The 51,503-nt window shown below is 36.1% G+C and overlaps 2 protein-coding genes across 3 annotated transcripts; both read right to left on the bottom strand.

Moving 5' to 3' along the window:
* Positions 1-18,444: 18,444 nt before the first annotated feature.
* LOC109244737 lies at positions 18,445-25,368 on the bottom strand. 2 transcript variants are annotated; one of them, XR_002070724.1, is made up of 11 exons: positions 25,107-25,368; positions 24,904-25,029; positions 23,322-23,894; positions 21,560-22,957; positions 21,150-21,474; positions 20,764-21,025; positions 20,388-20,604; positions 19,740-20,101; positions 19,204-19,350; positions 18,735-18,941; positions 18,445-18,614 (listed from the first exon to the last, which is right to left on the bottom strand). XR_002070724.1 is itself a non-coding variant. In XM_019411877.1 (10 exons), exons 2-10 carry the CDS (start codon positions 25,018-25,020, stop codon positions 18,833-18,835), a joined length of 3,510 nt encoding a protein of 1,169 aa, XP_019267422.1. In that variant the 5' UTR covers positions 25,021-25,029; positions 25,107-25,368; the 3' UTR covers positions 18,445-18,832. The 2 variants fall into 2 exon arrangements, 1 of the variants encoding a protein (XP_019267422.1); XM_019411877.1 differs by having other exon boundaries at positions 18,445-18,941.
* Positions 25,369-38,134: 12,766 nt separating this feature from the next.
* On the bottom strand, positions 38,135-45,178 carry LOC109244736 (probable metal-nicotianamine transporter YSL7). Its single transcript, XM_019411876.1, has 6 exons — positions 44,592-45,178; positions 41,152-41,315; positions 40,513-40,610; positions 40,293-40,427; positions 39,647-39,836; positions 38,135-39,523 (listed from the first exon to the last, which is right to left on the bottom strand). The coding sequence occupies exons 1-6, from the start codon at positions 45,034-45,036 to the stop codon at positions 38,417-38,419; spliced, it is 2,139 nt and encodes a 712-aa protein (XP_019267421.1). The 5' UTR covers positions 45,037-45,178; the 3' UTR covers positions 38,135-38,416.
* Positions 45,179-51,503: the final 6,325 nt, after the last annotated feature.

The raw sequence follows: 51,503 nt of genomic DNA, 5'->3' as shown, positions 1-51,503 counted from the left end.
GTGCTACCACAACTCAGTTGAGCACATTAGTTCGATCAATTCTGAAGATATTCCCTTGATTCAAGCAAATAAGCCTTAGAGCCTAATTCCAACATCCGAATTCTATGCTCGACATGTTTCCAACATACGCTCCCCGTACCAATAACTACACGCAGCCCCAAACATGACTGCATACCTTAGATGAATTCACAACTTGCACAACTTTACTCACAGAACCACAATAACATCCCCTGATCGAATTAATCAAAATTCCACGAATCAGATGCCCTCATTGCACCTCATGACCTACATTGGTCTTGCTCTAATTCTTACAATACCGCCATGACGGAAGAGATGTGTACAAATTCATAACCGGCTGCCGAATCAACAAATCATTAGGTCTATACTCCTGACAAGAACCATCACCTCATTCTGAACCAAATAATGGTCTTAGCTCCATAATATACTTCATATAGTCAGATTGCACTGATCCTAAATCCAATGATCTCGTCTCACCCAATACGAACTGCTCAGGCAATAAGCCACCCCGAACATAATCAGAAGTCTCATATGATGCCACAATGTGCCAATAGGCTACCAATTCGAACGCGATACAAAAGGAAAACGAACTCTGGAAGGAACTACCTAACTCATGCACCAATACGGACTTTCCATAGAAAATAGGAAGAGAGGCATACAAAAATAGTATATTAAAAACTATACTCAACATCACACTGTCGCGGCGCGCAACCCGATCCAAATAACATACCCATGGCAGCGTGCCGCCCGATCCACACATAAATCTCACATAAGGAGGTGCACATCGAGCTAGATTTGCTCATTACAATAAAATATCGAATATCGGTCACAAGCACGCTAGGTGCATAATACCATCCCTGAGGGGACATATAGCGCTATAAGCTACAAAACTCAAGCACAACTGAGTTGCGATATACAATCTGAATCTCAAGAGCCATTTTGCTCATAATACATCATTTCCACGCGGATCCTCAACACATAAGCAATTTCTCAAGCCGTCTCACAACTCACACGGCGCAATGTCACTACATGAAATATACGACAACGAAATAACACCCTGACTACTCCTCCATAAGGAGCACATTACTGAAACGGACACGTTTGGCCTGATATAGAGCCCGTATTCACATTTGAATCTCTCCACCGACCTCAAGCTGATTCTGGTCGCACTGACTAGGCTAATAACCTTTCCAATGTCCATAATAACTCTCCTTCTTTGATAACGCATAAGAACAACCATCATAACCGGAGAAATCCTCCACAGTCCACAACTTAATAGACTGAGTGCCCTCCAGGCATTTATTCTCAAATCAACGATATTATCACAACCTTCTTATTTGGTTTAAGTCTTTAATCAATCAAGTGACTACCGCCCACACCTATACAATCTTCCTGTGGGACACACTCCCACAACCTACCATAACAAATAACTGGGTCGTACCTCCAAACCACCAGTCGCACTAACGCTGAAAAGCAATCAAGAATCATTAACCAGGATGCAAAGCCTTTTTCACGAAACACCGATCTCGGGTTACGCTGAAGACAATACCAACTTACCTTAAACCTCGAATCTACTTTTCTGCTCATCCGAGCTTGTGACATCCTTTTCAACACCGAACCGTTACCTTGATCTTCACTTCAAATTCCATACCACTCACTACACCTATCATGCCAACTCAACCAGGGCTAACCATTCTATCTTCTTCCAATTTATCCTTGATTGCCTTAGAAATAATAATAACTCCATTCCACCCGCACTCGTCCCGAGCGACCTTGAATCACGAGACCAAGCTGTCTCAAATCCCATGAACCATTTCGTAACTCCCAATTGCTACATCGTAAGACAAAACATCATAGAACATTCTGTGTCTCTTCTCATAGGCTGCTAGCAAGCTTGGTTCTTAACCGTACCTATAGGCTCGAAACCATTAGGCACCATATTTTACCTCTTTGAATCCACTAGGACCATTGCTGAGAGCCGCCCGCTCTGACTTGGCCCGAATATAATCAACTCTATGATTCTTCTAGCACAAGCATACCCTCTCGACGGAGCACCCGACAATCACTCCCCAAGTCTGAACATGGGCCAATAAGGCCAACGATAGCACACCTTTAATAATTCCTTTGCTCAAATTACCACTTATGTTCTTTTCCCGTAGCTGAAATAACCCATCAATATGCTAATCACCAGAAACTTCGCAAGTAGTTAACCATGCAACCCAATCATAGAAGGTGGGACTCTCCCACTTAGCTCGAAGCCACTATTACACAACTTTGGAGTTCACCAGGATTCTTAATCTCTTATTGACATAAACTTGCGCAATCAACCGCCAAAATTCTCTATATCTTACTGTAGAAACCCCATTTTTATACTTTGAATCATCAACAACATTCGCACGACCGATCCCTTTGCTGTATAACCAATAGAATTCTTCGCAGAAGCCCCGCCAACCACGCGACCGCTAACCTGCTCTCAGGAATAACCCACCTGTAGAAATCACTCCCCGGCATCTTCCAACGCTGTTGCACGGGGTACAATCACTACGACCTCAATAACCCATCCTGAGTCCGAGCTCACTCTCCAGCTGCACAAGTCCATTAACCCCTCTTGGACATCAAGTAAATGTGTGGTAACATTCTTCCAATTCAACGTTATGTTGTATCCTTCTTCATTCAAGCAGCTCCTTCCCGTTATGTCAAATCTTATGCCGCATAATAGCCCATACTTCTAATTAAATCCGTAGACCCCAATCCACCAATCACTAAAATTCCCCCAAATCACTCCAAACTCTTATTAAGGTGCATAGTCATCCTACCACAATGCCCATATGCCACTCCGCCACTCTCCCACTTTGGCGGAACTCATCCCTTTAATCGACTACTCGACCCTTGGCCCCTTATACTCGGCCTTCTAGAATTTTTAGCCACCGCCTGTCACTTCCCACATGTCTTTCTCATCCTTTGCTGCTCAGTTGTTGCCTTAATAAAATCTATCTTCATAGCACTTGTACCCACCATCGCTACTAATTTTAAACCTTTCTGAAGATCATCTTTCTCGAGTCGTCGATATTAGAAACACCGATTCAATCCTGATCCACCGCACCCTGCGATATCTGACAGCCGCATTTTCAATACTATTTAACAATAGCTTGCCCCAAAGGCGAATTGTAGAAGGTCAAAACACCGACGAGCTTAGTATGTTCAATAAGGACAATGACACCTCATCATAGAAGAAAACTCCACCACGCTCACAAATACCAAGTCCCGTTACCCCATCAACCCAAACATGAACACTCTTAGCCCGATTGCCTCTTCCCCACCGGGAATAAAATACCGAATCTCTAAATCATGTACTGAGTAAACTTCCCATCAAGTCATTCACTGCCCCGACACGTAGGCAAATGTCCTACCATCATATCAATACTGTGGAACAATAATTCATAAGCATCATGGCAACTTGTGCCTAGCCTCAGAGCCCTCAGAAGTACCTCTAACGGGCTGAAACAATAAAATATTCTTCCATAAAGCGACGATAATAACCCGATCAGCTATACCGGGAGAAACATCCTGTATCACATCTGTAGTACCATTACGGTTCTTCAATTTTCGATTTATAACAAGCGGTTTGCGTCGCGTAAGATTGAGTAGGAATGAATTAAAGGCATGCGCCTCCAAGGATCAAATCGCACGATAAGGAATCAAAAAGGGAAGTACTCCTAACAGTCCTGCAGCCTCCCGAGGATAAGTACAGACGTCTCTGTACCGATCCGCGAGACTCTACTAGACTTGCACATGACTCATAAGATCCTAGGAACCTAGTCCTCTGAAACCATGTTGTCACGACCCAAAATCCACTAAGGGTCGTGGTGGCGCCGGACACCGCTGTCAGGCAAGCCAACCAAGAATGCATAATTAAATTTTAATTTTAGTATTTGCGAAAATCATTTTTCTTATACATTAAATAATAAATAATAAAATTTTACAGAAATGAACATAAAGTCGATAAAAGACTTAATACTGAATAATCCAAAATTCCTCCCAGAACCCGATGTCACAAGTGCATGAGCAATTTCTGAGAAAAACCGAATAAAGTACAACGGCTGTCCGGAACAATTGGACAGGAAATAAATAGAATCCTGAGAGAGACTATACTAGCTGCGGGTCACCTCGAGGAAATACAGCTCACCTAGTCTCCGTGTCAACCATGCCGCTATGCCACTAAGCCACTAGCCACACATAAACCTGTGCAACAAAAATACACAGCAAGTGTAGTATGAGTACGAAAACAACATGTACTCAGCAAGTATCCCGTCTAATCTCGAAGAAGTGGAGACGAGAGATCGACTTCAACACTTGCTAGAGGTCAAATAATAATATCCCAAAATTGTGAGGAAATCATGGATTTATATAGCAGTTCTAACTCACAAAGCCGGAAAATAGGTAAACACCTTTAACAAATAATAAAGGATTTTCAAGATTTACTTTTCATTATCTTATCAATTTATATCAAGCCATGAAAGGCAATATCAACATTTAAAATTCTCAGGCAACAATATATATCATGCGCAAATCATGCCGAGGTCGACGGCCCGCTCCAATAGAAATGTAAACTGTGCACTGCCGAGGGTCGAACGGCTCGAACCATAGATGTATCTATTACCCCGCTCGCGAACTATCCTGCGACGCGGTCAACATAAAATAAACAAACACCCTGCTCGCGAATCATACATGCGACGCAGGTACACGTAGAGATACATGCTCAAACATTCAATTAAGAATTTATCGAGAAATATTTATCCAAATAAAGTCAATTCTCCTTTAACAATTTAAGAAAATAAAATTTAATCTTTTTAGAAATACGTTTACTAGTTCAATATGGTTTAAGCAATCCAGGCTGTCAATAAGTTTACAATTAATCCAAGTATAGCACGTTTTTGGGTCCTAGACTTCCCGGACAATAGCATAATAGTAGCTACGCACGGACTCTCGTCACCTCGTGCGTACGTAGCCCCCCACAAATAGGAGCACATAACCAATTAACTCACCTATGGGGACAATTCCCTCTTACAAGGTTAGAAAGTAGATTCACCTCGCTTCGAAGTTCCATAACCGGCATTCCACACCCTTTCGAAGACTCAAATCGATGAAAAAATGCTCTAAAACTAGCCAATAATTATATAAACCCATTAATATATGTTCAATTACTCATTATAGTCTAATTTATAACAATTCCTAACCCCGAACGAAAAGTTGACAAAATTGCCCTCGGACCCACGTGTCCGGATTCCAAAATTTTCCGAAGATAAAGTTTACGCATGACCGTACGAACTCAAATATATAATTTATTCTCAATTCCATGCCCAAAATCGTGGTCCAAATCCAAAAATCTCAATTTCTAGGTTTTTCTTTAAAACCCTAAATTTTCCTTTAGATTCTCATTAATTTTGATGTTAAATCAAAGGTAAAATCACAAAATATAATTGAAAATTAGTTAGAGGAACTTACCCAATGATTTGATACGAAAATCCACTCTCAAAATCGCTCATTCTCGGACCTAGGGTTCAAAATATGATAAAATAAAGCAAAAACTCGAGTTACACAGCTAAAATCAAGCCGCAAATGTCGCATTTGAGATCCAGGGTTCGCAATTGCGAACCCTCGCAAAAGCGAAGAAGGCCTTCGCAATTGCGAACAAAGAAGGGCTGGAAAGGGTCGCATTTGCGACAAAAAGTTCGCAATTGCGAACTGGTCATCGCAATTGCGATGGTTATGTTCGCAATTGCGACCATACCAGAAGCAGCAGTTTTTCCGACACAAAAATGAGCATAACTTCCTCATACGATGTCCAAATTCGATGATTCTTTTCGCTATGGCTCCGTAATTACGATACGGATCTAGTGGTTCAATAAAAACTTAATTTGGAGCTCATTTGCTTAATATGGTACCCCTTTATGTCCAAATAAATGACGTTGAAATATCAAATAAGAGCGCGATACAACCCGAAACACACCCGAGGCCCCCGGGACCCCGTCCAATCACACCAACCCACTCCATAACATAACACGGACCTGCTCGAGGCCTCAAATCATACCAAACAACGCTAAAATCATGAATCAACCTCCAATTCAAGCTTTATGAACTTTAGAACTTCAAACTTCTACTTTCGTTGCCGAAACCTATCAAATCATGTCCGATTGACTTCAAATTTTGCACACAAGTCACAATTGATATTAAGGACCTACTCCAACTTCCGGAATCAAAATCCGACCCCGATATCAAAAAGTCCACTTCCGGTCAAACTTCTGAAAAACCTTCAAATTTCTGTCTTTAGCCAAATGGCTTCAAAATGACCTACGGACCTCCGAATTCACTTCCGATCGCGCTCCCAACTCCAGAATCACCATACGGAGCTACTCCCAGACTCGGAATCCCAAACGGACATCGATATCACTGAAATGCACTTCAACCCAAACTTATAAAATTTCTTTCAAAATGCTACTTTCCACAATAGGCGCCAAAACGCTCTCGGGTCATCCAAAACCCGATCCGGGCATACGCCCAAGTCCGAAATCATCATTCGAACCTGCCGGAACCTTCAGATCCCGATTCCGAGGTCGTTTACTCAAAAATCCAATCCTAGTTAATTCTTTCAACTTTAAGCTTCCGAAATGAGAATTCTCTCTCCAAATCAACTCTGAACTTCCCGCAATTCAATTCCGACCACGCGTACAAGTCATAATACCTGAAATGAAGCTGCTCATGGCCTCAGACTACTGAACGACGCGCTAGGACTCAAAACGACCGGTCGGGTCGTTACATGAAAGCACTACTATGGTGAGGTATATTTTGCAAAAACATAATATCACAACCCAAAATCCAACCAGTCGTGATGGAATCTAATCTGACCAGTCGTGATGGAATCTAATCCAACCCGCTAGGTAAGCCAATTAACTACATTCCAATTTAATTAGATTTATTGAGGAAAATAAATAATAAAATAACTAAACCTTTCTACTTTTCCCAAGGACTGGTAGTACAAATCATGAGCATCTAAGATTGAGAATTTTACAAAACTTGTAAAAAATAAAATACATCATCTGTTTGAAATAAATGTGAATAGATTAAAAATTCTAAAGCTTCCAAGAACAAGAGGCAGTTGTGACCGTATTGCGAAAACATCTTCAATGCCAGCTCCCGCCATACACTGCAACACGGACATCCAAAATCTGCATGCAAGGTGCAGAAGTGTAGTATGAGTACGACCGACCCCATGTACTCAGTAAGTATCTTGACTAACCTCGTTGAAGTAGTGACGAGACTTTGTAGTTATAAGATACATGATGATATAACCTGTGCAGTAGACTAACATTATAACCATACTAGAACATAACAGAACAGGATACAAGGAAACAAATATATGAAGCAATAAGTGATTACTAGAAGAAATCATGATTAATATTCCTCAATATCACGACTAATCCTTTCCTTAGAGCAATAACCAGTAATTCACGGTCGTAAATCCATACTTTCATAGTGTGTGGAATATACTCAAGACATCGAATCATATGGCACGAAAACACCCTTCGTGCATTTAATCTCATCCTCACCAAAATATGTATAACAATACCAACCAGGTATAAGAATTGCCAATAATAGTGACCATGAAGTAGAGATTACACAGATAGTAGCAAATAACAAATTAGAAGCATATGGAAAAATAGAAATAGACGAGATAGGGGGCGCAAAAGTAATGACAGCAAGTGTGGTAGAAGAACATAAATTTCACTAGTTAACAAGGTAGAAGACTTAGATGTAAATATAATATACAAGAAGAAAATCATGATAGTTACGGATAGAAGGAATGAATAACACATCAACAATTGGGGTAGAGGACACAGATAGAAAAATGACGACAAGTCACATAGAAAACATCGGTGCAACAACAACAACTCAAGACAAAGGCATGAATGCATACACAACGAAAAGGTATCACAATATAATGCATGTCTCTCGTCCTCGCCTGCACGGAACATCCTTCGTGCCATGAGCATATGATATATATAAAATAATGGCACGCATCACCTTTCGTAATTTTACTCTCATCCTCACATGATAATGTAAATGAAATGACACGGTATTATCCTTCCTGCATAATAATGTATATGAATGGTACAGCATCACCCTTCGTGCTTTACACTTTTGCTCACATTATAATATAACTGAAATGGCACGGCATCACCCTTCGCGCTTTACACTCTCCCTGACATGATAATGTATATTAAATGGAACGGCATCACCCTTCGTTCTTTACACTCTTCCTTACCAAGCACATGTATATCATTGACAAGCAACGTAGGAAGCATAAATAACATCAAGGTGAGTGTTTAAGCGAATGTTCCAATTGAACATCAATCAGGGCTTTCAAGCCAATAACAATTTAATAAATCCCAAGTACTTTATTGTTTAAGTATTTCAATAAGTCTCAAAAATGATCTTCGACTCAAGTATAGAATTGAAAATCTCAAGAATAATAGTCGTAGCGTCGTATTTATAATTTAGTATAATAACGGCCAGATTTAGTACATCAATTACTTCACAAAAGTCCGTCCAGTTTTAAGCAAATTATAATAAGCTAAATCACGGTTTCTGGCATTTAATTTTCTATATATAGTAATCTAGAAGTCAAGGAAGACATGAAACAATAATGTCAGATAATTCTTCAAGGCACAATTAATCGTAAAATTTACTATAATTTACCCTCGAGCATGACTAACCCTGACACACACAAATACACTCGTCACCTCATATATGTATCACCCCTACATGTAGCAAATAGTGGCAATTAGTAGGAAAAATTCTCTCAACAAGGTTAGGCTAAACACTTACCTCAAACAAGCCGAATTCAATGCCGAGAAAGCTAAACAATACTCCAGAAATTCCATTCCGCGCGAATCAACCTCCGAACGGCTCAAAACTAACCAAAAGCAACTCGATTACATCAACTAACGCCTAAGGAAACAATTCCAAATAATAAATATCGAATTTTAATAAAAATTCCAAAGTCAACCAAAAATTCGATGCGGGGCCCACGCCTCGAAATCTGACAGGAGTCAAAAAATCCGAACACACATTCGGCCACGAGTCCAACCATACCAAATTCACAAAATCCTGACATCAACTCGACATCCAAGTTCCAAATGTAACGTCTAGAAAATTTCTATCATTTTAAACCCAAATTTGTTGATAAAAACAATAATGGATTCGTGTAATTTAACCTAAATCGAGTTAGGAATTCTTACCCCAACGTTTTTCTTGAAAATCTCCCGAGAAATCGCCTCACACCGAGCTCAATCAGAACTTAAATTCTGCTGCCCAAAGATTTACCCTTCGCGATCGCGAAACAGGAAATTTTCCAGAACAATTTTACTCTATGCTATCGCGGCCATTTCCCCGCGATCGCGATGAACAAACTTTTATTACTCTTCCCAAACTCTTCTCATACAGCAAGTAATATAGTAGCCATAACTTTTTGTACATAACTCCAAATGACAAATGGTTTGATTTTCTGAAACCTAGACACCAAGGGTTACAACTTTCATTTTTAGATAGTCTCCAAGTTCCTTATATGAGCAAGAGTGATCGATGATGCTGGTGGCTACTATGGACATGTTTACACTGTATAAAAATTTTCACAACAATGCTTAAAGAGTTGAATATGAGTGTCATGGCCAACTTCATCAATTTGTGGATCGTTGAACGACCAATAGCGTTTCTCACATCAACGAAACTCGCGTTTCATTCTTCACTTTGCTAGTGAATGAGAGATGCTACCATATCGCATCAAGGCACATGGCTTGGTGTAATCCTGTTGGGCTAAAACAGGCCAATGACACTCTTAACATAGTGTGATATTGTCCGCTTTGGGCCAAGCCCGCACGGTTTTTCCCAAAAGGCCTCACACCATTAAGAGATCCCTACACCTTATATGTAGACTCCCAATCTTTTCAGCTACCAATGTGGGACTTTGTTCGCACACCCAACAAATCCCAATATCTATATCGCCATTGATAATTATACCCTTCTCATAACTGGATCCATTCCGAAACTCCATGTTTTGGCAAATTATAGGAGTATGTGTACTATGCAAAGTCTCTTTTATAGCATTGCTTGGAGACAAAATCATCCTTGTTCTCGAGTTCTTTTACTCCCTCAGCTGGCAATTTGGCTGCAAAACTTGCTTTTAGCGACGTGATGATACGAGTGAATAATGCACAATGGCTCCTCGGAATCAGCAACTTTTAGTGAAAATAAGACTAGCTTATGCTAGCCTTTAAAATTAGCTATTTTGGCAAAAGGTACACTTGTATGGGCAAGGTAAGTTATGCAAGCCATCTTTGGCATTTTCATTACTATAATAAAAATATTCCACATTCTAATTATGTAATAGCAGTAAGTGGCCCAATGCTCTAATCCATTGGTCTGGTGAGCCTCTGCAAACCTTTTAGGCGAAAGAAAGAGAAACTTTGTGGCCTATAACTTTCCTTCTTCAACCATAAAGGCTTTTAAAAGGAGAAGAAAAGAGAAGAGAGGAAAATGAAACAATGTGGTCCAAGTTTAAAATCTAAACATTACATTTGGACTAAGAGAAAAGGTTGTCTTGAGTTTTCAAGAGTTTTATATAAAGACTAATTTCGATGGTCATTCAACTTTTAATTTATTGCATTAAAGTAAATAAAATAAATAAAAATTTGTATGAAAAACGTCAATTAACTTTGTCAAATATCACTAAAACAACTATTTTTCTTTTTTGACATTAGTGCAATATTGATAAGTGTTAATCTAAGCTTCTCCAATCCTAGAAGTACTTTTTTTTTTCAAAAAAGTGCTTTTTTTTTCAAAGTTGAAGTGTTTGGCCAAGCTTTTGGAAGAAGAAAATAAATGGGTTTGAGGAGAAGCGGAAGCAGTTTTGGAGAAGCAGAAAAAATAGCTTCTCTCCAAAAACACTTTTGAGAAAAATACACTTAAAAACAATTTATAAAAGTTTGGACAAACAATAATTGCTGCTCAGAAGTGTTTTTCAAATTAATTAGCCAAACACAAACTGCTTCTCACCAAAAGTACTTTTGAGAAAAGCATTTTTGAAAAAAAAACGTTTCTCAAAATAAACTGATTTTGCAACTTGGCCAAAGAGGAACTATAGCCTTTAATTAAGCGATTGTTTGGATCACTTATAGTAATGGTTGCGTGTTAAAAGTTTTCTATATCTATAAATTTCCAAGAAATGGAAAATTGAGAAATGTTGTAATAAGATCCTATTGATGTAATATATAATTTTGGCACACATTAGGTGTTGGGAAGACATACCCTAACCAAAATAATATTGCACGTGTTGCAATTAAGAGTTCATGCAAAACTACTTCGAATTTGTCTGAACTCAATAATGTAGGTAATATGTCAAGATTAGTAGAACGGAAATTGTGAATTTTTAAATAAATTTTTAGAATTGCATTGTGAAATAGCTTTTATAAGTAGTTGGATACTTACCATAATTTTTATAATCAGGATTCAAGAAATTTCCTCCTAAACTCGTCTTCCTCCTAATCAACATGAATGGATTTTAACAACTTAACGTGATCGCTTCGTATTAGTGATAAGGAACTTTTTGACTTACAAATCTATCTTAAATAAAAATTCAAAATGAATTTTTTTTTTCAAATTTAGTCAAACGATCTAAAAATAAGTTTGGCACACTTATTTTTAAATGATCTTTTATTCTTTTTAGTTATGTCTCCATAAATAATGAAATCAGAGTTTGAGTTATATGTATCAGTGCTTTAAAAGGCTTTAATAGGACTCGTCTGGGGGCTCGCCTCAGAGCGAGGCACTATCAAAACGCCTCGAGGCTCACGTGTGGGGCTTAGTTCTGTGAAACTTAGCCGAAACACGCCTAACGCTTACCGCTCGGGGCTCGCCCAGTAGTTCCTAGCGCAAATCATGCATTGAATTTCCTAATAGTATTGTTGACACTCAAAATTTTTTAACAAAAGAGTAATCAAAGTCTATTCATCTATAGAAATATGAAGATTGAGATTAACTTAAAACAATGAGCCATAGTATTATATATTTACTAATTGAGAACATAGAAGAGTGTATCATTTGAATGGCCAAAATTTATATCTCATTTACTATAGGTATTCATATTTGAGAAGCTAACAAGAGAGGAAATGAGGGAAAGTGATGTGGTTCTTCGAGTTAACAAAGAACCAACCGACCAGGGATCAAGATCTTGAAACGAAAACGTGGTTTGTGGGTCAATTTCAAGAAACAAAGTATCTCAAGTTTTAGGCCCCGGAATCTGATGATTCAAAAACGAGGTGAAAGATGACGATCTGAAATATAAGAAAGACTATTTACTCGTTCAAAATAAGTAAATAACGGTGTTGCACCAGTTCAATGATAGTAATGATATTATATCAAAAGAACGAATTTAGATCACTACAAAAAAAAAAAAATTGGAATTAGTTACGAACATCGTCGTTAATCTATCGCTAAAACGCTCATAGCTAGCAGAATTTCTTGATAATCCGTTGCTAATCCATCGCTAAATGAGATTAGTAACGGATTTTTCTGTTTAGTTACAAAATTTGTCCGTCGCTAAAACCTGATTTTTTTGTAGTGGATCTAGAAACGTGTTCTTGAAAGATCAAGAGTTAAACAAGTTCCTAAAGTCACTACTTGGAATCAATTAGCGTGATAAAGAAACACCACACGCAATTAAAAACAAGATAAAAACTATCACCACCTTGCTTGGAACCAAAAACAAGGAGAAGATAAAATAGAGAAAAACACTCTATTGTAAGACTAGGCAAACCTTAAAAACGTGAATTTCCTTCTACAAGGCAAGAGAACCCTTTATATAGGCCTAGATCTCTTCTTTGATGACTACAATTCATATTCTAATAAGGAAATAAAATAACTAAAAACAAGAAAAGTAAAATCCTTATTCTACAAGGAAAAGAAACTCAAATCCTACTAAAAGGAAAATCTTATTCTAAAATAAATCCTATTTTAAGAAGGAAAGAATCTTAGCTTCTTGAAATCAATCTTGAGCTTCTTCGACTTCTTGCGCTTCTTGAAAATAAGTCCATATGTTTGGACTTGAGCTCTAGAACATGATCTTGGCCAAAATTAATAAAATGTAACGTTGATTCTTCATTTAAATCATGCATGTTTTATATCTCTTGTCAGTAGTGTAATTGTCATATTATTACAGTCAACTGGCTGCTAAATCAATAATTTTTAAAAATAAGGTACAGGTTAAAAGGTGGCATAGGGAACGATGGCAAATCCCCGATTGTCGGGCCATGACTTTATCATTTATCCAGGATTTTATTAGGACTCCTAATCTCCGAAGAAATGGAGGTACCCACGTTTCTCCTCCTATAAAAAGGGTCTAGCAATCTCCTCGTATTATAGGAGGCTGATGTATGAGACCATTGTTTCTTGAACTTCTTTTAGTCCAAAAAATAGCATTTTGCCCATAGTATTACAAGGTATGTGAAAGAGATGTTTTTTATATGAACTTGAAAGTACCTATAACTAAACAATTACTGATAGTTCAAATTAGGTACAGGATGTTTGGATTGGCTTTTAAACTGGTCAAATCAGCTTTTAAGCTTTTTCTAACTTTTTTTAGTGTTCGGCAAAGTCAAAAACAGCTTAAAATAAGTTTAAAAACGGCTTAAAACAAGTTTAAACTGGTCAAATCAGCTTTTAAGCTCTTTTTAACTTTTTTCAGTGTTCGGCAAAGTCAAAAGTACTTAAAATAGTAAAAAAAAAAAAAAGGCTTAAAACAAGCCAAAAGCAAGAACCTGAGCAACTCCTACTTATTAGTACTTTTTGGCTTAAAAGCTTATTTTGCTGAAAAGCTTTTTTTTTTTTTTAAAAGCCAATCCAAACGAGCTCGTAATCCTATTTCTCTAAGTAAATAATTTTACAGCTTGATTCATTAGTTGAATGAAAAGAAGATTCCATTAAAAAAAATTTTATTGAACTTGACATGCAAAAACACTAAATAACATCTACTAACAATTATTTGTATAAGAAATAAGTAGTTCCCTCAAGCTCTATTGTTTTCCTTGTGTCCTTATTCCTGTAAGTGTTTTCACTTCATTGGTGACCCATAGACAGAAGTGGAGCCGGAATTAAGTTAGTGAGTTTAAAATTAATAATTTGCACATATTAGATTTCTCAAGACAAATTTAGAGTTTGGATTAAAGTTACTGATGTAAATGCTTAATTTTTGCCATGTCTTTTTATTATATATATATATATATATATATATATATATATATATATATATATATCTGTGTGTGTGTGTGTGTATGTGTGTGTGTATGTTCTTATTTGTGTGTATGTAGATTATGAGAGTTTTATTATGATTTAATTAAGAGAGGAACAAAACTTTGGGCTAGTGTTATATTAAAGTGAAATGGGCTAAAAAATCAGACCAAATCATTGGCCCAATTGCACCAACCCAGACCTATTGATGGCTTGCCAAGACCCAGATCAAAACGACGTAGTTTCATAATAAAACTACGTCGTTTCACTAAATGAAACAAGATCAAATCTTACCCCTCCATTCCATCTTGATCCAATGGATCTCATTCACTCTTGGCCTAGGTATTTAAAGCCTCCAAAATCTGAAAAATTTCCCCATTCCCACCCATAAACTTTTTCTCTCTTATCACTCTCTCCCCCCTCTCTGCCACGCCGCCCCAACGCCGCCCATCGCCGTCGGCCGAAAATCGCCTCCGGCGGCGGCATCCCTCCAATCCATCCCAAAATTTTACCATCTCTTCCCCTCTTCCTCCTCTTTCTACCTATGCCACCCAAATCCCCCAAATCTCCACCAATAATCAACAAAATCAAACCCTAGTCGCGCCGTCACCACCCTAGCCGCCGCCCACCACCCCAAACTCCAAAAATTTTACACCACCGGCCTCCTCTTCTCCCCCTCTTTCCATATCTCCGACTCAAAAATCAAAAAAAAAACCCCACGCCGCCCTAGTGCCACCACCACTACCCTAGCGCCGCCGCCACTGCCGCTTACTGCCGCCCACTGCCGCCCGTTTCTTTTCTCTAACCGGCCTCAAGCAAGGTTGTGTCGTTGATATTATTGAAACCGGACTCGGATTCACCGGAATTTTTTGGTTTCAAGAATATCAACAATAAAAGCTTGCTCGAAAGTCGTACCACTGCCTATCGTCGTCTCCCGGATGCTCGAGTATATGGTAAAATCACAATCCCTGCCCCGTTATTAATTTTCTAATTTTTCTTTTTTTTGGGTTTTTAGTTTAGTTAGTTTCTGTCTTGTTTCTTTATTTTAATCCATTTCTGATTATGTTTGTCTTTGTTAAATCGCTTCAGCGATATCGTGCGTTCCGTTTGGCTTTAATAGTTAATTTTTGTTTGCTCATGTTGGTTCATAATACATGTGTTGAAATTTAATTACATGTTTTAATACTTGGTTTAATTTGAATCAATAGGTTGATATTAGTGTTGTTAAAATCTGAAATTTAGATATTTTGTAGGGTACTAGTAGCTTTGCTTTTAGTAGGGTGGCTGAAGTGACCATTTGGCTCCTGCCATAGCAGATTTCAGGCTGTCCTTTCACCTTTTGGACAGCCTTTAGCATACAAAATCAGCCTCTTTTGGGGAGATTTTTGTTGAACCAAACTCTGTCCAAAAAGTTGGTTTTTCTTTGCCTATTTAAGGGCTGCCCTTTCTTCATTATAGAGGGGAAACACATTTAGATAACATCTTTAATAGTTGTTTGAATACACAAAAAGTTGAGAGAAAAATCAGCAGCTAAATATATATAATAGTAAGCTGAAATTGTGAGTTTGGTGAAGGTTTCTTAGAGTGAAAACTCTTTCAAAAGATAAAGTCTTTTAGAACTTGTTCTGGGCTTCTACTCTAAGATTTTCGGGCTGTTCAAACGTCCATCTTAGTGCTGTTTCCTTGCTGTCCTTCTGTTGTTTCTGCTCGCTTTTCACTTTTGCATCATATTTCCGCTCTTCAGATAACTTTTGAACCTTTGTAATGCAGATTTTCATAGCAATAAACCAATATTGGAACCTGTTTTGACTGTTGGAGCAGAGCTGAATTCATTTGGCCATTTGTTTAAGTGTTTTAAGGTAGTATGCATGACGCAACCATGTGAATGTATAACTGCTAGCTTGAAATTGCTCCTTACATCTTAGCTGAAACACCACTTTATAGTTTTATTTAGTTATTGGAAAGATAAGCTACCATAGGCTTACCACAATGGATTGGATGTGAATATTTTTTCTTGTTTCTTTTAAATTTTGGAGTTCCAATATACTGGTAGGTTGTTTGAGTCTTTCCTATCATTATATCCCTTTCACATTGATAAAGTCTCATTTGAATTATGAAGCTATTTTATTAAAGGAGATAATCCCTTCGGCTATTTCTTTCTGTTGTGCCAGTTTAAGCAAAAGTCAGCATTTAGAAGTTTCCATCAATCCACTTTATAATTGTTAAGTAAAGAAAAAAATGAGTTTTCTTTTTGTGAATCTTTCATGACTAGCATGTTATTAGTTTAGAGTATTTATTAGTATTTGAATGATAGAAGATAGCTATTTTATCAAGGTGAATGTCTTGAATTTAATTTTGACATATGGAATGTGAGTAAATTTAGTAAAGAAAATTAAGAGGCTACTGATTACTATTGTTGAGTGAATTGGGCCAAGGGAATAGTGTGCACAAATGAAATTAGATTTAATAAAAAAGGGGGCCACGTTAGATCTTCGGTATACATGGGGTTGGTCTTGAATCATAATGTATTGGGTCGGGTTTAATAAAGATGCATATTGGCCCAATGCCAATAAATAAGCTAGTGGCCCATACTTTCTTTCAATAAGCTGTTGGCCCGTTCTCTTTATTCAACTGTTGGTGATTCCTCTGGTGGCTCATTTCCTCAAAACAAATAAAGGTTGTCCGAATTCATGTGTCGTATTTCTCAAATAATAAATTCGGATCAGTTGTTTTATTAAACTAATTAACATAATTTAATCGCTTTCTTAATTAATTAATTTAAGCACTAAGCAACTAATAGGCGCGTTAACTTTTTTCATTCACGGACTCGCTTGCGTAGCGTGATATTTAACATTCAATAATTTAATTCACTAATCTCTTACTATATCTATAGTTTTAGTTAAATTTCTAATCCTTTCACCATACTCGCGGATTCGCTCGCGTAGCGCAATAGTAACTTTTTAATAGCGATAGTAACCTTTTAATAAATAATTTTCTCAAAAGCACAAATACAGTAATTTTTTCTGAAAATAATAGCGTGCTAATAATCCTTTGTCATAACTGCGGATTCGCTTGCGTAGCGCTGTTACGACAAAATTAATAAAATTCATTTTGGTCGCATATTCGCTTTCGTAGCGCGGTTAGGACAATTTTATACTATTTATATCATACTTTTTTTTAAACAACTTCAATAATTAAAAGCGGATAGGTAAAACATGAAAATACATATAAATCACAGTTTGTCCAAAATTAGCTCAAGCCAAGTTTTAAGTCAATAAAGCGACCGTGCTAGAACCACGGGACTCGGGGAATGCCTAATACCTTCTCCCCGGTCAACAGAATTCCTTACCCGAACTTTGTTTTCGCGGACCGATAAAAATAGAGTCAAACTTTTCTTTGACTAGGGATTCAAATAAAAGGTGACTTGGAACACCGAAAACCAATTCCAAGTGGCGACTCTACAAATAAAATAATCCCTACTCAAATTTGTCACTTCAATTGGAAAAACTCTTTAACCCACCATAATATCCATACACATACATATTTTTCGGGGAGTAAAAAAGGGGTATGACAACTGAGTTCGGCCGAACTCGTAACCTGTGTCCCAGCTACGCCCTTGCACATAGATATTTACTTTTTCTAGGACTTCGGACTGTTTTAGCTATGTCATATTTCTTTGGGACATTCCTCACGTTAATATTTATGTTATAATTCTAGGAAGTATATTTTAATTTATGAACCTATGCCCTTGTGGTACAGGAATATCATGACAACATGGAGATTAGACTGAGCCACAAAAAAAGGAAGAGGGCACACTCAACAACTCAAAAGCTAATCTCAGCCTTTTGGCCATTGTGGATATTGGAGGATATACAATAATGGGTTCGCGGATTCAGCAGAACCTAGTGATACGAGGTAGAACCCTTTTAACATGTGCGAAAAACAAGTATAGCTCGAGTTAAATTTACATTTCACACTTAGAATCCACACGGTCTAAAGTTTGATTTAAGCGATTCCTTATTATGGGCGAAAAAGCAATCTAACGCTTGCTACCACAAAGAAAATCTATGAGCACGCGAGGCTAAATATAGCATGAAATCTCAAACCATTAATAATATCTGTACAGATTTTAGCTGTAAACATCAATGAAACACTAAAGGATCAAACATGACAGCAAAGTGCGCCGATTCAGTGTTACAGTAAATGACATGATATAAGGGCACTAAAGAATACCAAGATCCATACCCATTTCCACACTGCCAAAAACAGAATTTAATGTTCAGAAGTTTTTTATATTAAGAATATCTGAATAAGATCTTTAGGTGAGCTTAAATGTATCATCTAAAAGATATTGACAAAAACATAAATAACTCTACCTCTGTACTTGGTAGAGCTGCCTGTCATGTATCATCTATCATGTTTCATATTTTACCTCTCTTGTGCAGTTGTGCTTAGATTGCAACTTTAAGGTCTCCTATTTAGACTTGTTGCGCATAAACCGTTCCATAAAATCTTCAGCGAGTAGGTTTGGTTTTACTTCACGGAACATTCCTGGTTTCTTTATCTTCGAATTCTGAAAATTACTGGTAAAAATATGTAGAGGTAGTAACTATATTGATCTGATACCCAAAATAGTAGTATTTCTTTGGTAGCAACACAAGTCATCAACAGAAAAACAAGCACATAGGTTATAGCACAAACTTCTCTTTTTTACTTTTTATGCATTATTTCCCTTATAGACTAAAAAGAGCAGCCGGGTGCACAAAGCATCCTGCATTTACGCAGAATCCAGGGAAGGGCCGCACAGTGTAATATAGACTTTCTAAATGTATAACCAACACTTACTTGGAACTTCTTGAAGATCCTGGTTTATCCCTCAAACTCATAGCTGCCAGTTGACGTGCCAAGTTCTCGTCTCGATCACCATGAGCTGAGCTAGTTCTTGAGACAGCATTACAATCAATTGGCCAAGTAATTGGAAGTATTAAGTCTCTACAGAACAAGAAGATCTGTAAAGTCAGCATTTCAATGTTTTCATTTATCCTAAAAGTCAGCAATTTTGATCCCAAAATAAAAAAGACTAAACATGTCAATGGAGTACTTCAATATCCTAAAAGGTGTATATTTTTTATACAGATTTAACTTATAATACAATGAAAGTGTAAAGAAATTTTACACTATTAGCATTACTATTACGTGTTGTAGCAGGTTGCATGCCTTATTTTCTAGCTAACTAGCTCCTGTCATTAGTATCGGTTACTTGGAGTTATCTTTTACATTACCTGATAATGTAGAAATTCTTTTACACTGTTAGCGTACAGAGATTAAACAACCGACAAGACAACAATTTAGATCAGAGAAAACACTAAAACATTCTGTACCGTTCAGCACGCTTGCATGTGCAACGATTCATCAAATCCACTGTATAATTACCAAAATGGATGTCAATCTGCTTTGACAACTTTGGTATATGATAGCCTGGTAAAATGTCCCAGATCTTTAACACTTGAAAATATATAGAATTCTGCTCCAAAATATCTATGGTCCAAATCAATTTTAAGCGCTTGACACTATACACCTCCAACAGTACAGATGAATTTCCACCCTTGTTGCTGAGCATTCTGTTGTTTTCTGATTTACGCCAGCCATTTGAAAGCTTCACCAAAAGGGAAATCACTTCTTTACTAATCTCCACATCCTTAATTCTGGCCATGGATTTTGAGAAATCTTCACTAAACAAAACCTGTCATTTTGTAACAGAAAACAACCTGTTAGCTCTCCATTTGAAAACAAAACAAATGAGTTTAAGCTCTCAAGTCAAAGAACTACCAAAAACTAACACTTGTGTAAATTTTGGCCTACTTAACTAGCAAAATCGAAATATTAAAGATGCATACTTTGGCCATCAATGTTGAACAAACAAAATTAAAGATGGGAAAGCTGCTTCTTGACCATGAATTAAACAGGTGTTAGTAGTGAAAGAAAACTTAAAATTTCATCATAGGCCAAATGAAGGCGAAGCAGCATACCTTCCACTTGGCTGCTTCAAATATAGGGGAATCCGTTCTAAGAAATGTTTCTAATTGGCCAAGCTCAATGGCTGCATTTGAAATTGCTTGATTCAATCTTTTGTCGTCAGTAACATCAAAGTAACAACGCCTAGCCTTGGCGTCAATGACTAAGTTTCTCCAAATGGAGCCACTGTTAACCAAAGTTGCGCCGTTCCCCAATATCCAAAGGCAATATCTGCATAAAAAGCCAAGGAAACAATTACGGATATGTTCATATATTAGCTTCTTTCAAAACGGCCATTGAAAGACAACAATAAATAAGAATAGCCAATTCGAACCATCCTTGATATTCAAACATTTTGAAATGTAATAATGTTGTGCAGCAAATTAGTACCTTGCTCGAGTCAGTGCTACATTTGCTCTCTGAAGATCAGAAAGGAATCCAACCGATCCACGTCCATTACAACGAACAGTGGAGATAATTATAACATCTTCTTCACCCCCTTGAAAACCATCAACAGAACGAACATTCACTGAGAAGTCACTGTTAACATCTGTGCTATATTTCTTGCCAAGAATTTGTTGAATAGCAAATACTTGAGCCTTGTAAGGAGATATGCAGCCAACACGGACCTTTTGTTTCGAAGAGACAGATTCTGTAATTCAGGTAATAATATCAGGTTTGCCTACTCAATTGCCACGCAAACCAAGATATAACAGAGAAAACTAGAAATGTACATCTTAAGCTGAAACTAAGTACATGAAAGATTAGAGTATCACCTTTATAGAGGTTAGCGACTATTTCAGCTACAACGAAAGCTTCTGCCATATTTCTCGTGCTGTGCTTGTCATCAATCTCCTCATTTCCACTACTTACATTAATAAATGAATAGGAGCCAAAAATATCTCCTTCAAGAAATCTCTTCTCATATATCGCGGCTTTTACATTAGGACCATCCGTTATTTTCTTCTCATAGAACTCACTATTTGGGAACAGACTGATTTTTGGATGCATCCTATATTGAACATTAAGAAGGTGCTTCTTGTGTCCTAAGATTACCAGCCTCTTAAATAAGCTTCTGCCGAAGTCAGCCTTCTCACAGATCTGTATATAACAGATACTAGTTGTTAATGACATAAGATCAGCACAGTAATTTTATAAACAAGCTGTAAAAATATTAACTGATAACCTTGCTCTGAACCATTGCAGGCAATTGTTTCTCATCTCCGATGAGTATAGCATGGCGGAGACCTGGGAGTTGTAACGGAATAGTGGATTCACATTCTTTCAGCTGAGCGGCTTCATCAATTACCACCATCTCAAGTGGTGTCATTCCTTCTGTGTGCAATTTCGATGAGCTTGAAGCAGTGCAGAAAATCAAGCATGCGCCTTTCAGACAAAGACTTCTAATATGGTAGTCATCAATAAAATCTGGAAGAGAGATACTCTCACTAAGAAATTTCAATACTTTAAGGCATTCCGTTTTGGTTGCATACAAATTAGCAAAACGTCTCGCCTTACTCCTTGTAACATTTCTGTGTGAATTATCTCTTAACCCTCCAGAAGTTTCCGCAGTAGCAAACAATGTTCCAAGAGTTTGAAGCATCTTGAGTACTCTGATCATTTCCTTAGCTACTTCTAGTGAAATGAAAGAAGTAGGTAGATGTGTATACAAGCTCGTCAGACAAAATATTAATTGGTTCTGTATCCATTTGAATCTTTTGATAACAAACTCCTCAAATGTCCAAACACTTGCTTCTTCGTTGCTTGCCTCCCCTTCGTTCTTGACCTTGTTCGCTTTGTCATCTGCTCTCAAGTTGTTCCTCCTTTGAGAACTTTGTTTATCATTCTTTTTGTTCTCTTTTAATGTTTCAAGGACAAATTTTTTCCACAACTTACTCTTCCGATTTTTGTCTACTCGTTGATCATTGATATTGCCATCTTTTTCATTCAAACTAGATTCTTCACTAGTAATGCTTCCTTTTTCTTCCTCTTCCTCATCATCTGTGTCTTGATTATCATCAGTGTCATGTTCCTTATCTTTTTGTTTTTCTAAGTACTTGCGGTATTGCTCTTCAGGATCCTCGAGCAAACATATCATGGATTGTATACCAACTTTCCACCCATTATTCGGAGACAAACAGCTAGCAAGAGCATCAACGCGGTTGCTAAGAAACACATCAAACAGAACTTCATGATCATCGATCTTCATTCTTTCCCCATTACCAAATAAAACTATGTCTCCTAAACCATATGTATCATACTCCTGACCGTCCTGTACGTGTTGCATCAGCCTCTTTGTAACTCCCAAAACAGCAATGTTTGTAGGAGCACAAGTCAGAGTTCTGCATTTCATTTTTAGCAGAACATAGAGTAAAGAGGCAACTGTTTTAGTCTTTCCAGTTCCCGGAGGACCCCAAATTAACTTAACCGTGTTCCTGTGACCACATTCTCTTGTTTCAACACAACTTATAACAGCATTTTGTTGAGCATTGTCTAGGCCAAAGGACTGAATGATCGCCCTTGTATTTGATATAGCATTGGTTTTAGTTTCTCTAAAGGGGCAATGGGAGCAGTCTACTTCACCCTGCAAACAATTGAAATACACTAGACCTCAATAAATATATACTGGAAGCTAGATTAACTGTTTAATTTCACGTATAATCAACAACAACAACAAACACAGACCTTACCTCTACCTTGTGAAGGTAGAAAGGCTATTTCCGATAGGCCCTCGGCTCAATGCACAGTGACAAGGAAGAAACCAACCATAACAACAACAAGGAATTTCACGTATAATCACTATAACAGTAAAGTCGAAAAACTACTTTCTTCACATTAAACTTTACTCGATAAATTAAAGTCGCAAACTATTTATTGTCACAGTTTTGTAACAAAACTCTACTAGTGTAGTGGACAAAGTTCAAGAGGGAAAGAAGAGGTTTACTTACAATATTTGGATCACTTGTCAGCACAGTCTTAATGATCTTCAGGTTTGCATTTTCTTTGTCTGAATTCAAAGCTTTCCATATTCGGATATTTGTCGTCAAATTAGAAAGATACACAATAAAAAGCTTGTCTCCTTGTTCACCCTTTGCCCTGTCTGGTTTCTTAAACGAAATAGGCTGCGAAGAGAGGATAGGTACCCTATCCGAACCTTCGTCTTTCATTCCTTGAACTATGGCAATGAGATAAGATCTCTTAGGCCTATTCAAATCCTCAATTCTTTTTGGTTTCACATCTGTTAGTGCAATAAGATCACCAACTTCAGGTTCATATTTTGATTCAGTTTTCGACTCGTTGTTCTCTCCCTCTGTAGCTCTTTTCAATAAAATATTGTAATATAAACCTTTGGGAGGCTTAAAGTCTTTTGATATTTTAACATCAAGAATTTCAAGAGCCGGGGCTCGCGAAACTGTGAACATGTTTGAGAGCAAATCAGCATGTGTTTCTTCAACAAGGGGAGTAATGAATGACTTCATGTAATGATCAGTTGACAAGAATGTCTCTGGTATCTCTTTAACCTAACACATTAGAATTGAAGTTAGGACACATAACTTGAAAATACAAGAATGTGACAATGGAAAAAGAATTTGCACACTATCATGTCACCTAAAACATAACTACTAGTAATCGTCCATAGAAAGTGGTATTGGTAACCTGAAAATAAAGCAAGTTACAAGAGACATATCAGGATTTAAATTTGATGGATTCAACCTTCACGTTCTCATCACAAACTATTACTACTACTACTACGCCTCAATCTCAAACAAGTTGGGGTGTATTCGTCAATCCATTACAACAACTACTATGCCTCAGTTCCAAACAAGTTGGGGTCTCATCAGAACCCATACAACAACTACTACATCTCAGTCCCAAACAAGTTGGGGTCTCATCAGAACCCATTACAACAACAACAACTCCTATGCCGCAGTCCCGAACAAGTTGGGGTCTCACCATAATCCGTTACAACATCTACTACTATTACAATCAGTCCCAAACAAGTTGATGTCACATCAGAATCCATTATGACAACGACAACAACAATTATTAATATGTCTCAGTCCCAAACAAGTTTGGGTCTCATCAAACCCATTACAACAACTACTATGCCTCAATCCAAAACAACTTGCGGTCTCATCAAAACCCATTACAACAACAACAACTAAGCCTCAATACCGAACAAGTTGGGGGTCTCATCGGAACCCATATACATTTTTGAAACTATGGGTTCAATCTTTTTGAAATATTGGTAATTTTTAACATGTATATCTCTAACCCATATGAAAAAAAATGTTGGGTTGCACGCTACATCCACCACTGCAACAAGTTAAAATACACTGATCGCATACCATAGCATAAAACAGATTATACTATCGTTAAACCCATTGGTTGTATGCTACGTCCACCACTACAACAAGTTAAAATACACTGATAGCATTAAAAAAAATTATACTATCGTTAAATCCTACAATTCAAAAATACTTTTTAGGCATGCAAATGAACTAGATGAAAAATCCAATCGTTCAAAACCTTGTCTCTGTAAAGATCTCTGTTCAGCACGTCCCCTAAAGACCAAGAAAACACCAAATCTACCAACCCTGGAACTGTTTTCTCTGTTTTCTTCCTTGTAGTAGTAGTAGTTGCCATTTTAATTCCCTAGTCATCAAAATAAACAACATCAACTCAAAGTTACATGTACGAACAAATGGAAGGAAAATAAAAAAAGTTTTTACCTTGTCTTTCTTCTTTCTTCTGGGGTTTATTAGCTAAGAAAATTTTCCAGGTCTGTGATTTTATATGCAACTAAGTCACTACTACTGCTGCATTCCTAAAGCAGAGCAAGGAAAATGACAAAAAACTTTACGTAGCAGAGCTCCAATGAAATCACAGAATGAAAAAGAATTTCGTACAATCATACGAAGAAAAAGAGAAAGTGTTTGGAATAAAGAGACGAGACCCCAGCACCAAGGTTGACGGACGAGGAGTCAATAACTTAAATGGAAGAAAAATAGAACCATGTATATATTTTGCTTACCCACATATTAACAACAACAACAACCCAGTCTAATCCCACTAGTGGGGTCTGGAGAGGGTAATATGTACGCACACCTTACCCCTACCCGAGGGGCAGAGAGGCTGTTTCCAGGAAATCCTCGGCTCAAGAGAGCAACAAGAGACGATATATTAATACTATCAATAGACTCATAATACAATAACATAAAATAACATAAAATACATAACATAACATAAAATAACAAAATAACCGCAATATAAGAAATATGGGAAATACCAAATAGAAAAGGAAAGAAAAGGAAAGAATGGAAGGTATACTCATATCCAACAGATAAATCCATGTATCACTAGCTGATCAGTAGCATCCTAAGACTAATTCCTAACTGGCTAGTCTCACTCTAGTACGCTCTATAAGTATCCACAACTTTCCCCTAACCTACAACCTTAATGCTCGACCTCCATAATTCCCTGTCAAGGGCCATGTCCTCAGGAAAGTAAAGAAAGTAATAATAATACAGTATAAGTTATATACGTTGTCAGTGTAAAAATATTTTAAACCACGTAGGTTTCCTTAAAATGTGAAGTTAGAAGGTAAATTACGACAGTAGCTTTAGTCCAAACCTGTACGGTCAAACTTTTCTATAACAGTCATCATTTGACTGTTCCTACGACGCTCATTTCACTACGACGGCCAAGTTTTCATTGGACCTTTTGGGCAGGTCACTTTGATAATACAGTTTGAGCTATATATACTGTTAGTATAAGGAATTTTTTGTGGTATCAGTGTCGGGGGCGAAGTTAGAGAGTAAGGGTTTGGCAATAGCTTTAGTTCAAACCGTACAGTCAAATTTATCTATAACAGATCACTTTACTATGACAGTCAAGTTTTTATTGATACCAATTTTTCATGCGATGTTATAATATAGTATGTCCTTTATACCATCACTTTGTTAATTATAGCAACTAAAAAATATCAAAACAAATGAGGTTGTTATAGAGAGATTTGATTGTATTTATATTAAAGGATACACTAAAGATGCACAAAATTAAATACAGAATCTAATTACTAACACCAAATATATTTATCCTAAAATTTAAAACCCATAATGTTCAAAATTTGGTTGTCCCTGCTTAAAATATGAATTTGTAATTTTAAAAATAAAATAGATTGCATATTATGATAGGTAAAGGTGATTTGATATTCTGTACTCTAACGTTGTATTTAGCTTTAAAATATTGATAATATTATTCCATGTTGGTGTCAATATCATCAATGTCTTATACTGTAGCAAAAGTAAAAGATTCCAAAGGCTAATATGAAGGAAAAGGAAGATGATGAGAAGTTATAAGGAAGACTTAGAATCGAAGTTAGGCCAAAGAAAAGAGGAAAAACTTAACTTGGAATCTGAAATTAGTCACACGAGCAAATTACTAAAAAGAAATTATAAACAATTTTATTAAATAAGTATTACTTAATAACTTAAACTAAATAGTAAAATTGTTAAAATATATTGGAAATTTTTAACAATATAATTACTTTCTTTCTACTTTAGGATCTACACTAATCGCATAATATTTAATTTATTTTCTTTTTATTTCAGAAATATTTTGGTAGAAATATTTATTTTCATTTCTAAGTTTAGGATCTATATTACTTGTAAAATATTTATTTTTCTTTTATTTTATAATTTATGAGGAAAATAACATATTCTCCTTACTTTATTCTCTTTGGTTACCTATAAATAGTGATATTTTTTTTTATTTAGCATGAATGGAACAAATCATGCAATGAGATATCATCCATCCTCCCCTTGATCTTTTCCTTTGGTTTCTCTTATTTTTCTCCACAAAAGTATACATATTATAAGATGTCAAATATCACTCATACTTGTATGTACTTCTTTTTTGATACTGTCAATACGTATAACTTAAATTCATATATGATCCAAATTGATTTTAATTTATATAGACAGTGGTGACATCATTTTATATTATTAATTTAGTTTTTTCTTGTTTATTAATTTAAAGTCACCTTTTATGGTATAGGGGTTCTAGCGGTATTTCTATGGCTTCTCTTTGTGAAAATAGCACGGGCTAGTCATTTTTCGGACTGGTAATTAAAAAATAACCAGTGTATGCAAAGTCATTCAAAAATAGCCACTATTTTGCTGTAACACGGAAAGTTCCAACATAATATACCGGAGATTGGTGCACCTGTGTATGAACTTCCAGCATATTATGCTGGAACTCCAACACTAGGAAAGTTCCAGCATAATATACTGGAGATTGGAGCACCTGTGTATGAACTTCCAGCATATTATGCTGGACCAGTATATTATACTGGAACTCCAGTATATTATGCTCGAATATTTTCCGGATTTTGAAGAGTGTTTTCGTTCAGATTTATCTTTACATAAAAGTGGCTAAAATTCGATTACTTTTGAAACTGTGGCTATTTTTCAATGACCACTTGTAAATCTGGCTATTTTTGAATTTCTCCCCTTGTCTTTCGGAGTCCTGTTTAAAAAGTAGTTGCGAGAATATGTCTGGATTAAGTGGTCCTTTTTCGGGCACTATTGAGACATAAGTTGGCCCGAGCTTCCCTTGGCATACCTGCGTTACCATTACTAAGAAAAGTAAGTAAGAATTCCTCCTAGATAAACTATTGATGTAGCTCTTTCGCTTCATGACCCCCAACATGTCTAATTGTCTACAACACGTTTATACTATCAGGGTTCGTTTGGTACGTGGGATAAAGGAATTAATCCTGTAATTAAATTTGAGATAAATTTATTTCACGTTTGATTGAGATAAAATTACGGGATAACTAATCTCGGGATTGTAGTATTATTTTTATATCTCTATGCGAGGGTGAGATAACAATCCTGGATAATTAATCCTGAAATAAGGTATTTTCCAACTAAATGATCCTTCAATGTTGTTTAACTTGTTGTAATAAATTATCTTATTAATTTATTTTCCATGTTAACAAGAACCAAAAGGAATCGAAAGGATTAAGTCATCGGAAAACACGAAAAATATTGTCGACAAACCAACGTCATGAGGCTGTGAAAGAAGTGAAGTCATATATGGGAAATGTACAACGAAATAGCGACGTGAAAGTGACTTTTTTGGGGTCGTTTCGTTTTCTTCGTTGGGAATTAAAGAGATTTTAAATTTTTTCTATCACCTTTATATTCTTTTCTCATTTGGCAAGACTTAGGCGAGTGAACTTGTTATAATGACAAATTAAAAGCTACTAACTTTTTTCCAGTCGACGTCCATTTTTCTCTTTTCTCAAAGTAAATTTAATTCAGACTAAAACACATTATTACTAGGGGTATTCATAAAAACCCAAAAAATCGAACCAAACCGAAAACCAAACCAAACTGACAAAAAAACCGATACTTTTTGGTTTGGTTTGGTTTTGGTTTTGAAATTTAAAAAACGATCAAATTTGGTTTGGTTTTAATCAGAAAAAAATCGAAAAAGACCAAAACCAAACCGACTATAGGAGTAGCTATTTCAAATTTATTATTACACCTATATATATGTATATTTTTATACAAAGTTTCAAAAATTTTATGGTAAATGTTAATAGTTTGCACTTTTAGTATAGTTTTGTACCTTTACATTCTAGTTTGATTGGTAGTTTTCTTTTGTTAAATGTAAAAATCAATTTCGTGTTAAAAATAATATATTTTAGTTGAGTCCTTAAATTATTCATCACTATTTGATTCAATTATCATCAATATATCTTGGTAAATAATAGATTTCTCAAAAGGCAATTGATTTGATAGTGTTACGTTGAAAATATGATCGCCGAAATATGTGTTTGGTAGTGTATGTCTTATATTTAAGAAAAAATCGACAAATAACCGAAGAAACCGACAAAACCCGACATAAACCGAATCGAGAAAAAACCGACTTAATTGGTTTGGTTTGGTTCTAATATTTGAAAAACCGACTTACTTGGTTTGGTTTCTTTTTAGGAAAAAACCGATCCAAACCGAACCATGAACACCCCTAATTATAACTCGTTAACAAAATAACTACAGAATAATTTTTTGTAGAAAAGTACTTTATTTGAGTCTTTTTTCGCCCCAAAAGTTTCATTAAATTAGTATTAATGATACCGAACTATACTTTTTTTTATCTTTTCCAAATTTATAGTATTTTAAAGTAATATTTTTAATTTTTTTTAGTATTTTTTTGGTTATTTTATTAATATATAAGCTACTAAAATTTAAAAATCACGGGGCTTACGTCAAATACCCTGAGGTTTATGGTGCACTTTATACTAGGTAAAATGCCCCACTTTTTAAAAGCTGATCAATATTTATTAGTGGAAATCAACTAGAGCTGTTCCTATAAGCATTTTGATCTTGATTTAAATTAAAAAAAATACATAGTTGAATTAAATTAATCATCAAAACTACTATTAGTGCAAAACACTAGCGATTAAAGCGCAAGCTCAATTAAAGTACAGTAAATTCGAGTGTAATAAGCGACTAAAATATGCAATTATAGCCTATCATCAACACCCCACACTTAAACCATTGCTCGTCCTCGAGCAATCAAACTCCACTTTTTTTATAGACACGACCTTTTTAAACAATTCTCGTAACTCATCACACCAAGAGTATTTAAAATAGACTAAGCACAAAAGCGTAACATCTTCACCTCAAGATTTGACTCACAAGTACCACACGTTATTCGCAACTCACCCACTTACTCTAATATAGAGGTGACTGACATTACCTTTCCTTCATGAATCAAGTGCCCTCACACAACAAAAGAGAGTAGTTCCACACAATAAAATTTAAGAACATTTGGGAACTCAAGATAGAAAGAATTCACTCACTCTCAGAAATAACATTCATATGCCACAAAAGATGCACCATAAGCTTGCCCGCAGTGTACTACTCCACTAATCGAGCTCATTCAATCTTGGATCAATTAGGACTTTATTTGGTTGTAATGTAGGCTACGGGACGGGTAGGATACATTTAGATATAAGGGTGACTACACCTCCCTAAGCACTTTAATACATATACTTTAACATTCAAACCCCATACTTATGTCAAACCAAAATTCCACCTTCACATCAATGTAAATTACCCATTCTTCTTTAAACACACTTACGTCAAGAGCCACCACTTATCAAGATTTTTTTTTTTTCAACAATCCAACTATTTTGTTTTCAATTCAAGTGGCTCTTCCTTTTTCAAAACAGTGCACCTTTCTCCTTATTTCATTAGTTCCACTCAAAAGCCAAACCAACCACCCCACACTTTAACTTTTACAAAGTTCATAACAATTCAAGTGCTCATGAGAGGTGAAAAGGTTCAAATAGATGGTTAATTCAAACAAATGGGTAAGGCTTGTAATGTGGTTGCCAAAGAAAAAGGATTATAGGCTCAAAGGGATTAACTACGATACATAACAATTAGCTGGGTAAAATATACATATCTGGCTCAACAAGAAAACGCCTATATCACTTCCAAGACTGAATAAAACTACTATTTCACTTTGCAAACACACGGGGCAAGTTCTAGGCATCAAATGCAATGCACAGAATAACACCTAAACCTCACACGCACATGGCACATAACTCACTCGGGATTGGATTCATCAAGACACTCTAGTCAAAGCAGTTAAGCAAAGAAAATAAAAAGAAAGACAAAGTATGGTAATGTGAGAAATTAGGAAAGACTAAAATATTTGTGCGAAATGCCTAAGAAATTAACAAAGAACAAAATAGAGAACAAGGGCATCAAAGATTTTCTTTAGATTTAATGACTAGTTTAATTGTAGGGTCTTAGAATAAAATTAAAAGAGTTGTTGGAGTTGGAGGGAATAATGCCAAATAAGAAATTGAAAATGCAAGTATATTCAAGCAAATGCAAGTGCTTATATTATTATTATGGAATGTAATTTATTTGACTTTTGTGATTATTTGGTTGAATTGGAAAAATAAAAGATTTAGATCTACAGAAGGGAAATTAAATTCAAACATTACAACTCCTTGTAAGCTTTCACCATAAAAGAAATTCCTGACAAGTTTTGTACAACCCCAAAATGAATACTAGGAAAAGGGAAAGGAAAAATTCACGGGCTGTGGCCATTTTTCGGTTTTTAATTCGGTGTCCGGTATCCATATTAAAATCTGACTAAATTTTGATGAAAAATTTTCACAAACCACTATTGTTTAGTGGGTAGCTAGTTGTAGCTACCATTTACTATATTATTTCCTATAGCTATATTTTTAATTTTTATAGAGTGTATTCGATGTATTTAAGCTACTGTATTCATGAATACAGTAGCAAAACTCGGCGTGAAACAGGGGATTCCAGCTAGACAATTATTGTATTCGGCTGTATTCGATTGTATTCAGCATATTTTTAGGACTGTATTCGACTGTATTCACGATATGTATTTGTGAATAAATGTAATGTAAATAGCGCAAATCGTGGTCTATTAAGCTATTTTTAAACGGAAAGTGAATCAATTAACACAATAGACTCCTAATATAACTCAACTAACTCAATTACATCACCCATAATCTGTATTTGACGTGAAATATGCTGAATATTTTTCCCGCCGATAAATACAACAAAACAGAGCAATTTGAATACATATATACATCTGAATACATAAATTATATTAATTAAAAAAATATATGAATGCATTCTTGGAATACAGCGAGACAGTGAATTTAAGAAAACACATGGAATACAGCGAGATACATTGAAACACAGTGAAAAAAAGACAATGAAATACATTGAAATACAACGAAATACATTGAAATACATTGAAAATATATTAACAGAATCTTCAAGTTGCTCAGCCCCAAACTCCATCGTCTTTGTTCAGGACCAACCCTGATGTCCTCTCGTCGAGTGGGCTGCGATTCTGACTCGAAACGCCATTGTTCCCGTTTCGATCAAGTGTATATCGTTAACCCATCCGTCGTCTTTTTCCTCTGTCGACGTGGCGGCTCAGATAACATGTTAGGAACTCTATTACTAGTTTTATCTTTGCTTTTCTTCAGCTTTTTTGGCTCTGTAATGGAATCTCCGCTTGATTTTGAATTTTCTAGTTGTTCCGGTTTCTTCCTCTTTTTTCCAGCAAATATTTCGTCGATTTCTGCCCAGTTCGCCATAGCCGAAGCGGATGGAAGAGGAAGTAACATGTAAGGTAGCTTTTAGGGCAAAAATAGCAACAGGGGGATTGTAAAAGTCGAAAATCTATCAACTTTAACACTTACCACAACTTTGGAGTAAAAAAATTGAAAATTTTACGAGACAATGGAGATGAATCAGTGGAGAATCGTGGTTGTATTCATGGAGAAAGACTGGCGTTGAGAGAGAGGGTGGAAAAAAATCTGAAAGAATGAGAGAGAAAAATAATACAAAGCATATTTTATGGCTTAAGGGTAGGAGGTGACCATAAATAGATATTTGACTATAAAAATCAAAAGGTAGCTATGGAATATAATTTTATAAAAGAGTATTTATTTAAAATAAATAAGGTATCAACCTTTGCTATAGGAGGTAAAAATTCCAATTTTGATTCGTACCGAGAAGTCCTATATTGGGGTGAAAATAGCATGGGCTAGCCAGTTTTCGGACGGGTAATTGAAAAATAGCCAGCATTTGTAAAGTCATTAAAAATAATCACTATTTTGCTAAAACACGAGCAGTTCCAGTATAATATGCTGGGTTTTGGAGCTCCCGCGTATAAACTTCCAGGATATTATGTTGGAACTCCAGCACACGGAAAGTTCCAGCATAATATATTGGACTATGGAGCTCAGACGTATAAACTTCCAACACATTATAAAATTCCAGTACATTATACTTGAATCTCATATGTAAAAAAAAAAAATCGAACTCCAGCATATTATGTTAAATTTTTTCCGGATTTGTATTTTTGTTCAGATTTTATCTTTACATAATAAAGTAGTTAAATTTCGATTGCTTTTGAAACTGTGACTATTTTTTAATTATCAGTTATAAATCAGGTTATTTTTTTATTTTTTCTCCTATATTAGGGATAAAGCGCTCCCTTTATTGTTGGTACGGGCTGTGGCCATGAAAGGGAACAAAATAATTATCTTTGGAGCAGCATATAAAACTTTAAACTTAAATTTTTTGAGACATTAACTTTAGACTAGATTCAGAAATATGCATATGAATACCATTCTCAAAACTAATTAACTGGCCGAAGGTCAAGCAATTAATTTGAGCTCAAAAGAGCAAGAAAAAGGGAAAAGATACAAACGAGGAGATTACGGACACATGATAATATGATATACAGAGACGAGCCATTTGAAGTTTATGGATTTTAAGTTTACCATGAAGCTCATAGCTCGTCTTAGTTATTGAGTTCACAATTAAATTTTTTTATATATATAATAAATTTTCTTGTACGAATACAATGTTTAAGCAAAAGTGACTGGGTTCGACCGAACCCGCACCTAATATGCTAGCTCCGAACATGTATCACCTATGATCACTGAATTGTATCTTATTTGTTGTCAACATCTCCTATATATACATAAAAAAAATTAACCTTATATACACAATATAATTTCTCGGTGAAGGAAATTTGGATAAATCCCCTTTCGCCCCCTAGCTCCGCCACTGCTCGGTCCCAGCAAGGCCAAATGCAAAGGTCTCAAATGAGAACCAGAACTTAATTCATTCAAACCAAAACCAACAGCAGCCCGGGTCTTAGCTGCAGCAATTCAAGAAAAAGCAGAACAATCTCCTCACACAAGCAGAGGCGGAGCTAGAGTGCCGCCAGCGGGTTCGGTCGAACCCAGTAGCTTTAGTTCGAACCCTGTATTTGTCTTAAAAATTTCATTGAACATGTACAAATTATTAAGTTAGTATTTTGTCGAGGAAGAGGCAAACCCGAAAATAAAGAAGATAAAGAACACCAAATTTTAACATGGAAAACCCTTCAAATCGAAGGTAAAAACCACGGGATCACAAAGATCCAAAAAGCTCCACTATAACAATAAGAGGGTTACAAAAGTTCTCCAAATTGGCTACACAACAAGGGCCAAACACGGAGCAACAATAGCAACAACTAATCAATTGAAGAAAGAGTATAATCCACAAAACGAAGCTGCTGTTCGAGGCTCGAAATCAGATGCTACGAGCCTCCAAATCCGATCTCCACCGCTCAAATCGAAGACCAAGATGTTATGGACACTCAGTCAAAATTTCAGCCCGATCCAACGGTTAACGAATCGGAAAACGTGATTTGAAGTTGGCTGGTCGGAATAAAAATCTGCAGCAAAACAAATACTTTTTTTCTCTCTTCTCTCTTGATGAAAGCTCTCTCAAAATCCACTCTTATGTGCTTAAGTCTTTCAAAGACTTGTATCAATGAGCATAGAATAATTCTCCAAGGTTGTCCTATTTATAGATCATGAGTGGTGCTTTCTCTTAAAGCCAAAACCCACTCAAAATAGGAATAAACCGAATCCAATTCCAAATAGGATTGGAAACCAAAAGAGAATAGGATTAGGCCATTGGGCCTTTGGCTGGACAACATGGGCATGTGCCCAACAAACTCCCCCTCCAGCCAAGGGGCCAAATGTGTCTTCAAGTAGAGGAACTATTGACAGGCTTCATGCCTGCCAATTTTCTACAAAAATCATGTTTATCTGAAATCTTCTCAACCTCAAATAATTTCTCTTCCACGGCCATTCTTATCCAATGATACTTTCTATTTATATGTTTGGTCTTAGAATGAAAAGTGGAGTGCTTGGCGAGAAAGATAGCACTCTAATTATCACAAAATAAGATGTACCGTGGCTGCTCAAAGCCAAGATCATTAATAAACTCCTTCATCCATAATAGTTCTTTGGCACCTTCTGTGACAGCAATATATTCGGCTTCTGTGGTGGATAGAGCTATGCACTTTTGTAGTCTAGATTGCCAAGAAACAGCTCCCCCTGCAAAAGTGATCAAATAACCGGAAGTGGATCTTGAATTATCAAGATTGCCTCCTAAATCAGAGTCTGTGTAACAAACAAGTTCAGGCTTGCCATTGCCAAAGCACAGCTTCAAATCTGCAGTACCTTTTAAATACCTTAATATCCATTTTACTGCATCCCAATGTTCTTTTCCAGGATTGGAAATGAATCTACTAACAGTGCTAACGGCATGTGCAATATCTCTAGTGCAAACCATAACATACATCAAGCTACCAACGACAGAAGAGTAAGGAATACGAGACATCTCCTTTTTCTCTTCATCAGTAGATGGACTCTGACTAATACTCAATTTGAAGTGTTTAGCAAGAGGAGTACTAACCACTTTTGCATCTGTCATATTGAACCTCTTGAGTACCTTCTCAATGTATTGCTTTTGGGACAGAAATAACTCATTTCTATCTCTGTGTCGGTGGATTTGAATGCCCAAGATTTTCTTTGCTGGCCCCAAGTCCTTCATCGCAAACGATTTGCTCAACTGCTTCTTAAGGACTGCAATTCTGGATTTATTCTTTCCAACAATAAGCATGTCATCCACATAAAGCAATAAAATAATAAAATCATCATCAGAGAACTTCTGGAAAAATACACAGTGGTCTGAAGAAGTTTTCTTGTACCCTTGTTCTTCAATGACAGATTCAAACTTCAAATACCATTGCCTTGGAGCTTGTTTCACTCCATACAGGCTCTTTTTCAATTTGCAGACATAATTTTCTTTTCCCTTAGTTACAAAACCCTCAGGTTGCTCCATATAAATCTCCTCATCTAAATCACCATGAAGAAAAGCAGTCTTGACATCCATCTGCTCAACCTCTAAATCTAGACTTGCGGCTAAGCCTAGAACCACACGAATAGAAGACATCTTCACAACAGGGGAGAAAATTTCATCAAAGTCAACTCCCTTCTTTTGGCCAAAACCTTTAACAACTAACCTCGCCTTGTATCTAGGCGCAAAGGTATGGTTATCTTGCTTTATTCTGAATATCCATTTGTTAGATAAAGCTCTCTTACCTTTCGGCAATTTCACTAACTCACATGTGCCATTCTCATTGAGTGACTTCATCTCATCTTCCATCGCTTCGATCCAATGATCTTTGTGATTATCTTGCATGGCTTCATCATAATTCTCAGGTTCTCCCATGTCAGTCAAAAGTACATACTCATCAGGAGGATAGCGTATGGATTTTTGCTTCTCCCTGTAGATCTCTAAGAGAGGTTTCAGGAGCATTCATGTANGGTCTTCTGTAACCAAGATATCTGCTTGTGAGGATGAACCCTGCGATTTTCTCCTTACTTCCTCGTTCAACACACCACTCTTGGCATATTCCATGGTCACCTTACCTCCAGGAGCTGAATTTGTCAAAGAAACACGAAGAGTTTCCCAAGAGTCTGGCAGAGTATTAAGAAGCCAAAGTCCTTGTATCTCATCATCAAGATTAACCCCCATTCCAGATAGCTGATCAAGGACGCCCTGAAAATCATTTATGTGATCAAGGATAGGGCTGTCTTCCTTGTATTTAAAGGTCATCAATTGCTTTAGCAGAAACAATTTGTTGTTCCCGATTTTTGAAGCATAAAGAGTCTCTAGCTTTTCCCACAATGATCTTGCATGTATCTCGTTCACAATATGGTTGCGAACATTATCTTCAACCCATTGCCGTATATATCCACATACTTGTTGGTGCTCGATCCCAATCTTCATTGGATATACTCTCGGGTTTATGAGCTGAAAAAACGGGTAGATGCATCTTCTTCACGAACAACAAGTCTTTCATCTTGCTTCTCCAAACATTATAATTTCTCCCATTTAAACATACCATCTTGCTCATATTCGCCTCCATTCCGTAATAACCCAGATAAATAACCAAGGCTCTGATACCACTGTTATGTCGAGGAAGAGGCAAACCCGAAAATAAAGAAGATAAAGAACACCAAATTTTAACTTGGAAAACCCTTCAAATCGAAGGTAAAAACCACGGGATCACAAAGATCCAAAAAGCTCCACTATAACAATAAGAGGGTTACAAAAGTTCTCCAAATTGGCTACACAACAAGGGCCATACACGGAGCAACAATAGCAACAACTAATCAATTGAAGAAAGAGTATAATCCACAAAACGAAGCAGCTGTTCGAGGCTCGAAATCAGATGCTACGAGCCTCCAAATCCGATCTCCACCGTTCAAATCCAAGACCAAGATGTTATGAACACTCAGTCAAAATTTCAGCCCGATCCAACGGTTAACGAATCGGAAAACGTGATTTGAAGTTGGCTGGTCGGAATAAAAATCTGCAGCAAAACAAATACTTTTTTCTCTCTCTTCTCTCTTGATGAAAGCTCTCTCAAAACCTACTCTTATGTGCTTAAGTCTTTCAAAGACTTGTATCAATGAGCATAGAATAATTCTCCAAGGTTGTCCTATTTATAGATCATGAGTGGTGCTTTCTCTTAAAGCCAAAACCCACTCAAAATAGGAATAAACCGAATCCAATTCCAAATAGGATTGGAAACCAAAAGAGAATAGGATTAGGTCATTGGGCCTTTGGTTGGACAACATGGGCATGTGCCCAACAGTTAGAACCCAGTAACTTAAAACGATTAGAATCCTGAACCCATAAGCTTGAAATCCTGGCTCCGCCTCTGCACACAAAATATTCCCTCGCACTACAACATTATACATATACAGCTACAAAGCGCATACATTTGTTCAAAGCAGTATATCATTTCACTCCATACCTAAATAATGATCAACACTTAATCAAAACATAATGAAGTGTAGAATAAACTTGTGGAGTACTTAAAATACATCACATTTACAACTTGATATGGTGATCAACATATTCTCCAAGTAAACTTCTATCTTGTTGGAAATCAACATATTCTCTAAGTAAACTTCTATCTGCGCGGAGATGCTTTATCGCAGTTCATAGCACTATGGACATCAAACAATCTTGGTGGAAAAGGTGACATACAAAGCCAACAGAACAATAGAAACGGATAAAACCTGGTGTAAGGGACTTCAAGGATTTATGAAACCATCTACCCTAATATTATCCTTCCGCGATAGAAACTTCATGCAAATAGGCGGATTCACGCCTGCTAAAGCTAGTATCGAACTTGGCAAGGTCCAGATTCCATCACCACAAATTAGTCCAGATGCAACGGCAGGTCCAAATGCATCAGCCTTAACCTTGTCTATCTTTGTCCAGATGAACAAGATCAGGCTCCCGAGACACATATCAATAGCAAAGTAGGATCCAAGATAGAACGGTATGGCCATTGCCATTGGAAGAGGAATATACTTTGCCTTGTTCTTTCCTACAGCGTCCCTTAAGGCGTTGATGGCAATAGCTCCAAGGAAGAATACGTAACAAAGGGTGAGACAGTTTTTTGGTAGAGCTGAGAAACCTTCAACCCCTAAGATAGACATGTTACGATAGACGAGAGCATAAGGCGCAGGATATTCTGAACCTGGAATGCCTAAGTCGTGGAATGCCTTGTAGAAGAGCCAAAATACACAAGGGGAGATGACGCAGCCCATTGCTGTGCCGATTATCTGGCTTATGAACATGGATCTAGGAGAAGCCAACGTCATGTAACCAGTTTTGAAGTCCTGTGTTAGGTCGGATGCAGTGGAGACTATGTTCATCATAACACCACAAGCAGCTAATCCTGCTAGAACCCCACCATGAGCGGCCCCTGCCCATGCCCCGATAGTAAAGATCGCCAGCTTTCCGTACGTGGATGCCAATGACCAGTCGGTGAGACCACAGCCGTAAGCATTGCAGAAGGCTAGTATTGGTGCAAAAATATAAATTACCACGATGTAGTACCATTTAAGTTGATGGAAAATATGCGGAAGTGTTACAGTGGAGACGATGGCAATGCTAACGTAACCAGCTATTGCGACCCACATAGGGATTTGATCCTTGAGGAAAAGCTCGGTTCGTATCTGATCATCATAAGATAAAGAAGGCTCTGTAGGAGATCCACGGGCACCAACAGGAAGGACGGAGCCTGCTCTTTTCTCACGGATTTGGAAATATATACCATATAACGTTCGTCCAAGTACTTTGCAAAAGTTGTACAGACCATCACCAAGGATCATGGCGATCGCTATGAAGACCTGCAATACACCAGAGCATTATGGAAACGCGAAAAGCCTCTTTTCAGTTTTATAAAAGAATTAAAATTGTCGACTCATATTCATCATTCTTCTCCAAAAGAGAAGGCGAAAAGGGGAGATTACCCTGTAACCTTGTATGCCGTGAAGGCTGCTGGCGCTTTGATTAGCCGGGTACCAATGACCTTTTCTGTCTTGAATAAGAGGCCACATTATACCCCATGAAAGGATAGCTCCAACTAGCAAAGATATGTTGATCAGATAAGGACATATCATCCCAACACCAACATATGTTGCCGAGAAATCAAAGTAAAACCTGGTCGATTGGAGAAATAAGTCGAACAATTAAAATGATAAATAGGAAGAAAATTAGTCACATTGTATAGAACAAGTTGAGAGGACATAATGAGAGACACAGACAACAAGAGCAAATAGAATCTTAAGATGGATGCTATCAACTTCCTTTATATAAGCTAAATATAAGAAGAAATATGCTTCCAAGTTACAGAATGAGTACAAAACAGCTTAGTTTCCCAATATACATGCAAAAAAAATCAGAGAATATTGCAGCAGATGTAGAAGTTTGAGGTTAATTAGAGTCCAAGAGTTAAGTTAAATTTTTGCCAGCTGCATTTCTGCAAGAGGCTGTTTTCACTGCTCGAACCCGTGACCTCCTGGTCACGTGGCAGCAACTTTACCGGTTACGCCAAGGCTCCCATTCAAAAGTTGAAATTAAACCTGGTCATATATGTTAATTAGATGTATAACCTACCTGTTCTCGTAGGCTTTGAGACCGAACGTTGGAAAATTCACAAAACCACAGCCATCTCCTGCTGTGAAAAACCATTGGAAGAAACCCCATAAGAAGCTGAAACTGAAAAACTTTCCCAAAGCTTTTACTTGTTTCCTGCAGTTAGCAATTAGGAAAAAAAAAATTAGTATTCTCATTTATAAGAAACGCCGGTCTGGTAAAATACGTATGAAACACTCACTTGGCTAGCTTAGCTCCTTGTGGTGTATGGAAACTGTTGATCAAGTGAGCAGTTGCAGTTCCACTTGGATATATCAGTTTGAAGTCTATGATCATAATCTGAAACATATTTACATTATATCAAGACTGCAATTTATATGAACAAAAGAAGAATAACTGCATCAATTGGGAGCCATTCATTCCAAACTACCTATTGCACAGCTCCAAATTTTGAATCTTTTCTTTACCTCTCAAAACAAAAACAAAAAAAAACAGATGAAAGTCATGGAAAAAGGTCAAAATTTGCCCAGTACTACCCAAAATTCCTCACGTTGTTCTATGTTACGATTTAAGTCCATTCATATCCCTGGCGTTAGCATACTAAAAGACAGCCCGGTGCACAAGGCATCCCACGTTACATAGGTTTCGAAAAAGGGCCGCATGTAGACAGCCTACCCTAATACAAGCATTAGTGGCTGCTTTCACGGCTCGAACCTGACCTATAGGGGCAAACTGTCCCGTATTATAGGGGCAAATTTGAACCTTTTCCCCTTATAAAAGTATGAACAAAGTATCGACTATAGCCTATAGAAGTTTCATTGTGCTAGAAAATATGAAACTATAACAGATGGATTAGAGATGTTGTGAGTTAAGAATGTACCTTACGAAGAGGAACCACTGAGAAAAGTCCAAGAAAGCTAACAACAAAAAGGAAACTAATCATCCATCCCAAAGAAGGGTTCTTGATATTATCTGCGGCATTATCTTCATTTGACTGTTTAGCAATAACTTCACTCATGCCAAAAAGATAGCTTCCAAAACCTCCTGCTCATCAAAGGTAATATGTAAATAAACCAAATATGAGCTATTGCATTTTGAGCTACTTTTAGCACCTTAAAAAGAACTGGAAGAGAAGAGGTTAATTTCTCGTATGGTTTAACATGGTGTGATATTGTTCGTTTTAGGGCAAGCGCGCACGCCTCACACCATTAAGAGTATCCAATGGTGTGAGGTTGGGTGCGGCCCTTCCCCAGAGCTAGCGTGAATGCAGATGCTTTATGCAGCGGACTAGCTTTTTTTTACTTTCCATATGGGGCTTTCTTCACACATCCAACAAATTCACTACTCATATTTCAAATCTTCTTTCCATCTTATAGTTTGGACTTCTTAATTATTTTTTAAATTCATCAGCTAATAGGAAAATACTTGATTAGATTTCCAAAACTTGTAGAGATTATAGCTTAAGTTCCAGTAACAAACAATTTAAGAAACATTACAGAAGACATAAAATAGTCATATAATTCTTTAAATTTTTTTAGCAATTTCTCCAATTTTAGCAACCATTATTTAACTTGAAATACTTTTCAAATAAATCTTGAAAATTTCACAAGTACTTCAAGAATTGAAGTTCAGTGGTAGACTTAGCACAACGACTTTTTTCGAGTTAAACAATAAATAATTAAATGATTTTAAATATAGTTTTTGATTAAACGTTCGACATGTTGTTATGCACTAGTAGTGGATTATAACTTATGATTAAGATCCTTAATCTGGATCTAGCCATGTTAGTAGTCTGAACATAAGAGGAATTATTTTCCAATATTCTAAAGCAATAATAATTCTCCTATATATGCGGTTATTATGAATATAAATGTGGAAAATGATGATCAATTGGGAAATTAAGCAACAAAGTATAGCCGGCAAAATATATATATTTTGTGTATATTAATGCGTAATATACAAAAAATATATATATTTAGTGTATATATTTTATATATTAGCTAGCGAATATAAAAAAATTTTGTTGACCGGCCAAATGTGTAACTTGCCCAACATTATTAGGTTGACCCACCACTTGCGGAGATCATAACAAAGACTTAAAATAATGTGTGTAGCAAATTTCCAGCTTGCGTAAGTGGTAATCATATTAGTCCAACAAGTCAAGTAAATGACACTCCAGTTGTAGCAAAGACTTTTAAATTAATCAATAATTCACACTATTGACTAAACTCACTAATTATTATTTTTCAGAATCTAAGAATATACTAATTCACCAACCTGAATATTTTTTTACTACTCTAGTACAGAAATTGATAGCAAATTTAAATCACAAGTCATCTTAGAAAGGGACGTACAAGTGCAAAGTGTGATAAGAGTAGTTTTAAATAAATAAAGATATAAAGGTAAAAGTGTTTTGCCTTTTTTGCTTAAAAGTGAATGTTATATTTCTATAATTTAAATTAAATTTTAATTATAACATTTTCATTTCATTCTTAATGACACTTACTGACATGACACTACATGCAAATTCAAAGGGTATTTTTTAACTTGTTTTTAATTTATGACCACAAGAATGAAAAGTACTCCCTCCGATCCACAATAAGTGACCAATTTCCCTTGGACACACCCAATAAGGAAATACTAAATTCTAGACAAAAATAGTTAGTTTGACTAAACTACCCTTAATTAAATGTTGCAACATAATTTATTATGAGGAGTAAAAAACTTTTAGGGATACGTACATAAGGGTATTATTAGAAAAACAAATTGATTTTTTTATTATATAAATGGACACTTATTTTTTATCAAAATAAAAAGGTAAAAATTGATCACTTATTGTGAACCTGAGGAAGTACCTTTTACGTATCATCAAAAATTTATCCAATCAAATTAAACCATATTTAACAAAATGGATAAAATATTAAAGAAGAATAAGGACAAGGGCTTTTATGGCTATTCCAGAAATTGACATTTAGCCTAACGAGATGAGACCACCTCCATAGAACCCCACACACCTTTTCACGCGTGTAAAGGATAAAGTAAGCATTTGGATAATATTTGATAGATTTTTAAAAAAATATTGGAATTTTAAATTTGAATTTTTTTAAACCATTCGATTTGGGACATGACTTTCATATGAAAAAAACATTATTTTTAGTAAGAAAAATTATTTTATTTAAAATATTTTTCACTTGAACAAGCTAAAAATATGTAAGTGAAAATAGCATCAATTCACTATAAAAACAAATTTTTTATGAATAATTTTTATATTATGTTATAATATATATTCTATAATACAACAATTTACTATAACAGTTAAAAAAAATTCGAAAAAAATAAGGCTGTTATAAAGACGTTTGATTATATGTATTTTACTGGAAATTCTTTTTAGAATATTTGATATTTTGAATATTGAAATTTAATATTTACAAATACTGATGCCTAAATTCGGTGATATTTTTATACACTATGGAGTCCACAAAGCCACCGCAAAGCAAGAAGCCTAAAGAGAAATAAACAAATATCCCGTGGACCAAATAATGACATAGTATATAGTCCAAAATTACAGCATGCATTAATGGCGATGTCACTTTGTTTCTTTCTCCATTTAATAGCAAAATAAGATAAACATATGCTTTGACAAAAAATACAATACAATTTTTTTTTCCAACCCCACCTTTATGGAAAGTGATTTCCACATTAAGTAAAAATATCTCATCAGCTAAACAAACTCTTTTGTGAAGTCAAACTTACATTGAATTCTCTTTTAAATTTAAACTAATCACTTAAAAAATAACTAAAGGTAAATAATCAAAGTAAAATTAGTAACATGAAGAGAAAAAACAGATTATTTGCTACTATTAAGGTTCTACTATACCCTTTGCTCAAGTAAACAAAGCTTATAGGGAAAAAAAAATTTTACATCGATATATTATACTTTCTTGATCAGGTCATCATGAAAAAATAAAATATCTTAATACTCTGACACAGTGTAATAATATATGTCGATGAATATAACTAAAAGTTTAACTATTCTGTACAGTAATAGTAGAAAAGGAGCTTTTACGCTATATCCAACAACAACCATATATTCGTTGTCATCCTACAATTGGAGTCTGCAAAAAATACGATATATACACAGACTTTATTCCTATCTTATGTAACGCAGGGATAACTACACAATTAAAAAGATAATCACACAATTAGTAACTCGAAAACTAAGACTATCAGTTAAATCTTGTAAAAGTTAATCATGTTTAATTTGAAAAATTCTTTAAGTAGGATAAAGAGAGGAAGAAATTAAACTAAAGAATTACTTACCACTAAAGGCTATGCCAGAAGTTGCAACAACACAAGTCTGAATAACAGTATTTTCTTGACGAGTAAATGGCTGTTTTAGCCAACCAGATTTCTCAAGAAACTTAGTCCAAGTTTTGACAAAGAAAAACCCCAAAAGACCAGCAGAAACATTAAGAGAAGGGATAATTCCAGTAGTAAGATTTAACTTCATAACAATGAAAGTGAATAGAATTCCCAATATAAAGCTCACAAAAAATGCTCTGAATGTTAATTGACTTTGCCATGTTGGAACTTCTTTTGACTCAAATATTCTTTCTACAGATTGTGTACATTCTTCTTCTTCTGGTTCTAAATGGGATTCATTGGTTTTTTTGGTTAGAAAATCAACTCGAGAATTTGTATTATTTGTTGAGTATTCATTAGAAGGATATGGTTCTCTTCTATTGGTACTGTTGGATCTATCCATGGTTTTTGTGGTGTATACTAAAAGTATACTCTTTTTTTGGGGTTGTTTAATTTTGCTTTGTTTTCTTGAAATGAGGATTGGTATTTATTGAATTGAAGATGAAAGGTGAATAAAAATGCGTGCTGCTAAGTGGGTCAAACTATATTGTATACAATAAGGTTTTTTCATGTCCAAATAAATGGAAATGGTTGTCCTTATCAGGTTGTGGGTTGGGTGCAATGGGAGGGTGGGAATTGAGGGGGGGTGGGGGTGGGTTGGCCCTGAATATGACTATCATATGGCATTACTATAATGGTTTTATATGAAATATTGAATTGAACGCTTTCTTGTTCTTGATAGAGATGTGGATGGTTTTGTTTTCATCGTTTCAGTTTAATAAAAGAAGTTTTTCTTTTATCACACTTTTTTAAATATTTTTACAATATTTAATTTATTAACTGCTGTGACTTTTAATAATTCTTAAGTATATAATTTAAATTCCGAATCTGAAAAACAGGAGAATGTAGAGAGAATGTAGAGAGAGAGAGAAACTCTGGCGATCGTTGAGCAAGGTAGCTAACCTTGCCGGCCACAGTGACACGCCGTAATCACCTTCCCCTCCCTACACAATCACCTCTTCCAATTGATACTATTGAATAGATTAATTACACCAGAAAGTGGTATTCCCTAGAAATTAGCCCCAATGCAACTGTTACATTGGATGCCAGGTATGGGGAGTGCCCCTACAGTCATGCAAGCCCCACCGGCAACGGAGAAGGATGAATCGCAAGTAATGGAACCAGGATTGCTAGCAGCGCGGAAATTAACCTATTCAGCTGGGTCCCAAAGTACAAAGCAGACCATGGCAGAGGTAGTTAAAGGCAACATAGTTCAAACACAGGGCATGCAACTGAAGTTCTACCCTCCGGTAGTAAAGGATGGAGTGAAAATGGCCAAGCTAAACCTGAAGGAGATAGAACAACAGTGTAAGCGATGGAAAACAGCTTTTATTGGATACGTGCTAGGGGGAAATTTGTCGTTCAAGGAGATGCTTAATTTCGTCTATGGAGTACGGAATTTAGTGACGACACCAACGGTACTTCTTCATGACAATGGGTATTTTATTTTTCGATTTGAACCTATGGAGAACAAAAATTTAATTGTGCAAAATGGACCTTACACCTTCAATAGCAGACCTATGGTCTTGAAGGACTGGGATCCGGATTTTCAGATTCAGAATAAATCTATGAGAATAGTTCCTATATGAGTTAACCTACCTGGGCTGCCTATCCAATGTTGGACTGAGGAAAACGTAGGTAGGATTGCTAGTCTGCTAGGCAAACCTATTTGCACTGATAAACTTACAGCACAATGTGAAAGGATTTCACATGCTAGAGTAATCATTGAGATGGATATCACACAGCCACTACCAGATGAAATACTCATTGAAAAGCCAGATGGAAGTAGTTGGATGCAGAGAGTGGATTTTGAATGAAAACCAAAGCTTTTCTTGGATTGCAACAAGTTTGGGCATGGTACTGGTGAGTCTCAACAAACAACACAGCAGGATGAGGAACCAATACAGCATAAAAGAAGAAGGAGGAAGAGAACAAGAATGGAATGGAAGCCAAAAGCAACAGACACAGGAAATAACATAACAAAGGTTTTACCACAAGAGGAACCTACACAGCTGGAGACAGTAGTAGAAATACAAGTGACTAATAGAGGCAAACATGCATTGGTTACTCAAGGATCAGCTGGTATAAAGAGTCATAAGGATATTAATTAAGAACTAGCTCGAAAAAATTCATTTGCACCCCTGACAATACTGGAAAGGCCACCAAATGAAAGTCATCAGGGACCATCTTCTAGTAATGATAAAACTCAAAGGGCAGCTGAGAGTACCAATCATATCAATCATAACCCTCCATGATTATTGTGGCCTGGAATATAAGAGGACTGAATAAGTCCTACAAGCTACGAGAATTCAAAAAGTTCTTTTTGATGAATAAGGTAGATATGATAGCTTGCCCAGAGACTAGAGTCAAACAACAAAGAGCAAAAGCAATACAGAGGAAGATGGGTGCTGATTAAAAGTTCAAAGATAACTATGTTTATGCACCAAATGGTAGAATTTGGATAGGTTGGAAAGTAGTAAATGTTCAAGTCACAGTAATGGATGCCTCAGATCAGATAATACACTGCCTAGTCAAGGATAAGAATTCATCCTTTACCAGTTACATAACCTTTATATATGGACTACATACTGTTCAGCACAGAATCCCACTCTGGAGAAGTTTGAGGAATATTCAAAGTAATGGACCTTGGCTTATAATAGGTAATTTTAATAGTGTGCTACATGCGGATGACAGAATAAATGGAGTCCCATTTCATCAAACAGAGATAACTGACTTTCAAAACTATATTGATGATATTGGGGTGGGTCAAATCACAAAAAGAGGCTGCAAATTCTCATGGAGCAATAGCGATGCAGATATCAGAATTTATTGTCATATAGATTGGGCTTTTGGGAATGCTGATTGGTTCCAACAGTATAATGGTGTGGAGGCTATCTACACGTTACCAGGTTGCTCAGATCACTCACCTATAATGATTAATCCTGATGTTGTTAAGTTGAAAGTGAAAAAGTCATATTGTGCAAAGTCTTCCTAGTGACAAGGCACCTGGTATTGATGGACATCCTGCTGAATTCTTTAGGAAATTTTGACCAATTATTGGAGGGGAGGTCACAAAAGCAGTACAAAAATTCTTTGAAACTGGCAGACCGCTGAAAGAATTTAACTACACTACAGTCACTTTGATCCCCAAAGCTCAGAATCCTACTTATGTGAAGGAGTTTAGGCCTATTGATTGTTGTTCTACACTGTACAAGATCATTGCTAAGGTACTTACAACTATTAAACTAGTTGTTGATCTACTGGTAGGGCCTTCACTATCTGCCTTCATAGAAGGTAGAAACATACTTGACAATGTTATAATGGCACATAAGTTGATTAAGGGTTACACTAAAAAAACAGTCTCTCCTAGATACATGATCAAGGTAGATATCAGAAAAGCATACGACTCAGTAGAATGGAGCTTCTTGAGATCAATACTACTTGAGTTTGGGATCCCATACAAGATGATAATATTGATCATGGAATGTGTAACTACTGTTAGTTATACATTACTATTGAATGGTCGATTAACTAACAGATTCGAAGCAAAGAAGGGGTTAAGGCAGGGAGACCCAATGTCACCATACTTGTTTGTACTGGCAATGGAATACCTGAACAGATCATTAAAGACACTCATTCAGAATCCTGACTTTAATTTCCACCCAAAATGTGCAAGGTTACAAGTTCTACACATCTGCTTTGCTGATGATCTACTTATGTGTTGTAAAGCAGATGAAGTATCCATAAAGCTAATGATGGGAGCTTTTGAACACTTTTCTGTTGTTTCTGGGCTGAAAGCGAATTCGGAAAAGAGTTCATTATACATAACAGGAGTGCCTATGGACTTCAAAGATAAAATGCTAACTCAGTTACACTTAACATTGGGAACTCTTCCATTCAAGTACCTTGGAGTTCCTCTGTCCACAAGGAAGCTCATTATCCATCAATGCATGCCACTAGTTGAGAAGATTGTTGATAGGATCAGAAGCTGGACTTCAAAATTCCTTTCCTATGTTGGAAGATTACAGCTCATTAAGAGTGTCCTATTTGAAATGCAGACCTATTGGGCACATGTATTCCTCATTCCAAAGAAAGTCATTAAGCCTGTTAATAACATATGTAGGAGCTACTTATGGACTGTAGTACATGACATTGTTCATAGAGCTCTTGTTGCTTGGGAAACACTGTGTAAACCAAGAGCTGTTGGGGGTCTAAATATTATCAATTATGAGATATGGAATAAGGCTGCTTTGACTAAACTCCTATGGGCTATAATGGCAAAGAAGGATAAGCTATGGATTAAGTGGATAAACAATCATTACATAAAATAGAAGGATGTTACTACCATGGATGCTCCAAAGCAGGCCAGTTGGTTAGTAAGGAAAATTTTCACTGCTAGAGAATGGTGGGCTACTGACTTAACAGCCATAGAATCCTTTGCAATTGGTGGAAAATTCAGTATTAAGAAGGCCTATTTACATGCTATTTCAATGTATCCTAAAGCCCAATGGAAATCAGTAGTCATGTTGACTGGAATTATGCCAAAACATCAATTCATATTATGGATGGCAGTATAAAAGAAGGCTAGCTACTGTCGACAGATTGGCAAAATGGGGAGTTCAGGTGCCACAATCATGTGTGTTAAGTGACGGAGATATAGAAGAAACACATGATCGCCTGTTTTTTGACTGCTCCTACTCACAAAGATTATGGAAAGGAATGCTAAGTTGGCTAAGGTATCAAAGAAGTGTCAGAAATTGGGAAGCTGAAGTAAAGTGGTTATCTGCCAATGCTAACAATAGAAACCCAAGGAAAATAATTCTAGGAGTTGTGTTTGCGACAGTGGTGTATCATATCTGGATGGAACGAAATGATAGAAGATTTCAGAACCAGAAAAGAAAGGCCAAGGACAGAGCTTAAAGACATTACAATCCAAGTGCACATAACAGGACAACAGAAATGCAAACGAAAACCTGTATTGGTTACACTGAATAGTTATCCTAATTTGTAATTCATAGCAAATAGGATAGAGGAAAGATCCACACTTGTTATAAGTTGTCTTTGATAGGCAATCCCAGGGTTGCATAGTTTCTTATTTTATTGGTTTAGTCTTGAGACCTGCTACTGGAGTCAAAAAGTGCAGGTGATGTAAAATCTGGTTGAAATAAATTTTTTACTTTCGACCAAAAAAAAGTATATAATTTCTAAATATATAAAGCTTATTTCAAAAAACTCGCAGATTATATATCAAGTTCACATTTAATTACTCCCTTTGCCGCTCTTTATGCGATGAGTTGCGGAATGCGAGGGTCAAACTATCTTATTTTTGTGTGAATTCTGGCATAATATCTCCATGTTTTTTGAAATAAAATTTATGTATTTGAAATTACATAAAAAAAAATATAATTTACAATATCTAACAATTTAAAATATCCCAAAGGCAAAAAATCATGTTCAAAGAAAAATTCTGTTGACTTACCAAATAATAACTGCATGGACAGAGAGAATAAGTAGTTTCACCTTTTTAATATATCCCGTCACATAAATTAAACAGAGTGAATATAAATTGAATTAAGCGTACTCATTATTTAATTATAATTAAGTTAACAATATATTGCATTCGGGGATTCAGCATAATTATTACAGCCAATAATATCTTTTACGTGAGCAATGATGTGGGAGTGAGGAAAAAAGGTGAATTGAGATAGAGATTCTGAGGATTCTGTGAGGAGTGAGAGTTGACAATTAAGCTGGCGGTGGTCCGCGTGAGTGAGAATGCAGAGTCTAATAATTTAAAAGAGGTGAACCCAATGAATAAATTCGGCTACCGAATCTAAAATTTAAATTATATGAGTTTAACGTTTAAATTTTTTTAACATGATACCTATTATATTTTTAAAGTTATAGTTCACATTAACTATTTATTATGATTGTAATAAAATTTTACATAAAAATTTATATTTATCATCGAAAGTACCGGAGTCAAATGAACCCGATATTCCTAAGCAACATCGCACCTGTTCGGCTCCGCAAGTTGGTTTTGGTTCAGACAACAACTTGCAATTAGTCATACTGTCAAAAACCAGATTCAAATCATGCTATCCCAAATTGAACGACGTACTTTTCAAGAAAGTTTATTCTTAAAAACATTAATTTTTATTGTGAATGATGATTCAGTAACCAGGAGTCCAGGACGGAAATATTCATTCTTTTTAACCCTATCCTCCAACAGTACTGCAAGTTCTTCTTTAGTTTTTTATAATCGTTCGATATTTTGCCGTCGCGTATGGCGCATTAATATGGAAGTATTCAGTGCCAAAAGTTAATTTTTCCATTCTCAGGCTCGAATATGAGAAAATGAACGGATCTTTTCTATCCTCCCACGCTGCTAATATTATCAAGGTAGAAACTAACATTTTATTTGTATTAGAAAGTTTTATTAAATACTAGTAAATTTTACTCGGGCTTCGCGTCGATTAATAAAAGATTTAAATAATTATTTTAATACCTGTATATTAAAATTATATTAGTCATAAAATATAAATGTATTAGAGTTCAAGTTTTATTAATCAATTTTATATTAACATATGATTTTATATTTTTCTAGTTTTTTCTTATTGGGGTTTTATTGTCAGATAGCCGATCCTTTTTCTTAATAACGTAAACGTATATACGTGATGCTATACCTATTTCTCATCTTTTACCTTTCCTTTTTTTTTCTTCTTATTTTCTCCCTTTCTTTCCTAACCATTTATTTTCCAGAAAAAAATTTGTCAAATATGAAATACTAAACTACAATAATAAATTAAC

Source organism: Nicotiana attenuata, unplaced genomic scaffold, assembly GCF_001879085.1.
Source record: "Nicotiana attenuata strain UT unplaced genomic scaffold, NIATTr2, whole genome shotgun sequence".
NCBI lineage: Eukaryota > Viridiplantae > Streptophyta > Magnoliopsida > Solanales > Solanaceae > Nicotiana > Nicotiana attenuata.
Note: the sequence above shows the minus strand (reverse complement) of the source record. Positions and strands in the feature narration are given on the sequence as shown.

What these genes read in the sequence shown, in the direction of transcription:
- LOC109244737 (XM_019411877.1), bottom strand. Translation starts at nt 25,020, where the DNA reads ATGGCAACTACTACTACTACAAGGAAGAAAACAGAGAAAACAGTTCCA. An exon ending in TGACAAGTGATCCAAATATT is followed by an intron (nt 22,958 to 23,321) that starts GTAAGTAAACCT and finishes AATTGTTTGCAG; the next exon opens with GGTGAAGTAGACTGCTCCCA. An exon ending in ACATGCAAGCGTGCTGAACG is followed by an intron (nt 19,351 to 19,739) that starts GTACAGAATGTT and finishes CTTGTTCTGTAG; the next exon opens with AGACTTAATACTTCCAATTA.
- LOC109244736 (XM_019411876.1), bottom strand. Translation starts at nt 45,036, where the DNA reads ATGGATAGATCCAACAGTACCAATAGAAGAGAACCATATCCTTCTAAT. An exon ending in CTCAAAGCCTACGAGAACAG is followed by an intron (nt 39,837 to 40,292) that starts GTAGGTTATACA and finishes CCAATCGACCAG; the next exon opens with GTTTTACTTTGATTTCTCGG. An exon ending in ACGGCATACAAGGTTACAGG is followed by an intron (nt 39,524 to 39,646) that starts GTAATCTCCCCT and finishes GGTGTATTGCAG; the next exon opens with GTCTTCATAGCGATCGCCAT.